Source organism: Piliocolobus tephrosceles, chromosome X (assembly GCF_002776525.5).
Source record: "Piliocolobus tephrosceles isolate RC106 chromosome X, ASM277652v3, whole genome shotgun sequence".
Taxonomy (NCBI): Eukaryota; Metazoa; Chordata; class Mammalia; order Primates; family Cercopithecidae; genus Piliocolobus; species Piliocolobus tephrosceles.
In genome coordinates, this window is record NC_045455.1 from 38,014,001 (window position 1) to 38,078,727 (window position 64,727).

General features: G+C 36.9%; 2 long non-coding RNA genes across 2 annotated transcripts; both read right to left on the minus strand.

Annotated features, from left to right (window-relative positions):
- Positions 1 to 30,840: 30,840 nt before the first annotated feature.
- LOC111521863 lies at positions 30,841 to 35,252 on the minus strand. The gene is made up of 4 exons (XR_002725102.1): positions 34,697 to 35,252; positions 34,046 to 34,203; positions 32,960 to 33,023; positions 30,841 to 31,548 (listed from the first exon to the last, which is right to left on the minus strand). It is a non-coding gene; the product is annotated as an uncharacterized LOC111521863 (long non-coding RNA).
- A 265-nt stretch (positions 35,253 to 35,517) lies between these two features.
- Positions 35,518 to 58,451, minus strand: LOC111521867. The gene is made up of 7 exons (XR_002725107.1): positions 58,283 to 58,451; positions 57,565 to 57,736; positions 56,220 to 56,417; positions 47,767 to 47,971; positions 38,019 to 38,138; positions 37,281 to 37,437; positions 35,518 to 35,856 (listed from the first exon to the last, which is right to left on the minus strand). It is a non-coding gene; the product is annotated as an uncharacterized LOC111521867 (long non-coding RNA).
- Between the last annotated feature and the right edge of the window lie 6,276 nt (positions 58,452 to 64,727).

Genomic DNA, 64,727 nt, shown 5'->3' on the forward strand with positions numbered 1-64,727 from the left:
CACCCCATGAGCTGGATTAGGGAATGTCAGCCTCCAACCTCTCAGTCACATGAAAATACTGATGGCCTGACCCTCTTAGAGAAGATACTATGCCCTTGACTGGGAGCTGGGGGAGGAGGGACGTCAAGAAATTCTTGTCTTTTTGACTACACTCACCCAGAGTGGAGCTTCTGACACAATGAGCTGGGGGAGAGGAAGGAGAGGGAACAGGTCATATCGCAAGTGCCACAGACTCTCACTGTGCCTTCTAAGATAGTAAATTTTCTTGAACAAATGTATCTTCGTTTTCTGTATGAAGATACATTTGTATCTTCTGTATGCCATTTCCAGTTACTTTAATTATTTTTGCAATTGTTTTGACCAGTTGTGGTTGTATCCCAGGGGAGCAGGACTGTGGTTCTCCCAACACTGCTGTTACACAAGTCATTCAAGTTAGAGCTATCTTGATTCCTTTGACAGGCTCCAGGATTGTGATTCTCAGATGAGAAAGGCTGTGATTTCTGATTCTTTTCCTTCCCTGAAACTTCTTAGACCTTTATGCAAATTCCCCAGTAACTTTGGTACTATATACCAAGATATGAGAAGTGGCCTTTCAAACCAAAAGTGAGTATGTTTTTCTACCTTTCTCACAGAACAGTAAGTATCTACTATCATAATTTTTTTATTACCAAAAATTTACATTTTCTCCATAACGAAAACCTTGAGAAAGAACCTAAGATAGCCACTGCTAGATATAAAATGGCAGGCAACAATCAAACTGCAGTCATTCTTGCTAATTTTCTTCAGATTCCACATTATCAGTTGTGGAAGCATGTCAGCCCTATTACATGAGTTCAATATCAGTTTTCCCATCAAGAATATAACACCATGGGGTTAAGAATCATTTTGTCCCTAGCACCAGATACATGATGTGTGCCCAATAAATACTAGTTGAATGAACAGACATTGATTGTAAGAGTTCATGTCAGGACACTGCTACACTTGATGCTTGGGGAAAAATTGACAATCCTGTTGGTGAACATCTGATTTGAATGTAGCTTAAAGACTAGGCCATTCCTAGAAATGAATGTAATCTAAAATAGCTGTTGGGAGTGTGATCTGTTATGTCCCCATGTTTCCCACCCCCCCCCCCACCCCAATGCATTCTCCATCCTTCCATCCCTCCTTTCCTCTCCAAGTGAAATCAAACTACCTTGATATTAAGTTAATTCAAAGGTTAGCCTTGAAATGAAAAACATTGCCTCATAACAGAAGCCTGGAAAGAACAAGGAAAAATGCATCCATTTGCCTTGGTGATAGGATGGCCCTTATGGATTGATCATGCCTTTGGCAAATTCAAACCATGTGATGGCTGAATCCACTTCTTTGCATAGTGAGCTCCCTTCTTGACCCATATCCTACCACCCTGGACTTTGGGTTGATCTGAGGTTCCAGGACCAAGATTATTACAAGATTTGCTGCATCTGAATTCTGCAGGCAGTTCATTCCCAGAGCTATCTACATACTTTAGATTTTATTGCACCTGATTGCTTTGGGAACAAAAAGTCCCACCCTGAGAGTGACTGGCACATAAGGTTATCAACACCCAGCCGAGGTTTCATAATCATTGCACTGTGTCTTCAGAGAATGTAATATAGAATTTTGCTTAGGAATTATTCCACTACTTTCTCAATACTAAGACTCAGCTCAAGTCCCCGGAAAGCTTCTGATACACACCAGAAACAATGTATGTAATCCCTAGGGTTATTTTTATGCTGTTATAATTCCTAGCATCCGAAAGGTAGAAATAGGAAACCATAAAAGAAAGTAGTGAATATTAAAATATTAAACAAGCAGCATAACATGCAGTATATATTTTTCCCACTTGAAAAAGAAAGAAAGTGCAATGAAGATCTAGGTTCTTGTGCTGCCCACTAAATAAAACGAGAGGAAAGGAACCAGAACTTTCATGTCAAATTGTAAAAAGAAAGCCTTGTCTTTTTGGCTACAAGAGACAGCAAACACATGCCAGACACAACTGCTGTGAAATTCCTAGTGTAATGCTCAAAATAATGCTAAAGTTATTCTATTGGCAAATCTTTCCCAAAGGATCACAAATTCTGTTTCATTTATCTGAGATATTTAATGTTTTTTAATTTCTACTCTTATGCCAAAGCTATCTAAATGATGTTGAAATAGTCAGTTATTGTAATAATTTTAGAGAAATTCATCAATGGGTATTATGGAACTCGTTGATGCATTTCCAAAAACAAATGGCTTGCCAAAATGCTAATTCTAAATTTACAGAAGCACTAATAATGTCACCAGTTAATGTTAACTTCTAAAATTAAAACTAGAAAGCAAAACAAAGCATGAATTAAGTTTAATGCCTATAAAGATTTTTGCTGTTGAGGGAGTTACAGTAAAAGTGGCTTACCTTTTCTAGAAACATCACAAATCATAGACTGAACTACAAATTACTTCAAAGTAAAATAACTAGCAAAATAATTCTGTTTTTCTAAAAATAAAGTCTATTTCATCTTTTTAGGATTATTCTGGCATATTTAATAAGTTCAATTTTTTTATTACTTCCATTTATTTCAGCTGTAAAATTTGAACAATTTTTTCTAAGTTGACCCTCCCTTATAAATGTTGGTTATTTATATCCTGAAAAAGTCAACAAATGGCTCCCAAAATATTAAATGTTACTGAAAATTACATTGAAAAAACTTGTTATACAGAACCTAAATTACCTGCCATTACATAGTACATTGTTTACATTAAAATGACTTTACAATTCAACTGCCTTCACTAACAAGACTACTAGTGGAGTAAACTCTTGCCCAGGAAGACAAAGTTCAAATAATTTCATTGTTTTTTAAAGAAACTTTCCAAAAATTCATTTGCTCCAATAATAGACTACTCAACAATCCCTTGTCAGAGTAAATACCCATCTCAGGACATTGGATTACTTGACTAGGCTCATCGATCTACTCTTCAAGACGACTTTGCAAGCCCCACCTCACTACGTCCACCAATTTGAAACTATTTTGTTACAAAATTTCCTTCTTATTCTAAGAAATAAGGTAGAAAGAAAAGCTTCTCAGAAGCTTCTGAGAAGCTACAAAGACTCCCAAAGACTGATCATCCCTTACTGAGGTAATAAATAACTCTGCTTTGCTTGGTCAATAGGTTATTTTGGTAGTGTTTTGGAGATTCATGGATTCAATAATTAACACTGCAAATTTTCAAGTAAATTTACTTTGTTACAAAATCAATGATACTAAGTACTTCCATTATTCTTATTTATGATAGTTTTAAATATAACAACTCCCTAGTAAATGTTTTATTGAACTAAGTAGGCAAGTCTCACATAAAATCTTAAAAAAAAAAAAAAAAATCACTACATGAAAAAAATCATCTAATTACTTTTTACAAGCTGTAGAGTCTGCCATAAAACCTTTGGAACCTCTTCGTGGCTTCAGTCTTGGGTTTTCTTATCTTCTTTTTTATCTTCTTCTATTACAACTACATTAAAAAAATCTGCAACTTTCCTAATTTTATTAACTTATAAAGTGAGCCACAGTCTCTTTGCTTACAGAAGGTACACAAGGGCATTGGATTAACCCATAACATAATTTACAGACAAGTAAAATCTTAGACATTTCTGATGTAATATAAATTTAAAATCCTTTTTGCTTCTAAAATTTAATGCTGAAAGACTTAGCTAGATATTTCTCTTCCACAAGTTTGCTCTGTCCTGTAACTTTATTCTAAAATCACTTCAATTTCTCCTAAGGCATTTCTGGAACATATCTCATTAATTAGTGTTAAAGCATTCAAAGTGTAATTTAAGTATTCATGTATGAAAGATTGATGGAGTAGTTCCTTTACTTGGGTTTGAGGGACTAATAAATAACTTCCCCTTTTCTTGCCCAAGTTCCAAACCATTTAATAAATAGATGAAACAGTAGAACTCAAAAATATCAGCTCTATGACTCATAAAGCTCTTGGAGGACAGGGCTTTGGGTCTATTAGTGCAGTGAACTTTGCTGACAATGCAGATAAATGGTAAACCTCTCAGTTTTAGGTGTCAAGATGAAAGTAATTGATTCTAAAGAGCACCAGGATAAAGAGATTGCTCTACCTTCCTTCTGAATTATGCCCATTTTCTCCCAATATCCTCAATCAGATAAGTTATTTTATCTTTATTTAGTGAAGACTGAGTGAGGGAATGGAGAAGACAGTTTACCCACAGAAAACCTTTATATGTAAATATAAAGCCAAGGGAAAGGAGCTTGTTCCAAAACCTATATAATATGATTTGAGGAGTGGCAATAGGTAACTACCACTTGTTGCTCTACAAACTATTTCCTCTGCTATTTGAGGTAGATGTCTAAAATATTCATCATCATAGATAGATTTTAAAATCAGCTAATAAATCTCCAGAAATTTCCTATTCACTTAAAAAATAATAGACATTACAAGATAATTTTTAAGGCTAAAATCATTAATCTTAGACTAATATAAAATTAGCATGTGCCAACAAATTTATGTAACTCATTAATTAATGAGAGAACCAGTAAGACATTACCACTGGTTCAAAAAATATTTCAAAAAGCACACACATATAGGCAATCAAAAAAATTGAAATGAATGTATGAATAAATTCAAAATTGGTTCATATTGACAGAACAATAAAAACTGATCAAAGCAGCCAGGTGCGGTGGCTCACACCTGTAATCCCAAAACTTTGGGAGGCTGAGACCAGCAGATCACCTGAGGTCAGGAGTTTGAGACCAGGCACGCCAACATGGCAAAATCCATCTTTACTAAAAAAGTAAAAAAAAAATTAGCTGGGCATGGTGGCGGGCACCTGTAATCCTAGTTACTCAAGAGACTGAGGCAGGAGAATTGCTTGAACCCGGAAATGGAGGTTGCAGTGAGCCGAGATCATGCCACTGCACTTCAGCCTGGGCAACAAGAAGGAGACTGCATCCCAAAAAAAAAAAAAAAATTGACCAAAGCTATGTGCATTTCTACAGACAAAAGTTACTTACATTAGTATCATTTTTCTATAACTTACAGCGGTAAATGCACTTAAGGACAAGGAAACAGATCATCTAGAAGGATGCACTAGACAGGATATCCACCAATTTTGGGTGCATTTCAAAGTTTTCCACAATATTTCCTGACATCCTATTAATGAGAAAAACTAGTAAACAGTTATCTCTACATATACATTAACACATTAGCAATCAAAAATATGAGATGTGAAAAATAACTTTCATAATTTTTTATAAACCACCATGATTTCCACATTTCCTCTGCATTCAGGTTGTCAGTGTCAGTTAGCCTACTAGTATCAGCGAACATTTATCATCTGGCCAAGGGGAAAGGAAAAGGGCAAGGGCTGAATGTGGAATTCCTTCTGAATTCTTATCTTCCTACAAGCAATCCTAGGAAGAATTATCTGGCTCCTCATCTTCTCTCTTCCAAAAATATTTCTGAACCTACTAATGTTATTTCCTGATTCCTCCACGGATTTTCTCTTGACACTGGAAAATAAACTTTTACTGCTCAGAGACCTCATGTCTATCAGAAAGCTTACTTCTTACAAATCAAGTGTCTTGGCATTCAAGATTGTTTTCTTTGTTTTCAGTTCAAATCACTGTTTTAATACTGAAGTTATGAGCCTATCACTTCTTCTTGTCATCTCTGCTACAATACTTGTAATACCCCCAAAGCAAAGAATACTTCTGTCAGAAAAGGAAGAGGTTTATATACAAGGAAGTATAAGACCTGTCCTAAGTGCAAGATTCAATTTAAATTATATACCACACTTCTAAATTTGCAAACATTACATTTTATGACTTTTTAACTCTAAGCCAAAAATATTTAGCACACAACAAGACCAACAAGTATATGAAACATTGAAACGACCACAAGGAGAGTAAATACTATGCTAACAATTTTTAAAAATGGAAATAAAGTCTATGCAATTGTTAACTCTTGAGATGACATGAATTAGGTCTGCTAACATAAAAGGGAAATTTTATCAATTCAGATCCATGCCAGCTATCTTAATCTGCTACATTGCCCACAGAACAGAAAATCCTTGGATTCCTCCCTGAAAAACATGATTTCTAGGCTAGGCTCATTTTCCTCTTTCTAAATGTTTCATGTTTGGAAACACTACCTGAACCATCCGCACAGATGTTAGCAGACCCAGCTTTGATTCTTAATATCATCTAGCAATTATTACTGCCAGTAACTGTTATGACTTACAAAAACTTCTGATTTTCAACTGCCATTATGTCTAAGGCAGTTTGGGCAAAATAGTTGAGGTAAAACAGGAAGATGAAGTTTACAGCTTGAGGGAAGCAACAGCTGTTGGCTGTCTTGAGAAAGGAATTGAGTACAAAACACAAACTTCTGTTGATTATGCAAGCAAGCACAAAAGATAAATGACTCAGTGAAATGACTCACTTCATTTTCAAGTAAACTTTGTAGTTGTGGCTCCTCTTCTACTATGTTAAATATTTAAGTTTACCTTTAATTATAGACTAAGTCTGGACATCAAAACTTAAATTCTTTCAGCCTGCTACAAGAAGATATTAAATGCTTACTTCCAAAAATAACTTTGTTAATTGCTGTAGTAAGACATAAATTTGGCAGCAAATCCTTTGAAAATGAATACCGCATGGATCAAATCATCTAATTAGTTTAGACAAGCCATAAATGTGTTTTAATGGGCCAAAACTGTAAAATTGTTAGAGGCACTGCATAATTTCTTGGGGGGATTAAGTTACTTTGTTTATTATTTTTGCTATTAATAATAGTATTTATTTGTACTCAGATAAGACTTGAAACTGTACACAATATATAGTCAAGAAACCCTCAATTTTAATTTGAAAAGAGAAGTAGTTGTGATTAAACTCCCTTAAAATATTTTCATTTTTCTACTTTTGTTAAATTTTTGTTTATCTTTCATTATTAAAAGCCTCCAAAAAAGAGGAAGAAAAACATGAGAATAGTAAGAAAGGAGGAGGAAAGGCTGATAGAGAAGGAAAAAGGAAGAGGAGTAAAACAGGAAGGAAGTAGATGAGAAGTTGACCAGTTGGGATTATTGATTGGAAGAAATAGTAACTGACTCCAACTAGCTTAAGGGAAAAGGCAATTTATTGGAAGCTATAGGTAGTTTGTAGATTAGTGAGGAAAGCTTAGAATCTTGACACACAAAACCAAACTTTTACTGCTCAAAGACCTTGTGTGTATCAAAAAGCCTAGTTCTTTTTGAGAATTACTCATAGATTAGCAAGTAAAGCTTAGGATCCAAGGTTTGAAAAAATACAGAAATGAGGGCAGAAACTAACAGATGCCTTCTTCCAGGTGGGATAAATCAGTTCCAGTGATTTTCCATTTATCCATCACTGTGTCTGGATACAGATGTTAAAAGAGAATTTTAGACAAATTAAATTTAACAGAGCTTAATTGAGCAAGGAAAAAAAAATGATTCACAAATTGGGCAGCCTCCAGAATCACAGCAGTTCAGAGAGACTCCAGGGATGCCTCATGGTCGGAGCAAATTTGTAGACAAAGAAAATAAGTGACGAGCAGAAAAATGGAAGTGAGGTACAGAAACAGCTGGATTGGTTACAGGTTGGCATTTGCCTTCTTTGAACACAGTTTGAACAGTCAGCAGTATACGCATGTTTGAAGTATGGCTGCTGGGATTGGCTGAGACTCAGCTATTGTTACAGAAGCATACACCTAAGTTAGGTTTTCAGTCTTGTCTATCTATTAACTTAGGTTACGGTTCATCCACAAGGACTCAAATATGGAAGTACAGAGGCTTTCTCAGGCCATATTTAGTTCACTTTAACATAAATACTAAAGATAGAGAGTAGCACTGACCTAATTTGATTTAATGCTTAACCCTTAACTAAAGGGGATCCAGGGATGCTATACCCATGGGGAGACTGGAGAAAGGGAAGAAAACAAAACTAGTAAAGACATGAGAGTGACGAACATGCAAAGAAGGAGAGGAAAAATCTGAGCAAAGGCAATGTGAATGCTTTGAACACATTCTTTGTACACATTCAACGAATTAAAGCGAGGTTTTTGAGACTTTCATTTGCTCTGGCTTTGGCGTAGTGAGAAGGGGAGGGAGATGATGAGGATCACTGAAGGATAAGTAGAGGAAACATCAGTAAATGATATTTTTTTCAGAATAATTCTGAATAGTGAGCTGAACAAAAGATGCACTTCCTCATGTAAAACTCCATCTTGAAATTGATTTATATATGACTAATCAGAACATTGTGTATAGAAAATCAATCTGAATTATAAATTATGTTTCAAAAGTGCGCTTCTGTTTTGCTCATTTAAACACAGTAATTGAATTAAATGTTAAAGAATTTGCAGTTTATAGAACTCTGCCAGGAATAATTTTATTAATAGGTCATTTAATAACATACAAATAAATTATATTGAATATACAGAGTTTAGTCTAAAATAGTTTAATCCTAAAATAGTTTAATCTCTTTAAAAGAGTCTACTAGCATTTTTCATTGCATTATTTATTTATTCATTTTTTTAGATATTATGCAAAGGTAAACTCCAGTACCACCTGGATAAAATTTTCATGCAGTCAGAATTAGTAGGATCCTCCACATTAAAAAGTTTTTATATTATTTTGATACACAAAAATTCTACTGAAAGATAATAGTAACATACGCAAACTCTATTAAACTTACATTGAAACCTTTGTTTTAATATACGTTTAAAACATTCTAGAAGCAATTCCAAATGTTTGTTTCTTTTCTAAAATTCAGGTTCAAGCATTTGAATCTTAGAAAAGAAAGTATAAAGAAGACAGGACAAGGATAATAGTAAGACAAGAATGAAAGAGAAAATTACCTTGAAGGAGCTCAAATAATCAACATCACTCAGGAACGAAAGATGTACGGGAATTATAGGCAAACCAAAGAAATAGAAATTGCAGGTCTATAGTCTGAACAAGAAGAATAGAAAACTGATATCATAAATAAAAAGTAAAGGTATTTTAAACTGTATAATTTGTTTCTTATGACTAGTTAATTAATATGTGTCACCAAACTTTTTTAAAATACAGCCTAAGCACAGCAAAGCATCAGTGTAAACTTCCCATCCACTTCTCCTAATCTTGAACCTAGCAGATGGTGCTAAAATAAACATTGATGCAGGGACAGGCCTTTCACTGCATAGCCTATTTTCATTTAATCATCCAAATGTGGTTAGGTGACTTACTTTCTGATGGGAACCAAAAACCTCTGGATCTCCTTCCTATTCATTCTACCCATGCTCTGAAAATGCTGTTCTTTTCTGACAGTGAAATCTGTTTTCATTCTCATTCCTAATTGCTCCCTTTGAAAACTTCCAGCCTCAGAGAGACTGCAGTGAGAAGCCTACACCAAATGCTTTGCTCAAAAGCAGTAACCCACATGAATGCTCTGCCTTGGTGGGCAGCTATCTGGCTCCTTGGATGTTAGCTATTTGACAAGCCCTACGTTGCAGGCCTGTTATATTCATTAGGCATCTTGGGCTCAGTGCCTAGTGGCAATGAACATTTCAAGGGCCTACAAAAGAGATTGAGACCTGAAAAAAAATTATAAACTCCAAAATACAAAGAAAAACAATAGTTGAAGTAATAAGTAAATGCCTACACAACCTATTCCATTTAATCAATCATTCAAGTAAATTGATATGCATAAAAATTGTATCACATTTGCAAAAACTTACAGATTAGGTTTTGGGGCTTTCCCTCTTCATACCACTTCCTGACAATGCACAATGATTGGTCAAGAAATATTGGCCAATTATAAAGTAAATATGTTATGTATAGCCAAATAATTTTAAGCTCTTTAAAATTTTTTACAATGAAAATAATTAATTTGGTATGAGTACACTGAAGTGCATTTGCAATGATATGACAAGGTGACTCTAAAAGTACAATGCTTATGAATCACTCAAGCCTGTTCAATCAGAGCTGGAGACTTTGGAAGTAAAAGATGAAAGAGACATCTCCCAGCCTCCCAAGCTACTAGCAAGCCTAAGAAGAGACCGACAAACAACAACAACAACAACAACAACAAAAAGATTCACAGGTGAGAGAGAAAAGAGAGGATGAGGAAAAATAATAATGGGTACTAGGCTTAATACCTGAGTGGTGAAATAATCTGTACAGCAAACCCTCATGACACAAGTTTGCCTATGTAAAAAACCTGGACATGTACCCCTGAACTTAAAATAAAAGATACATTTTTAAAAAAGGATTCACAATGCAGAAGTAGGCACAGATCCTGTGGCTGTGCATGAGAACCACCCCCACCACCACCCCTGAACATCCACAAACACACTGGGCGTGAGGGGACAGAAGACATTATCCTCCTCAAAGGACATCTGCCCTGAACTATCAATCCCACTTTTAAAAATCTATTTTGGAACTTTGATCTAGCTTTGAAAATATTAAATTGATATTAATATGAATATGAGTCAAGTATGATCATAAAACAAACAGGATACAGTAGCAGTTCTTCATGTTTGTTTCATGCCCCAAAACACATGAATGATGACTTCTCGTATTTCATTCTTTCATCAATTCATGTGTATTGACCAATTACTATGTGAAGTAAACCTATTCTGGAAACACCTTTTTGACACTCTCCTGTGATTTTGAGGACGTTCCCGAAAATATTGAAGAATAAAGCAATAGACTTGCAGATTTCCTTTCTAAATATGATATTCACAAAGCAATATGGCTCTTTAAAGTCTCCGAATATAGGTAAAAATCAATGGAATTACGTTGAAGCTCTAGTTCTTTCTCCCCATTCAGAAAAAGAAGAAAAGCTAGTGACTGACATCACATTCATAATTCTTTAATTTAAATAATTTCCAAACATGTGTATTCAATTTTTATTAGCAACATATCACTTAACACCTTTTCCTGCTGCTCTCAATTCCAAGAATGATTAGCTGTTAGGTCAGAAGGTAAGGTTGACAGTTTATTAGACTGAGAGGAAGGAGGGCAAGGATCTGTCTAGTCCCTGTGACCAGTAGCCGGCTGAGCCTTAAGTGTTCCTAAGAACTAAGCCACACTCACTACTCACAGGCAACCTGGGAGGCAGGGAGAGTCCCACTGAAAAGAAAAGAAGTGAGGGTCAGTCATGGGCTCACACCTATAATCCCAGCACTTTGGGAGTCCAAGGCTTGGGCAAGAGGATTGCTCAAGGCCAGGAGGCCCAGTCTGCACTGAGCTATGATCATGCACTGCACTCCAGCCCTGGAAACAGAAGGAGACCCTACCTTAAAGAAAAATAAAGAAAGAAAGGAAGAGGGAAATCCAGAGAGGAAGAGAATAAATGAAATAGGGAAAATAAGAATATTTGTTGCTTTGTGAATATCATATTTAAAATAGACATCTGCAGGTCTATTAGCTTTACTCTTCAGTTTTTTTCAGGAAAATCCTCCAAATCACAAGATATCATCAAACAGAGGTAAGAGAATAAACGAGAAGGAGAGAAATGAAAGGAGACAAAGAAAAAGATGTGGATTATTTGAATATGTCCAGGAACTCCATGGCTCTGGAGTTTTTCATCCTCCACTGTCCCCCACCTTTTCCCTCCACTGCTAATGCATTTTGTAACCAAAGGCAAGAGGTAATAAATGCTACCTCTCCCCTCCAAATTCTTGCAGATGGTGTGAGAATAAACAAGGTAATAAGTATCTAAGTGCACTGAATCCCTTGCCTGAGGTAAATCTAAAGCCTTTCTCCCCATCACCCTTCCTTTTCAATTTATTTAAAAGAGGGATAAAACTACTTATCGTCTTTGATTTTGGGGAGTGAGTGCTATCTGATACGGCGATTCCTATTTCTGAGCCCAGCAATTATCATGAATAATCTGGGTAGCGTAGTTTTTTAGAGCAATGCTTGGCAGTCATAAAGCAAATGCATCAAGTCAGAACAATAGGTACATTGATCCCCTGAGTATATTAGTTTTAGATTCAGTATTCTAGATGGTATTGGGGCTCAGCAAATGATACCCAAAACAAAGGCCTCAGAAACAAAAGTCTCTGACCTCCTGCCTTCTTGTCCCTCGCCCCTTGTTCTCCCTCAAGGCAAGCCATAGAAACTAGAATCCCTCTTCCCCAAGGTGGTCACAGCATCCAGAGACCATTCTCACCAAAGTAAGCCATAAGCCCTAAAAATATTACTCAAACTTCCCCTCTTCCCCTACCCACCACTTTTGTATGTAATAGCTGGCCATAAAGAATTTGAGACCCTCCTTCCCGAGGAGTCCTACTCCATAGATGGAATGTGCACAGACAGTCCAAGAAGAGTCTGAACAGAGGCCTTGCTCAATTCCCCCTTCAGTCTATAAGCATTAGATCATACCACTTGCTCAATAGTGTCTCTACACAACTGTCCATACTTCATTGAACCTAGCCATAAAAATGAATCATTTCCCCTGTATCTTTGAGTCTTCAAAGGTTCCATGTCACCTAAAACTACAATCAAATATTAAATTTCAAAAATCAAATTTCTTATGCTCTTCTCTTGTTAACCTGTCTTTGTTGTAGGAGTGTCTGCCTTGATTTTTATGATAGGAAGAAAAGAGATCACCCACTTTCCAGTCCTGCAATGAAGAGGAAATAGCAGGATATTTACTGTATTGAGCTTGAAAAAAAGTGATTGCAAATGAACCTTCAGCTGGCAAGAGAAGGGAAGATTCTATCTGGCTTTCTTTTACACTGTTCCAGTATCATTTTGATATTATAACAAGACGTGTTTGTCATCATGACTTCATTAGCCTTCCAAAAGAAGTTCAAGATTAACCAGAAAATATATTACTTAGAATAAGACATTAATAATATATTCTACAAAGAAACAGATGCAAAATAAGCCAATAAAACTAATTATCAAAACAGTCACAAGATGTGTACCACACATGCATTTGCATTTGTGCCTGAGCAGTGGAGCCCGGACAGGCTTTTCCCATCACTTTACTGGCAGATGCATCCAAAGAAGGGGCAGTGTTGAGTCTTGTCATCATCACAATGCTTCTTTCTGTTAAATGGTTTAAAATGTTTGACAAATGCATTGCAGAGCTATCCAAGGAAATGCTTCCCTTCCAGGGATTAGATTCTTGAAGCAGACTATTGACACTGGCCTTTGTCAGTGATTCAGCCCACATTAGTAAAATAAAAGATTCTTACAGACAGACTAGGCTCTTAAGGACCCTCTAAACAGAACACTGAGAGTTTTGTTTTTGCTTCTTCACACGTTGTTAATGAAGGTTTAACTGAGGGAAAGAGGGTAGTTCTTTGTCCTCAGAGATTTGGCTTTCTTTTTCTTTCCTTCTTATTCTTTTAAATAACAATTATTTCCAATCGTTACCATATTAAGAGTGTAGTCTAATCAGATCACAAGGAGACTAATGACTTGATTTCTAATTAAATGGAAAGAAATCATCTAAGAGAATGGTCTTTTTCTCAAGTGTGTACAGCTGCCAAGAAGCCTTTGGTCAAATTACTCCCCCACCGCCCCCCCCAAAAAAACCTCAAAGCTACAGATATTAAAAATTTGGCTACAGATGAATATTTTTCCACATAATAGGACAATGCTACAGAATGGATTCTTAGACCAATTTTTCCTTTATTTGAGTAATTTATTACCATGAGATAGCTTGACTCTTTCATTTGGTTTCTCATTTACTTTCATGAAGTCTTGTTTCTAATTAAAAACTAATCTTACCTCTCATTATTAGTTTTTACTCTCAGATGCCTTCATTTTCTTATTTTATTCTTTATTTCACTTGCCAAAACTATTGACGGCACAAAGAAAGTTCAATAACTCATCATGGTACTCAAAAACTCTTCCCCCTTGAGAGGGACAAAGTTGCATCTAAGCCAAAAGTTGATTATGTGTCCTAACATATTTTTCCTCACATTCAAATATGGAAGCAGAGTAAAATAGCACAGTTTACCCTCTCTGAATCCCATGTCTTATTATGTCCCCTCATACCAATATGAAGGCATATTAAGTATTCAATGTGATATAAGACATGAATGATTAAATACCCCCAACCTCCAAATCACAGGAATCTGGGAAAGTTTAGTACAAGACCTCTTATCTGACACAAAGACACAATCGGGATTTATATATGGTCATTAATTGAAAATGTCATTTAGTGTAGGAAATATATGTGTACATACACACACACACATTGTATTTTAACTTAATATTGTTGAATAATCATTTTCCAGTCTTCTGACACAGAACCACAGTCCTTTGAGTTTTTTAATTTGGGCTTGCCGGTTGAACCTATTATCACCTACCTAGATTACCACAGAAAATCTCTTTCTTTACACATTTAATCAGTTTGGGTATTTAATTGTTACCTGTATTGGGCCATTCTTGCACTGCTACAAAGAAATACCTGAGACTGAGTAATTTATAAAGAAAAGAGGTTTAGTTGGCTCAGTTCTGCAGGCTTTATAGGAAGCTTGGTGCTGATATCTACTTGGCCTCCAGGGAGCCTCAGGAAGCTTACAATCATGGCAGAAGGCAAAGGGGGAGGAGGCAAGTCACATGGTGAAAACAAAAGTAAGTTATAGAGAGTGGGGTGGGGAGGTGCCACAGTCTTTTAAATGACCAGATCTCATGAGAAATCACTGTCATGAAGACAGCACCAAGCCATGAGGAATCTGCCTCCATGATCCAAACACCTACCACCAGGCCCCACCTCCAGCATTGGGGATTACAATTCAGCATGAGATTTGGGTGGGGACAAATATCCAAACTACATTATTATCCAGTTATAATAACAAGTACATCTGGAATAAACAGTTTAAGCAACTTGCACAACTTACTCTTGCTAGCTTGTAATTCAACTGGTGAGAACAGAAATGTGTGAGTATACCAGAGATAGCCCATTCACTACAAGTGCTGAAGATGCCATGAGTACTAGTCAGCATATTTGCAAAGGTAATGGAGAGTGCAGCTAAATTACAAAGTCATATAAGTGGAAATTAGTTAAGCAGCTATGACATTTTTAATGTATTACACAAAACATTGTGGTTAAGACTGCTAAGAAAGTTTTTGTTTTTTTTTTTGTTTTGTTTTGTTTTGGAGAAGAATGCTTCTAATTCCCTTCTGCTTCTACCATATGCAGAAGAATCTTCACTGAGAAACAGGTAAGTTAAAAAAAAAAAAAAACAAAAAAAAAAAAAAAAAACTCTACAACATGACCAAGTAGATTTATCCCAGGTATGCAAGCCTTAAAATCTGGAAGTCAATTAATACACACAATTTAAATGGAATAAAGGACAAAACCACATGATTCTCTTCTCAATAGATATAAGCAGCATGTAACAAATTTCAGTATCTATTCATGATAAAATCTCTCAACAAGCTAGAAGAAAATAGAAATGAATTTGATAAAGGGTATCTGCCAAATACTTACAGTTATCATCAAACTTACTGGTAGAAGATAAAAGCTTTCCCCTTAAGATTGGAAATAAAGCTAAAGTGTTCACTCAGCATTTCTATTCACCATTGTACTGGTGGCTCTAACTACAGCAATGAGGCAAGATAAAAACCTTAAAGATGTACATACTAGAAAAATAAATAATCTGTTTTATTTGATGACATCATCCATTACATACAAAATTCTAAGAAATTTATATTTTTTAAACAACTACTTACTTATATTTATAAACAAGTTTAGGAAAATCACAAGCTAAAATGTCAACATACAAAAATCACTTGTATTTTTTAAACATTAGCAACAAGTGATCCAGAAATAAAATTAAGAAAATAACTTCATTGGCAGGAGAATCAAAAAGAATAAACCAGGAATAAATCTAAAAGGTATTAGAGTTGTATGCTAAATTATAAAACATTACTGAAATGAATTTTAAAATATCTAATAAAAAAGACATTTCATGTTCAATGACTGAATAACTCAATACTGTTCAAATGACAATTTTTCCCAAATTAATATATAAGTTCAATGTAATCCTGATCAAAATTCCAGCATAATGTTTTTATAAGTTGTTAAACTGATCAAAAATATATATGACAATGCAAAGGAACAAAATAGCCAAAACAACTTTGAAAATTGGAGAAAATTAGAATTATCTAATTTCAAAACTTGCTAGAATGCTACGGTAATAAGGCAGGATTGTAGTGGCCTAACAAAAGACATATAAATCAAGGGAATAAAATAGAAAGTCCAGAAATAGGCCGGGCACAGTGGCTCACACCTGTAATCCCAGCACTTTGGGAGGCCAAAGTGGGTGGATCATGAGGTCAGGAGATCGAGGCCATCCTGGCTAACACGGTGAAACTCTGTCTTTACTAAAAAAACAAAAAAATTAGCCAGGTGTGGTGACAGGTGCTTGTAGTTTCAGCTACTCAGGAGGCTAAGGCAGTAGAATGGCATGAACCCGGGAGGTGGAGCTTGCAGTGAGCCGAGATCACGCCACTGCACTCCAGCCTAGGTGACAGAGCGAGACTCCATCAAAAAAAAAAAAAAAAAAAAAAAGAAAGAGAGAGAGAAAGAAAGAAAGAGAGAAAGAGAGAAAGAAAGAAAGGAAGGAAGGAAGAAAAGAAATGCATATTTATATTTATGGTCAAAGATGTCAAAGCAGCTCAATGGGAGGAAACATAGTATTTTCCAGAAATGTTGCTGAGACAACAGACTGTCCATATGTAAAAAAAAAAAAAAAAAAAGAAAAGAAAAGATAAAAGAAAGAAAAAAAGAAAAAGAGAAAAAGCGTTTAGATCCTTACCTCACACCATACACAAAAATTAAATCAGACTATAGATCTAAATGTAAGAACTAAAACTATATAGCCTCTAGAAACATAAATAAACTTTTTTTTTTCTTTTTAGACAGAGTCTTGCTCTGCTACCCAGGCTGCAGTCCAGTGGCATGATCTCAGCTCACTGCAACTTCCACCTCCCAGATTAAAGCAATTCTCCTGCCTCAGCCTCCTGAGTAGCTGGGATTACAGGTGCACACCACCACACCTGGCTTATTTTTGTATTTTTAGTAGAGATGGGATTTCACCATGTTGGCCAGGCTGGTCTCAAATTCCTTACCTTGTGATCCACCCTCCTCGGCCTTCCAAAGTGCTGGGATTACAGGCATTAGCCACTGCACCCAGTCAAAACTTTCTAAAGGAAAATTCTTTGTGACTTTAGACAAAAATTTCTTAGATGTGACAACAAAAGCCCAATCCATTAAAAAGATGATGAATTTAATTTCATCTAAATTAAAATATTTTGCTCATCAAAACATATAAATAAAAAGACAACCACACACTGGGAAAAAATATTTACAAACCATACATTTCACAAAGAACTTATATCCAAAATATATAAAGATCACTTATAACTTAACAAAAAGAAAGCCAAATTTAAAAATGGGTAACCTTTTTGAATTGATGTTTTACAAAAAAAATATGGTTAATAGGCATCTGAAAAAAATATTGAACATCATTAGTCTTTAAAGAAATTTAATTAAAACTACAATGCAATACCATTTTACACAAAATGGCTATAATTAAAAAGACTGACAATAGTAAGTGGTGGTGAGGATGTGGAGAAATTGCAACCTTTATACATTGCTGATGGGAACATAAAATGATGCACCTCTTTGGAAGATAATTTGGCAGTTTCTTAAAAAGTTAAACATAAACTTACCATTTAACCTAGCAATTCCTGAGAGAATACATGTGTCCATGTAAAATTTGTGATCATTTAAAGCAGCCTTATTTATAATATTTCCAAATGGGAAATAACCCAAATATGAAAATGTCAACTGGTGAATAGAATTTCAAAATGCAGTATGTAATAAAATGTATTAAAAAGGGACTACTTATTGATATATTTTATAACATTGTTGAACTTTGAAAATATTAAGCCAAGTGAAAGGAACCAGAAACAGAAGACGACATACTGTTTGATTCAAGTTATATCCATTTTTGAGAAAAATACAAATCTGTAAAGACATAAAGCACATCAGAGTTTGTCTGGGGCTGAGAATGGAAGCAGAAATTAACTGCAAACAAGCAAAATGAACATAGTCTAATACTAGATTAGGGTGATTATTGACAACTCTTTAAATTTGTGAAAAATTATTGAATTGTACACCTACAATGGACAAATTTTATGGCATAAATTATACATCAATAAAACTGTTTAGTTTCTAAAAACTGACATTTACTGAGCACTTACTAAGTGCCAGGACTTTCTTAATCATTTTGCGTAAATTATCTCATATAATCTTCCTCAAAACACTATGAATGATGTTCATTCTGATATAGAGCCAAGGCCTTTGAATTTTTGAATTTAGATTTTCTAATGGGACCCATTCTTTGCACAACTCCCATAAAAGTGTATCTATAATTTCAAGGTTATTTTCCTCAAATTTCTTTACCAGAACATTATGAATGGTGTTCACTCATAATTTTAGGGGGAAGATTAAATAAGATCATTTATTAATACTTCCATTTTATGGACAAAATCCCACTTCATAGAAGATTAAATAATCCTATTCTATGGAATTAAGTAATCTCATTTTAAAAGCCCATTTTATGAAAGATTTTTAAATCCTATTTTTGAAAGATTAAGATAATTTATTAATATCTCTATTTTATTAATAAATAAACTGAATCCGATAAAGGTTAAATGATTTGCCCAACACCATGTGGCAAATAACTAGGAAGCCAGGATGCTGACAACCTGACTTCAAATTTTTGGTTCTAAAGCACTGCCCAGATTGTCTCCCAGTAAAATAGCCAGCCTGATAGCTCCATTAGAATTGCTTGGATTAATGAGATTTGAAGCATTTTCTAAATTTTCCTGTATTCCTAATAACATAGGGTTTTCAACACCTGATACTTTTAATTCTATATGAAATTGCTGATCATGAGCCATTTGTGATCTCAGAAGTGGTAATTTCACATGATTCAATCGAAAATAACTTTATTAAATAAAAGTTTCTGAAACTAGAGCCCATAGTCAGATATGTGCTATTCTAGATTCTAAAGCTTTCCCATAAACAGATTCAGGCATTATCTCTCTGTTGGTAACAATTCATAATGCCTTCAGGGTTTTAAACAATAACTGCAAATGGTCAATCTATTCGAATCTATTACCCTCACTATTGCTACCTACGTGACCTGCTATTTTTCATGTCTTGGCAATGTTCTCTTTTCAGATATCTTCATTAGCATTTCTGAAGGCATCTTTTTTTTTTGTTTTTGTATTTTTGGTTTTTTGTTTTTTGTTTTTTGTTTTTTTCTGAGACGGAATCTCGCTCTGTCGTCCAGGCTGGAGTGCAGTGGCGTGATCTCGGCTCACTGCAAGCTCCACCTCCCAGGTTCATGCCATTCTCCTGCCTCAGCCACCCAAGTAGCTGGGACTACAGGCGCCCACCACCACACCTGGCTAATTTTTTTGTATTTTTAGTAGAGACGGGGTTTCACTGTGTTAGCCAGGATGGTCTGGATCTCCTGATCTCGTGATCCACCCACCTCAGCCTCCCAAAGTGCTGGGATTACAGGCGTGAGCCGCTGTGCCTGGCTAAAAACATCTGTTTGGCCTTTCATCCTTTTTAACAGAAGTAGATGAGTAATTACTAATTAGATGGTAATAAAGACTATGGTAGTCCCTCTTATTCACAGAGGATACATTCTAAGACCCCAGTGGATGACTGAGAACTTGGAGAGTACCAAACCCTATATAAATATACAATGTTTTTTTCTATACATACATACGTATGATAAAGTTTAATTTATAAACTAGGCACTCTAAGAGACTCACAACAGTAATGTAATAAAATAGAACAGTTACATCAATACTCAGAATGGCACACAATTTAAAACTTATGAATTGTTTATTTTTAAAATTTCATCTAATATTTTCAGACTGCAGTTGACAGTGGGTAACTAAAATCACAGAAAGTGAAACTGCAGATGAGGAAAGCTACTGTACAACATGAAGAGTCTGCACTTCTGATGACTGTAGATGACATACTTGATCACCATTGTTCTTGAAAACATTGGATGTGACTTTCGTTATAGCATAGAGCTATACATTTATTCTCTTAGTTCTGGACTTGTTTTTGTGAACTTCTGGACCCATCATAAGTAAACAAGCCTTCTATTTTGCTATATTTCTCCACAGATATACAGAGAAGTATTGTCCTGTATTCTATTATTAATAAACAGTTCAATCTCCTTCCCTAAATAAACAAAAAGAGAAGGCGAGTTTTTCTCTCAAATACCCTCACGTTTTTGGAACAGGCTTTTCAAACTTTTCATTTTATATTCCCATGACACTGAAAAACCACCTGAGTATATACAAAATAAAAAGTCCACTTGAAAAATATGCTAGCTTTTTTCCCTCTAGTTGTAAATGTTCTGTTACTTGTTCACTCCAGGATTATGCAGTATATAGGAAGATTAAATATCATTGACTAAACTGGACCAGCACCCTGTTTGCACCACTACTCACCGAGAGCTTAAGATGTAGACTCTGAAAGATCTAATTTTAGATTGCCTCTGAGCAACTCTCAAATTCACCCTCTATTTGCCCTATGGAACAGCTGGTTTTATCTTGTGGAATTTTTCTCTGGCCTAGCCTATCTTTTCCTCCCTACTGTTCTTCTAAGATTGGAGGCTTTCTCTAGACCTGTGCTGCGCAATACCATAACCACCAACCACCTGAAGTTACTGAGCTCTCCTAATGTGGCTGATTCAGACTGATCCGTGCTGTATGAGTATAATGTTCACACCATTTCAAATATTTAGTAGAGAAAATGTAAAATATTCCATTCATAATTTATATAAGGATAACTTTTTGAAAATATTTGGGATACCTTGGGTTAAATGAAATACATTATTAGGATAATTTAACCTTTTTATCTTGTTTGGCTACAAGAAAGTTGGTCGAAATTATGCACATAATTTTGTATAATGTACTTTTTATTTTATTTCTATTGAACAGCACTGCACTATACTGTTCGTTCATTTGCAAGTCTCTCTCTTCCCTTGCTCTGCAGTTGTGGGGAGATTTCTAATATACCCTTATCCAGTCCCTGCTCCCAACATCCCAGGCTGAGCCAGCCCTACTGCACTCATCCAGAAGAAAATGTTGGCAATATTTATAAAAATATTAAGTAATCTTTTATATTTAAGGAAAAAATACAGAACTTCTCAAAATAATTCTAGAGTTCATCTGAGGGGCAGGAGTAGCTAAGAATAATTTGTAAAAGAAGAGTAATGAAGAGGAACTTCCTAGAAATTCGTAAGTTTTTGACAAGCTTAAAAATTATAATAAATGGAAATTATTTAGGGCAATGTCTGGTGCATAGTAAGCAAGCACTCAATATGTGATAGCTGTTTCTATTGCCATTTCTTATCAAAGTATATACAAATAAAACAATGAAAATCTTATAGAATGGCAAAGAAGGATACATTTATAGATGGTTGGTATAGATCTATGAACAACAATTTTTACGTATATAAAATATTTAATATATTACGTGGTTTACATCTTATAGATCAATAGGTGAGAGAAAAGATTAATCAATAATTAGTTTTCAGAATGGCTAATTAACTATTTTGGAGAAAATGAATCCCATCTTGATGACAGATGAAATTTTAAAAATATTTATTTTAAGAAAGATAAAATATAGGTCAATATCTAATATTTATAACATAGAAGGATATTCTAAGCTTAATAGTAAGTGGAGGGAAAAGGAAGAGTAATACATTTAGTAGCATTAAAATGTAAAGCATTGTTATATAAAAAAGTAACCAAAAGCTAAAGCAGACTATAAAACATAGGGAAAAAATAACATAAATATTATAAAAAATTAATAATTTTATTTTAAAAAAGGTATATACATCAATAAAAGTGTATTAGGAATCAAATGATAGAAAAATAGACACAAGATAAACATGAGGGGAAATTTTGAACTCTACTAGTACAAATTATCAAAATATTTTAAACTATTAACAATCAATGCTAGCAATGGTGCAATGAAATAGTGTTTTTGGACAGTACCGATGGGATTCCAGGGGCTACAACCTTCCTAAAAACAATTTGGCAATATATATCAAAAGTTTTCCACCCACTGATTTTAAGATTCTGTCTTAAGAAAATTATCTAAACTCCCCTTACTAGCGGAAAGGTTAAATAAAGTTTTGATATAGCTATATGATGAAATATTACATGATCATTAAATGTACATGAAGGGCACTTAAAACATAAAAATGTTTATAATGTTATAATATAATAATATTAAGAATAAAATAGCAGGCTCCACTTTGTCTTGTGTAACAATCATTAACATACCAGATTTTTTCTGTGTTATCTGACACATCACAAGTGATAGAAGGCCAGTTGAAATTGAACATGCTACCAAGAGAATTTCATGGAGGTGTCAAGTAGCCAAATGAAGGGCAGAGCACAGCTTGGTCAAAGAAGTAACTAGAATCAGAGACCAAATGGTATCAGAACATCCTGGCCCCACTCTCTGTAATTCTGAAGTCATGTTCAGATTGAGTTGTTTTACACTGCAGGGAATATGGTCATCTTGTGTCCTGGGGTCTAATAACTCACAGCTTTGCCTGCAGGAACTGACTCAAGTTAACATTCTAAGGAAAATGATTCATTGGTCTACTTCGGGTTAGCTATTTTCACCCATGGACAAATCATTGTGGCCAAGAAGGCAGGTTTCTGTGATTGACAAACACAACCTGAAACACGTAATTGACAAAGGAAGACAGCTGTTCTGCAAAGGAATAGAGGCACTGGGCAGACAGCAGGTGTTCATAGAAATTTAAATCTTCTTTAAACAGAAAAATTTCAGAAATCAACCTCTCTGATAGCCCTCCATAAAACAAAAACAACACAGAAAAACGGAAACATACCACTATGTTTTAAATTCTGTATTAAAATATAAGTCCAAGGGTGAAAATCATAACAAAATGGCTACTCCTTAAAGAAGTAAGCATTTCATTTAGTCCACATCTCCTTGGGGTGATACTAGTTTTGTTGTTGTTGTTGTTGTTGTTTGTTTGTTTGTTTGTTTTTTGAGACAGAGTCTTGCTGTGTCACTAGGCTGGAGTGCAGTGGTGCCATCTCGGCTCACTGCAACCTCAGCCTCCCAGGTTCAAGCAATTTTCCTGCCTCAGCCTCCTGAGTAACTGGGATTACAGGTGTGTACCACCACACCCGGCTAATTTTGTGTGTGTGTGTATTTTTAGTAGAGACGAGATTTCACCATGTTGGCCAGGATGGTCTCCATCTCCTGACCTCGTGATCTGCCCGCCTTGGCCTCCCAAAGTGCTGGGATCACAGGCGTGAGCCACCACGCGTGGCCTATTATTTCTAATTTACAGATAAACAAACTAAGTCACAGTTTACTAAGTTACTTGGTTACTAGTGGGTATTCCAGAGAAGATGAGTGCTTAGGAAGTTTGATTCCAATGCCTGCAGTTCAAACATTATAATATAAATACAACAAGAATTAATCAAGGTGGACATTCAAAGATTTGCAGGATAAGAGAAAGGACTTTTGGGAAGCATGTACAGGAACCCAGCTCTATTCCAGGTGTTTTCTATTCTTTGGATCCTCTAATACTAATAATAAAGACTCTGTGAAGAAGACGTTATTATTTCCATTTTACAGACAAGCAAATGGAGGCTAAAGAGGTTGAATGACTAATAAAGTGTATTAGTCCATTCTCATGCCGCTATAAAAATACTCCCCAAGAATTAGGTAATTTATAAAAGAAACAAGTTTAATTGAGTCACAGTTGCACATGGCTGTGGAGGCCTCAGGCAACTTAGAATTATGGCAGAATGCCAAGGGGGAACAAGGACCTTCTTCACATGCTGTAAGAGAGAGAAAGGTGAGCTCAGGAAAAACTACCATTTATAAAACCATGAGATCTCATGAGAGTTCACTTATTATCATGAGAACAGCATGAGGGAATCCATCCCCATAATCCAATCACTTCCCTCCCTTAACATGTGGGGATTACACTTCTAGGTCAGATTTAGGTGGGGACACAGAGCAAAACCATATCACGAAGTGTGGTGATAGAATAAATTGTGAATCAGCTCTGTCTAGCTCCCAGCTTATTAGAGTGAACTTTGAAGTACTGTTGCCAAAGAACTCTTTCCCTAAAGGGTGGGGACATGTGTCGGGGGAGGGGTAGTTAGGACTGCAAATAAGAGATGGGCATGAAGCAGGCACCTTATCTCTTTATTTCTGATTTAGCTGAATCTTAAATAGCAGAATGTATTTTATGATAAAAGAAAATGAAAAGACATTAGTCATTTCTAATGTCTGCATCTGATAAAGGGTAACTTCCAAATATATAAGGGACTCCTTCCTACAAGTCAATAGCAAAACAACTAATAACTTAATATTAAAAATGGGCTAAGGATTTACACATTTCTCCAAAGAGGACATGCAAATGGTCAGAATGTATATGAAAATATACTAAATGTGACTAATCATCAGGGAAATACAAATCAGAAACTCAATGAGATATTACCTCACACCTGTTATGATGACTATCATCAAAAAAAAAAAAACACAAGTATTAGTGAGAATGGGGAGAAATTGGAACTCTTGTGGTGATGATACAAAATGATGTAGCTGCTATGGAAAACAGTATGCAGGTTCCTCAAAAAAAAAAATGCAAAATAGAACTACCATATGATCCAGCAATCCCACTTCTTTTTTATTTTATTTTATTTTATTTTTTTATTATACTTTAAGTTCTGGGGTACATGTGCAGAATGTGCAGATTTGTTACATAGGTATACACTTGCCATGATGGTTTGCTGCACCCATCAGCCTGTCATCTACATTAGGTATTATATCTCCTAATGCTATTCCTCCCCTAGCTTCCCACCCCCTGACAGGCCCTGGTGTGTGATGTTCCCTTCTCTATGTCCATGCGTTCTCACTGTTCATCTCCCACTTATGAGTGAGAACATGCAGTGTTTAGTTTTCTGTTCTTGTGATAGTTTGCTGAGAATAATGATTTCCAACTTCATCCATGTCCCTGCAAAGGACATGAACTCATCCTTTTTTATGGCTGCATAGTATTCCATGGTGTAATATGTGCCACATTTTCTTTATCCAGTCTATTATTGATGGACATTTGGGTTGGTTCCAAGTCTTTGCTATCGTGAATAGTGCCACAGTAAACACACATGTGCTTGTGTCTTTATAGTAGAATGATTTATAATCCTTTGGCTATATACCCAGTAATGGGATCAGCAATCCCACTTCTATACATGTCCAAAAGAATTAAAATCAAGATTTTAAAGTAACACTTGCATGCCCATGTTTATTGCAGCACTATTCACAATACCTGAAATGTGGAAACAACCTAAATGTCCACCAGTACATGAACGGATTTTAAAATACAGCATAAACATACAATGAATTATTATTCAACTTTTAAAAAGGAAATCCTGCAATATGTGACAATGTAGTTAAACCTTGAGGACATTATACTAAGTGAAATAAGCCAGGCACAGAAGGACAAATACTGCATGCTTTAACTTATATGAGGTATCTAAAGTAGTCAAACCCTTACAAGCAAAGAATAGAAGGGTGGTTGAAAGAAGCTGGAGCAATGGGAAAATGGAAAATAGTTAATCAACAAGTACAAAGTATCACCAATATAAGATGGATAAGTCCTAGAGATCTGCTGTACAACACTGTGTCTATAGATAACACCATATTATACACCTAATATCTTACCACAATAAAATAAAAGTCAGAAGTCAAATTAACATTGTGTTTCTAAACAGATCAGAGTAGAGCAACCCAAGCCAAACTGCGCAGTGCTAGTCAATAGCCAGTGTATTAGTCTGTTCTCACACAGCTAATAAAGACATATTTGAGACTGGGTAATTTACAAAGGAAAGAGGTTTAATGGACTCACACTTCCACATGGCTGGAGAGGCCTCACAATTATGGCAGGAGAGCAAGGGACATCTTACATGGCGTCAGGCAAGAGAGAGTTTCTGCAGGGGAACTCCCGTTTATAAAACCATCAGATCTCATGAGACTTCTTCACTATCGTGAGAACAGCATGGGAAAAACCTGCCCCTATGATTCAATTACCTCACACCAGGTCCCTCCCACAACATGCAGGAATTGTGGGAGCTACAATTCAAGATGAGATTTGGGTGGGGATACAGCCAAACCATAACAGCCAGTAAAATTTCAAAAATAGGTGAAACATGGTCCCTGCCTTCTTAGATCTCAAAATCAAGCAGCTAAGTGAAGAACACAGTGCAGTGTGATGAATGTAATCTTAAAAGGTATGTATAATGTGGTGGTAGCACATACACACATGTTTTGTGTGTTCAGCTCCACATTAGGGTTAAAGGCAGGCACAGAAAGCTCCTAAAAGGACAAGAGAGGTAAGTTTGGTTGAAAAAGTGTAGGGAAATGAACTGCTAGCCAGTTGGGGCCTAGTAATAGCAACTAAAGGGGCTTTAATAGGATGAGAAGGGATATGAGGTCTTTTATTTCATGCAAAAAATTTAAAAGTTTTAAATTTATTCTGACAGTGATTTAAGTATGAAATTTTAAGCAGAAGATTAACACACCCAATCAAATTTACATTGGCATTGGATATATGCCCTGAAAAGTGTGATCATAAGAAAAAAATTTTCTCCTTAGATTTGGTGATGAGAAGAAAGAAATTGATAATAATTGAACTTTATACAAGGGCAGTTGCTTCTACCTGGTGTCTAAGTTTATTTGAATACTAACTACAGTGTTTCTATGTTTAAATATGTACACAGATGTCAGTGATAACTAATTAGTCGATTATTGTCCTTTGAAGATCTATTAAGAATGTTATTTTATTGGGTATTTTCTTTCTCAGCTGTCCACACATAGGATGATTATACAAGGCTGGTGCCTAATTGAAGGAAGCACACTAGTGCTATAGAGATGTCTGAGTGACTTCAGATGTCAAATCCTGAAACACATTTTTAATCTAATATAATAAAACTGATGGCTTTTAGTAGCAAAAATGAAAAGCTGAAAATGTCTAATTTTCCTCTTCCTTATGTCTCCATATAATAGGTGTTCACTAAATATTTATTAAATAAATAAATGAAACTCAATTCAGGTCTTCTCAAAGACTTATTGAGAATTTTTAGGGCATTGGAAACTGTCACCGGCAGTACAAAGACTTATAAGACAAAGTTCCGGTCCTATTTTTCAAACTATTATTAAACACAAACATCTATTGTAATGCTAATGTAATCAATGCAATAACAAGGTGCTGTGGAGCATAGAGTTTGGCTGCCTAGCTTGGAGCATGAAGAGATCAGAAAAGTTTCCTGGAGAAATTGAGGCATTGGGTGAGTCTTAAAAAGAGGTTGGGGGCTACAGCATGAGGGTTTATGAGTGACCCTTATCCATTTCGCTCAATATATCAGGGACAAAGATTTATAATATAATTTTGCCTTGCAAAATGGTACACATTTCACTTGCCAGTGCCTGGGAATCATCTTATTCACTCCTAAGTCATCTCCATTCCATCTCTACCATACCACAGCAATTACAGGGAGTTTTAATTAACCATAAAGAAACTGCTGAAGTGGATGGGATTTAGTATGAACGTTAAACTCACATAAAACAAGCAAGGCCAGTGGCTTGGAAAAGGCCTTTCTTCTGTGTGTACTCCTCCTCCACGTCTCCTACAGACAACACAGTTCTTTGGATCAAAGAATCAAAGAATCCTGGAGCAACCAAGAAAAGAGTTTCTTTTGTTTTTGTTCAAAACAGCGCTGGTAAACCAGCCCCAGGCTGGAAATCTCCAAATCATAAATAATTGCTACCGTGTGCAGTGAAATGCTAGTGCCTAGGGCAGTCACTAATGTCAAAATAAGGCAGGACTGACGTCTGCAAAAGTGTAATAATAAACTTATCTAAGGATCCAAAATGTTTGTTGTGGATACTTTACTGAGAGAGGAGGATTAGCCTAGGGAAAAAGATAAGAGCTTTGAGATCAGACACAAATGAATAGAATGCTGCCTCTCCTGGAAATAATTATGTGGCCTTGAGCAAATCACTCAACCTCCTTGAATTTTAGGGTCCACATATGCAAAATTGGAATAATGAAACCTTTCTTCAGAATTATTCTGAAATTCAGTGATTTTAAGCCTCTAACACAGGTAGCACAGAGTAGGCACTTAGTCATTGGTATTGTTACTCTCATTTTCTCACGATCCTAACACCTAAGGAATTCTAATTGTTCAATACATGTTGTTTTGGAGAGGAAGGTAGCAGCCCCAGAATCTTCCCTGATCACTGTTACATACTTAGGCTCACTGTTTGAGGCCAAATCTATGCCTTCTTGCTAATTGTAAATCAATAAAACATCCAGCTAAATCAGATCTGTTTATAGGACTGACAGTAATACAGTTTATTAAAAGAACAAAAATTCTGTTTTTAAAAAAGAGAAAGAAAAAGACAATTGCAATTGCAATCCAAAGTTAGTATTTTAGGCAGTTTGTAGTGGCTCACGCTTGTAATCCCTACACTTTGGGAGGCCAAGGCTGGTGGATCACTTGAGGCCAGGAGTTCAAGACCAGCCTGGCCAACATGGTGAACCCCAATCTCTACTACAAAATATAAACGTTAGCTGGGCATGGTGGCCTGTGCCTGTAGTCCTAGCTACTCGGAAGGCCAAGGCAGGAGAATTGCTTGAACCTGGGAGGCAGAGGTTGCAGTGAGCTGAGATCACACCACTACACTCCAGCCTGGGCAACAGAGTGAGATCCTCTCTCGAAGAAAAAAAATAAGTGTTAGTTTTAAAATAATTTGTTTGGTTTTGTGTTTGCTTTTCATTTTACTGAATATAGAATTAATAAAGGTAAAGCATCTTCAAGGAAAAACTTCATTAACAAGAAGACTAGACCCTACATTAGATTACATATTAAAAAAGAATTCAGGCTCTTTATTGGAAAAGTAGCTTGAATATTTACTGTAGTCCATCTTTTGCCCATTAAATAGTTCTATATTTCTAAAGTACTATGTGCTAAGAAATATGTACTTATCTTTGGGTGATATTTTCTGTAATCTGATATATCACAGAGAATCTCTTTCCAATTCGTTGAGTATTTCCATGAACAGATATCAAAACCATAAAATAGATGTTTGAGGGTTATTTTTCTTTATTTCACATAGAAAAAAATACTTTTTTTCCTTCCAACCAATTAGGAACAGTTTTGAAAAGAATAAAATGCACAATTTATATTATATTTATGACTATAAAACAAGCAAAGAGTTTATTTATCTATTTAATATTATAGTAAACCAAGTTACATAACTTAGATGACAAATCTATGATAGGTCTACATGAGTCAGTTGTCCGTAGCAATGAAATTTAGTAGGTAATTGTCAGGATTCACCATCCTTTGTATATTGAATGTAATCTAAACGCTGTACTTTATAATTTAAATTTTCACTGTTAATATAAGATGCATGCCTTGTTCTTAAAGATAAAACATTGCAGCAAAGGTTTACTTTGCAAACTGAGAGATTTAAAATGACTACTTTAGCATTCTTCTTGTCCATAGGAACATTTCACAATACTATGGGTTACGGCAGAGAGGGCTTAGCAGTTAGTTCTTCAGAGCTTCACTTCTCCTTCCTAATTGTGGAGTAATTGCTGTGAACTGGCTGCTCTATGAGAGATAACATTTCCTAATCCCCTCCTCCTTTCATCCACATATGGGCATATAGCTGACTTGTCCCAGTGGAACCAAAGCAGGAATGATATATGTCACTTCCCTTTCAACATGGTTAAAAAGTGAGTATGCCTTTCTTACCCACACCAACTCCTTTTCCCTGTAAGATGTCAACACCCAAGGCAACCTGAGAAGCCAGGTATTGAAGATGATAGACCACCCCACCAGCAATCTGGACCCTACATTGCACAGGGCAAAGCCTCCCTCCTCCCCCCACTAGGAACATCTGCATTAGAGTGTTAACAAGCAAGAATAAATAGTTTATCTTGTTATGTGGCTAAAGTTTTGAGATTTGTATTTTACAGCAGCCAGCATTACTATAACTAATATGTGGAAGCTAAAAACAGTGTCACAGCGGCCAGCTGGAGCCTCAGACAGAGCTTCTTATTGTGTGGTGTCTTAGTAGACTCCTCATAATATAGGTTTTAGCCCTCTATGTCCAAAGTTGACTTTGCTCTGGTGACCTAAAACTTACATTAAACAAAATCACAGGAAATGAATTTATAAACCTAAATGGCAATATATTAATTTACCAGACTTCTATACTTATCATGCTGTCTAGAGGACCTGGGACAACTACTTCTAGAAACATATTCACCAATCTTAGCTTCTGACCTTCTCCTTTTTCTCCTAGATTGTATATAGACCACAATTCTTATGTTAATATATTCATTTTAAATAGTCAAGTTACAGCACAAATGAGTAGATAAATAGAACACCATTATCTCCCTGCAAATATATCTCACTCAGTAGAGATTCAGAAATAATTTATTTTTGAACCATTTCTTAAGATGATTTACTCCACAAATGACTATATGAATTCACTTTAGGTAGATATTTACTAGTTTCCCACTAAAGGAGTGACCTTTTCCACCATACAGGGACCACCCTGACTGTGACAAAAATAGATATGTATGACCTAAGGTCATAGATGAAAAGGAGTGGGAATGAAAAAAAAAAAAAGGTAGAACAATTAGGTATTAAGGTATAAAGAGCCCTGAAGAAAGATGCATACATCAAACTAAAAGGATATTTTCCCTGATGTCAGTATCTAGATTTCTGGCCAAGACAAGTTAGGTTGTTGGATTATTTACAGAATCACTGTGCTTATGTTTGTGATCCATAAACATTTTGCTATGTCATCCTGCATGCCAGAAGTAAATGAACTTCTAGAATGTACTTATGAAACACCTGCCTCTTAGGCCATCCTTCCCTCAGAGTCAAGACTTAAGTCAAAAGTGTCCCATCAAAAAGTAAAATTTCCTCTGCCAGTGATTAGAAGGACAGTTTTAAGTGGTCAGGTTTTTCAGGATAGAAGAAAAAGAGAAACATTGAAGTAAACAAAAATTGTTCTTAATATTAAATCTGTATGATTCCAAGAGAAGAGAACATATCTACTGAAAAGTTTGGAGTGTGCTTAAACTCAATTCAACATAAGAAGTATCTTACTACAAATCAAAGGTAGCAGACTGATATATGTTTTAAATTTTACGTTTTTAGCAAAATTCTGTATAGGGCCTCTCTTCTAGTCCACCATGACATGAAACATCTTGTTTACCATTGTGTGGTCCTTCATTGTGTTTATCTGGTATGCTAGGTAAGATGTAAGCTCCCCAAGGCAAGAACTGCATTCTTCTTCCTTTATACGTTCAACAGCCAAGGTTCTCCAGAACAGAGTGTGCAAGGAAGGTTAGCAAGACAGTCTATGAAAATGGAGAAATAATTATTAGAATTGTTATTAACAATCTTATTCTTCTACTAATTAACTATATTTTATAAAGCAATAGGATATCTTATTTGTAAAATATCTATTTAGAGACTGCATGCACAAAAAAAACTTAATTGATAGGAGTGAATGACTAAAAATTATATAGACCACTACCTTACGGGAAATAGCATAAGAAATATTTAAAAAATCGTGAAAAGAATGTGCTGTCAGGGCAGTTGTCATGCTGATGGTATGGCTGCAGAGAAAATGAAATAGATGCCCTGGAAATAGAATTCATTCTTTCATCAGCAATTATGCATTGGGTGCCTACCAAATGCCAGAGGCCTGTGCCACTGGAGAAGTGATTGTATTGTTAGAAATAAAGTAAACAGAGCAAATAGTGAAAATAGGTAAATCCATGACCATCCCCTCCCACGCCACAGGATTATCCTCCCTTTCCTGAATAGTGCTCTGATCCTTATCTTCAAGTAAGGATCCCTGAAAGAACCCAATCATTCCTGTGCAACTAAGAAACTACAATCTACACTATGATTATTTAGTGAATACTTATTAACATACTGAGCATGAAATTGCCAATTTTGGAAAAAAAAATGAATTAATTCAAATGATTCCAGTTTTGCTCAGTCGTCAAGTATATATACTTTTCAAATACATGGATCAGGATCCCAAGAGACTAAATGCATATCCATATATATTTGTTGTGAGTGCCAAAAAATAATTTCCCACTATGCCCTAACAATCATCCTAAGAGATACCTAAAGAGCCCTGGATGCTAATCTCCTAAATAGATATAGACAAACAGCAAGTTTGTTAACAAGATTAAAATTATAGTGATCCTTAAGTTTAATATACATGATGGGAAATTCATAATTGGCAAGTTATAAACATAAGGCACCATATAACTGGGAATAACATGATGCAAAAAGGGAATATCTGACACATGTTTTGTTTTTCTTTTCTGTTTCTCCCCCTTTAAGAACATTCACATGCCTTGCTCAGTCATGTGATTTTCTGTCTTGCAGACATCTGGCTGAATACATCATGATGTTGTAATGCCTGTTGTGTCTCTCAAGGCAATGTTTCTGTAAAATGCAATCCCTGTTTAAACAAAATGACCTCTCTCTCCCTAGTCAAATTAAGATCCAGAAAAATAGTTTGGAGTGTTATGGCCACCAGCATTTTCCATGTCTCTAAGAAAGGAACTTCAACAAGATTCAATCCTTCTTCAAAAGACCAACAATAGCCAAGGGAAGTCTATTTGTATAAAGTTGACAATGAGAAAACATGTGGTTGAACTGATTCCTTAGAAAATGGAGGAACAGGAATCAGCCAACCAGTCAAGCTCTTCTCCATGCACTCCAGACAGCCAATGAATGAGGACTCACCGCAGAAGAATATTGCCTTTCTTGGTTCACAAAAGCTGCGAGAAACAGTTCCTGCTGTGAAGCACTAAACAAAGAGAAAATTTTGAATGTCACTGGCTTCCCTCCATCATTGTTTACTCAGTATAACAGAAATTTTCAATACATTTTTCATTGCCCAATAATCTTCTGTTTAATTGCTAGACATAGGATCTCATCTGATAAAGATTTCTATATTAAAATGTAAAGAGATTATAATAACCCTATTAGGTAAAATAATTAAGAATTAAGCTATTGAATGTAAAGGAATGTACTAGTAAAAACATAAACCCATTTTTCAAAAATGTAAAGATAAAATTTCAACATACCTCAGTGTATGTACATTGTATAAAATATTGAATGTATGTGATGAAAATAATATGATATAGAGTATATCCAAATTACTCTTAAACTTTCAGTGACAAAAAAAAAAAAAAAAAAAAAAACTCTAGTAGTCTAGCCACATAGTCTTGAAGAAAGGAAAAGAGGAAGCCTGCCAACTTAGGAACTGATTAAGTATTCAGCAGAGAATTTTCTGTGACTCTGTCTAAAAGCCCTGTCAGTGCATTTAACTCTGGACAAAAGGCTGCTGAAATTATACAAAGAAGTTTCCCAATTCAAAAGCTGTAGATGAAATAATATTCACACAGAAGCATGCCAGATCTTCAAAGTTTAATAACAGCCATGTCTATGCATTTTATAACTTTAGTGTGCAAGCAGAGTAAGAACCTGATATAAAACAAGCATAAAACAATCTCTTTAGGAATGACATTTTTAGTTTTAACTTACACATTTATTTCAAGGCACACACTCAGGAAGAAGGCAAGTTCTAAGTCAGACACAAAGAAGAAATGTGATCAGGTTATTTTGCCCCAGTGTAAAAATAGCATCATTTGTATGAGGCCTAAAAAGTCTCATTGTGTGAAAAGTGACCAAACGCTCTTGTATCAGAACTTTTGTAGAATGAGATTGGAAGTTTAGTAGAAAGGTCTGAAATCTTGCATTCAAAGCTACCGTATATAAAATTTGGATAAGGCCTAAGAAGTGAGCAAAATGACTTCATGTACTTACTGGCTCTTAGATAAAACTTCTTTGTGTTCATGGGCCAATGGGTACAAGGGCTTCAGTCAATATTCACTCAACCATAGAGAGAAAAAGCAACAGGTCAGTTTGCCTCCTCATGGCGGATATAAATGTTGTGATCTTCTTGTTATGACTCTGTGCTCAATCTGTGGTAGAATCATAGAAGGTTCTGATTTGAAAGAACTCAGTGACATTTAAGACAGAGTTTTCCAAACCGTGTTCTACACATTCCTCAGCTCCACAGGAGGGAGAGGGTTAAAATGAGAAGGAAGCCAGAAAAGCAGAACTTCAGCCTCGTCTCTGGAAGACCAGACAGTCTCTTCTCCTACGGGTCTAAATATGGGGCTCCATGTAATGAGCCATTAAAATGAGGAAAAAGGGAAAGAAGGAGATGGAGGAGGGAGTGTTCAACTAATTGTTTTAATTGAAAATTATCTCATTGTTAGAGAAAATAAAACTAGAAACTTGGAGAAGCTAATTTCTCAAAATCACAATGCTAGGTCAAGGCAGAACAAAACCATGGACTTGGGTCCTTTGCCCAAGCTCTTCTCAATGAAGACTCTGTGATGAAGAGACCACTTCCACTTAAAGGCAGCAACACTTAGAAAATCACAGGCATTAAGACTTAGAAGAGGTCACCTTATCCAACGTCCCAGCCAGCACAGCCATCCTTTCGCAGCATCCATGACATTCAGCCTCCTCTTGGGTAACTCAGACACGGGAAGATCACCTCTTCATGAAATGGCATAGTCTTCAAGGGTAAAGATACTCCATTAGGAGCATTTTTAGATACTGGAAAAAATACTGAGATTTTTCTCCTTTAGCCTGAAACTTGATTTTACAGGTAAGGGATAAATAATCCAAAACCATCACGAATGTGATTTTCCAGTATTTGTATTTGATAGTACCTTTCCAGTATTTGCATTAACTTAGGCAGAGCCTGCTGTGCTCCATCAAGTTCAATGTATCATTAAGGCTTTCAGTTGCTAGTCACAAAACAATTTGACTAATAGTGATGTAAACCATAAATATATATATTTTGGATTTTTAAAAAATTAAGTACTTTGGAGATAGGCAGTATCAAGATAAGGTCAGTGGACCAGGTGCAGTGGCTCATGCTTGTAATGCCAGCACTTTGGGAGGCCGAGGCTGATGGATCACTTGAGGTCAGGAGTTTGAGACCAGCCTGGCTAACACCGTGAAACCCCGTCACTATTAAAAATACAAAAATTAGCCAGGCATGGTGGCGGGTGCCTGTAATCCCAGCTACTTGGGAGGCTGAGGCAGGAGAATTGCTTGAACCCAGGAGGCAGAAGTTGCAGTGAGCAGAGATTGTGCCACTGCACTCCAGCCTGGGCAGCAGACCAAGACTCCATCTCAAAAAAAAAAAAAAAAAAAAAAAAAGTAAAAAATAAAATAAGGTCACTGGCTCCACTATGCTTTTAAGGACCCAGGCTCCTTGGTTCCTTTGATCTGCCATGTTCAGCATGTCAACAATGTCTTTTCTCATCTGGTTAGTAATACTGTGTCCCATCTGAAGGACAACAGGTTTAGAAAAAGGGAGAGAGCCCAAAGAGAAATAAATTATTCTAATATCTCAAATACTGCACAACTGAAAGGGTACTCTGACTTATAAAATTAAACACAGGATTCCTTTGGTTGATATATCCATAGATAAAATAAAATAATCCAGCTACACTGCTCAATTACAGCAGCCATGTGTTGTATCATTCAGCTCATCTGTCTTCTCTGATTTTCAAATACTTCCAGTTATAGTACAGTTTTCCATGAAGAATTTCCTATAGAAAAAGAAGGCAATTAATAGACCAGAAGTATATGTATTTCAATGCAGTAAAAATAAACAAATAAAACAGTAGTAGCTTTGAGGCTATACAGATCTCAATTCATATTGGTGTTCTGCTATATATGGCTTTGTGAACATGAATGGGTTATTAAACATTTTTGAATTTTAATTTCTTCATCATTAACATGGGAGCATTCATAAATAGGAGAAACTATATAAAAGTTCAAGCAAAGAGGATGAATTTACTAAACAACTTAAGGAAAGAGGGAAGGAAGGAAGACAGGAAGAAAGGGAAGGAGGGACGAAGGAAGGGAGGGTGGGAGGAGAGAGGGAGGGAGGGAGGAAGGGAAGAAGGAAGGAAGGAAGGAAGGAAGGAAGGAAGGAGAGAGAGATTGAAGAAAGAAAGAAGTAAATATGTATATTTTCATTATTAAGTTTATATTCTGACTTATATGTGAGTGTCATCTGAGATAGGTTAGGGTAAGTCCATCAAAAATTGTCTCTGAAATCAGGCAAATTTTGGTTTATGGTCCAAGGGCTAGACTTAAGCTTCAGTATTCCAATCAATAAACTATGCCTACATTATCAGCTCAAGCAGCCATAACAATCTCAAATGACAGCTTCAGACTAAAAATTCTGGGCATCACATCCAATAGCTTTAGCAAGTTCTTCATTGTTCTTGGGTCTGTACAAAGAATGACATAAACCAGGTCCCTGCCTTCTGAGAAACCAGTCAGCCTCTGAGATAGTCAATACAGACACACCCATAAGAGGCACGGAGACAGCAGGCCGGGCGCGGTGGCTCACACCTGTAATCCCAGCACTTTGGGAGGCCTAGGCGGGCGGATCATGAGGTCAGGAGATCGGGACCATCCTGGCTAACACGGTGAAACCCCATCTCTACTAAAAATACAAAAACAAAATTAGCCGGGTGTGGTGGCGGGCACCTGTAGTCCCAGCCTCCTTGGGAGGCTGAGACGGGAGAATGGCGTGAACATGGGAGGCGGAGCTTGCAGTGAGCCGAGATCACCCCACTGCACTCCAGCCTGGGCGACAGAGCAAGACTCCGTCTCACCAAAAAAAAGAAAAAAACAAAAGGTGGTAGAAGAGACAGTAAAATAAAACCAAAATGCAAGGAGCCAGGCTACAACATGTTGTAAATTCAGGTAGAATATTCTTCCTCCACCATTAGAGTCCTATCTTGCCTTCCAACAGCGGAATTCAGGTTCAGAGTCTTGTTTTCTTCCTGCATCTTGTTACTGACTATGATCACAGAAAAACAAACTCTTCTGAAAATCCCTGAATGTGATCGACATGACTCAAGCATATGGGAGTGATTATTAAGTGTGACAGGGCACAAAATACTTTTCCTTAAGTTAAAGAACTTTACCAAACATCATCCAGGTTATAACAACATACATTTTGATTGAAGCCGCAAAGAGTACATTATGTTTGCAACCCGGCTGGCAGGAGGCAGATACAGACTGTCCATCACTGGGAAGAATGTGAGGGAAAATACATCATTCAGGCTGGATCACTCCTGCAAACAGCTGTCAACTATAGGCATCACAATTACCTATGCAAAGAAGAGCTTAATTTCAATGTGATAAATGACATTTGGGCATGAATCCAATACTGTAATAGTTCAAACATTTATCAAGCTAGCATTTTTCTCCAAATGCTTTCTCTCCATAGTGGAGCAGTAAGAGATTGCCTTACAGAAAAAGAGTGAAAAGACTCTCATAGGATCTACACCTTCTGAAATAGGACTATGATTCAAGTACTTCTTGATCAACAATTATTTTTGGTATTCAGGTTTGTTTTGTTTTGAATTTGAACAATTCAAGTTCTTCTAATCTCTTCTTTCTGTAGCATCAATACGTCTGCTTGATTTTTAGATCGGCTTGATTTTTTTTTCTGACAATTTGTTAACCAAGTTTTCTGAGTGTGAATATGCCATTGTCCCAGGCCATGTGTTTCCACTGAATTCTTTCCTTGGGAAAGATACCGTGATTCATAGCTTAACACCGTATCTCTTGTGCTTCTGCCACCTTCCCCTAGTCCCTCATCAAAGAGTTGTCCATAATAAATAAAGAGCACCTACTTAGAAATGTGTCCCAGGAGGATGCGTTGCAATACTGGCAGCACATCACTAACCTCGTGTGGAGAACACTGGCACCAAATTGCTTCTAGATTTCAGACGTTGAACTCTGTTTTTAAGTCTCACCCTCACCACACACATTTGGGTGCTTAGCCAGCTGGTCAGCTGGTCAATTCCTATGGATAGAGATGAGAGCAAGGAGTTATTTTTCTGAGAGCTTCTGATGCCTAAAAAAAATAGGAAAATAAAGCCCAAACAAGGAAACCAATGTGTAATAAACCTAAAGAGATTGCCAAATTGCAGGAGCCAGAAGTAGATATTAAATGAAATCTGCAACATAGCACCCAGGACCCTGACTGATCTCCCCTTCACTCCAGGCACATCATATGCTTCTGTCCCTTAAACCTCCAGGGCTGCAAATGTGGAACTCTACCCAGCCAGAGGACCTGAGCATGGGCTGTCATCCTCTTGCTGGAACATCCTCTCCCACTTCCCTTCTCATTACCCACTTTGCCTAAATGATTTCAACAAATCCTTCAGGTGCCAACTCAAGTGTTAGTTTCTCAGAGGTTTTCCCAAACTTTGCATGTGCTCATTGCACCCTCTGCTTATCTCAGGGTATGATTTCCACCTGCTTTTTCTCCAAGATTGTAAGTTCCATGTGACCATGAACCACATCTGTTTACTCAATAGTATATGCGCATCAGCTAACTCAGCATGTGGCACTTAGTAAATGCTAATATTTGTTGAATGAATGAAATGTGTAAGGACTCAGTGAAGTTACGTATGTCGAGTACTTCATATAAAACTTGGCATATGAAAGTCTCTCAGTACCCTTTTGACATATTCAGTATTAACAATTATGAGCACTTGGCAGCAGGCCTGGAAAGCAACCAGTCCAGATTGCTTCAGAACCTTCAGGAAGAATTTATTCAGAAAAGAAGCAAAGTGACTCTTTGATAGTTTTGACTATGTGCAAAATTGAATTGAGAGGCATTGCACAGAGTTATTGGAGTATAGAAGACTTAGGCTTAGATTCAAAAATTAAGAAAACAAATTTAAAAAGCAAACTTAGCCTACAGTAATAGTTGGAAATACATAAAATGAAGGAAATATAATTTATGTATATTATATGGCTTAAAAATGAACACGATCACTTTTTTAAAAAACTACTAGGTAAAAAGTTAACCTAAGATTGTAATATAACTATATTTTGAGAATTAAATGAGGATTAGGAAAAAGAAACTAGGAGATTAAAATCCTCATTCATCATAATTGAAGTCAGTTGATCAATTAAGTCTAAAATTAAATAATGGGCTGGGTGTGGTGGCTCATTCCTATATCCCAACACTTTGGGAGGTCAAGACAGGAGGATCACTTGAGGTCAGGAGTTCGAAACTAGCCTGGACAATATAGGGAGACTCTGTCTCTGCAAACAACAACAACACTGAAACAGATTAGCTGAATATTGTGGTAAAACTTATAGTATTATCTACTTGGGTGGCTTATTTAAGGCCAGGAGGTTGACGTTACAGTGAACTGTGATCGCACCACTGCACTTCTGTCTGGGTGATAGAATGAGACCTTGTCTCTAAAACAATAAAAAGTCAGTAAAAAATAAAACAAAACAGAAGAATCAAATCAGTACATGCACATTATTTTGAAAACGGATACAAATAACATAATAAATTGCTAAAAGGTGAGCACAGCAGAAGGTGGGGAGCATAAAGCTCTTTTGCACTTTTAGTACTAACACAATTAGTATATATTATTTTGACAAAGATAAAAAGTAATTTAATATAGACTTCAAAAGATTTAAAATTACTTTATTGAAACATTTAAGTAGAAAGTCATAACATCTACTTACCATGTTTTAAAATATTTCAATATGGATAAAGATGTAAAGAAATAGCACATAAGAGGTTTTGCATTTCATTCACTAATCCCAATCTATTTCAATTATGGCTGAATTTAACCGCAGTTCTGTGTGACTGACAGAAATCCAGCTTTCATCAAACTAACATCAGTGTAGAAGCCATGGTGTTGTTAGTGATCATACATTTCTAATTAACTTCTCTTTAAATAAAATTTTCTGGAATAGACATTTGTGACACTTTGTGGTTATCCAGTGTTTTGAATACCTTCCTATGTTGGGGAACTTCCCACAATAGGAGGACTCTCTCCCCATGGGAACAGCCAGAGATTCACTTTCCTGGCCTTCCTATAGCTGAGGTCAAGGCATTTAACTTGGGCTTTGCCAATCCTCTCAAGATGGAGACTCAGGAAAGAGCACCATGAGGGTGCAGACACCTCAATGTACAGATGCTTTTTCTGGACAGGCGGGAGCGAGGAAGGTGAGGTCTGAACTCTAATACTAGGATGAGGTACCATTGTCACCTTTACTCAGTGGTGGGAACAGCGAGGTCTTACAGGGATCACCACAAAGGTATTTTCTTTTTCATACAGGATCCAAATGTAGTTCATCCATTGTGATTGGTTCATATGTATTACGTATCTCATTTAATCCACAGGGTCATTCTTTGTCCGTTTTTATTTCTTTGCAACTTAAGTTGAAAAACAGTGTTTACCACATAGAGTTTCTCAGAGTTTGGAGTTTGCATCCCCATGGTGTAGTTTAAATGTCTCTCTATCTTCTTCAATAAATACAAATAAGTAGATGCTTTTAAGATTAAGTAGTTTCATGCCAACAATTTTTAATGGCAAAACTGCTTCATGGATGTTATTGTATTCTTCCACCAGGAGGTTCATAATTTCTGATTGTTTTATTTTTGTTTTGTTAGCAGTTATTGATTACCAATGCCTAGATCTGTTAGTTCCTTAGTGTTTACAAAATAAGGATCTTCTAATTATCATTCCTTTTTTATGTATTAGTTGGAATTCTTCCGTAAAGAGAAACTTCCTCTTACATACTCTTTGGCTACAAATCATATGAGAAAGGCAGAATAAATGTCTGATTATTTCCCATTATTTGCCAGTTTACCAGTAATTAATTGGTTCTCTAGTATCCTTTAATACTAGATGATGACCAATTAGGAATTTAAATTTTAAGTGTAAATGGTGACCAATTACCAAGGAATTTTAAATTTTAGAATTATTGTGAACTCATGAATTTAAACACATTTCATGTGTTTCAGTCAATTATGCTCGTTATTCTTACTGATATTTAAACTCTCCCGTTTTGGGCCAATGAGAGTCTATTCAATTGGCTCTTGAGAATGTTGAACATGGATTTTGTTTTTATTTATGATTGGTAATACCTTCTGTAGTAGTTTTTCCTCCATGCCATGTCACCAACAAATATAAGTGGTTTTGTCTCTTCTAATTACTTTTCGTTTTCTAATTTTCTTGGCTGATACTACCAATACAATGTGAAATAATAGTGAAAATAATGGACAATCTTGTTCTATTCCCAACTTTAATGGGAAATCCTCTAATGTTTCCCCATTAAGTAAGATGCTGGCTTTTGGTCTAAAGTGTATGTTTTATCATTTTAAAGAAATAGAGATCCATTCCTATTTTACTGAGTGTTTTCAACACACACACACACACACACACACACACACAAATGGATTTTGCCAATTTTGCTGCTTATTTTCAGTCACTGATAGCTCTGATGAGAATCCTGAATTGTCTATTCCAACTTTATTAGAGAAATGTCATTGGTTTGCCTTTTCTGCCTGCTGAATTAATTCTGTGTATTTTTTTAAAAGTCTTTTCTCTATACTACCTAACACATTGTATAAAAAGACGAATTTTGTGATGTCATTTCTTTATTCTAAAAACCCCATGATCTTTTTTAACTGATCAACAATTCAGGGCCAGCTAGCTTCTATGATTCTAACCCTGCCATTCATCAAGTATCTAGTCTTTTTTTTTTTTTTTTTTTTAAATACGGAGTCTCGCTCTTGTTGCCCAGGCTGGAGTACAATGGTGCAATCTCGGCTCACTGCAACCTCTGCCTCCTGGGTTCAAGAGATTCTCCTGCCTCAGCCTCCCGAGTAGCTGGGATTACAGGCATGCACCATCACACTCAGCTAATTTTTGTATTTTAGTGGAGACAAGGTTTCACCATGTTGGCCAGGCTGGTCTCAAACTCCTGACCTCAGGTGATCCACTTGCCTTAGCCTCCCAAAGTGCTGGGATTACAAGCATGAGCCACTGCACCCAGACAAGCTGATCTTGAGTGATTATTTTGTATCCATAAGAAATTATCACACAGAATCAAATACCTCTCTTCTTTAATAAAAACTGAATTTTGAAGGAATATATTGGACTTGACCATAAGTTATCTTTTAAAATTCCAAGTAAAATATTAGAAAGGATTTAAAAATGTATTCCTTTATAAACATACTGAAAGTTAGAAAATTACAGAAGCTACTTTGGAAGAAGGTCTTATAAAGAAGAAATTAAGAAATAATATCAAGGGAAAAAATGTATGAACAAAGAAAAGATACAGTAGTTTCAGTGAGATATATTTGAATAGAGAATAATCATTTCCTGTGCTTCAAATAGTCTCCTTTTACATTGCTGTGTGCAGTAAAAGCTTATTATGCCTAAAGAAAATTATTATTTGTAAATTATGATCAGGAGTAAAGTGTCATAACGTCACCACCAAATTCTCTATTTAGGTTAGTGTCATGTTAATGTAACTATACCTGGGACTGTTGGCTATATCCAGATATGGGTAGTGCATTTTTTCTTAGAATTAACATTCAGCAAATATTGATAGATCAATCAAGCTCTCTGGATTTTACTTTCTTAATCTACCTCACAGAAAATGTCAATGCCATTCATTCTCAGAACTCAAACTTATACAAGGCTAAAAAGTGATGCTAAACAAATTCTCAGATAAAACCGGGAGGTTTTAGGTAACTATACAAGAGTTTTTCTTGCCTTATACGTCATAAACCATTGTTATACATTTCTAAAAACATTTTCTGCCTTTTGGCATATTTAATCAAAATATTGAAGTGTCTTTAAATACAGCTAGAGTTGGAGGTTTCTCTGATTTAGAAAATTGCCACTCAGGCAAGTTCATTTGTCTACACTTACCTGATTCATTTAAATATTGGATTTATCTCTACTTACATTCCTGAAGCACTACACATTGGCTAGGTGATTTTTAAAATTTTTAGTAAAATAAGATAATGGGCTTGCCACACATCTCCTCTTGTTTTCATTTATGAGATGTGCTTGCTTAATAAAGTAGAAATGCTGGAGGAGATGGCAAGTGCAAACTGTGTGGCAATCTGGCCAAATGTGAACTGCAGGGGGAAGGTGTGAAAAGGTGGATGAATGAATAAACTGGATGGCAATTTGGGATGAGTGCACTGGGGACACCACCTGCTAAACGCTGAAGCCTATAGAAACATTGCTCATGTGGAGAATGAAGAAGGGTAACCATGGAGCAGAATTAAGAATTGTAGATGAGTCCACTGGTTGGAGATAGTTAAAACAGGGAATACACTGAAGTTACCAAAGTGAGGACAACTGTCTTGTTAGCACTTAATTAGGATGATAGGTATATCCCTGGTACCCTATCAGGCCTCTTTCTTACTTTTAAATTGTAAGAGTTGGGTTATTAGGCATGGTCTCTTTAATTACCTTTATATTCACTTGTCTAATAAAACTGATAACAGTCATAGTGTCCTTCAGACTCAAAACATTAACTCTACCAGTGGTGAAAATGAGTATGAGGGAGAGGACCCTGTTCACCTCTAATAGGGCTTTTCAACCAGCCTCCTCATCAACTCCACAGCCTGCTTATTGCAGTGAGCCCTGAAGATCGGTAACAATTATATGAATACTGGGAAGGAAGACTTTACTTTTTGCCTCTTGTGTCCATTAGAAAGACCAATCTCACCCAAAACACATGTAAACGACACAGGAGACATCTGAGAAAAGAATGCCTATTCATACCATGAGGCGCTATCCAACATAAAGTCTACTCCTTAGCATACACCTTAAGTCAAAGTAATCAATTCTTTTGGCAATCAGCATTATGAGGCTTCATTAATTGGCACTTAATTCTGGAATCCTAGAACCAGAAGGAATCTTATTGAATAATCTAATTTAAACCTCATCTCAAAGCAAATACTCTTTTCCTCAATCACATGAAATGGAAGATGAATTATGCTCAAAAAAAAAGGATTTCATTCATTTCTGTCAGCATTAGTGCTTACAAGTTAACCTTGACTTGACTATAAGTCAATGATGAATAATATAGGCACCAAGCTACCTGTGAGTGCTATGGGGAATTAAAAAGAAGACATAATTCCTGGCCTCCAGAAATTTACTACAGAATGACAGAGACAGAGCAAACATAGGAAATTAGGCATAATTCGTTGTAAAAAGAACTTGCCGCCCTCAGCACTGAACTCTCTGGCTCTTATGAGGTACCCCAGCGCCTATCCAGTGGCCAGGTTGTTGGATGGAGCTTCTTTGCTCAGCCACTATTGATTGATGTCTTAATTGAATAATCTGTCACATTTATCCTTCAAGATAAGTTCTGTTATACCCTGTAGTCAAGCCTCGCCCAGAAGAATTGTTGAGACAAAGGTAAAAAAGACACCTCAGATATGAGAAATTCCAGCCAAGGGATCCGAGAGGAGCTGAAAGAACAAGGGTTTTTAACCTTATGTTATTTCCCCAGTGGGGATGAATAAGCAGTACCCATCACACCATAAAGTACTTATTAATTGACCTTTCAATCTTTTATTTTTATTTAGCACTATCCTATTTTTCAGGACCCCAGAAAGTTCTCCTACTTATTTTAGTCATTTTTATATATTTCTTTAATACTTTTAAAAGTCCTCCTCACAACTCTAAATATGAAACAATACATTTTAATAGCAGGAAAATAAAGTCCCAGTTCTTGTGTGTGCCATAATTATGATTCTCATTGTAATTATGTAATTACGATTACTCATTGAGTTATATAAGCCCAATATAAGTGCCTACCTGCAAATGAAGGAAATAGCACATTCATCAATGAGGCTCCTGCCTATAATTATGTGGGGATGGAAGAGTATCATTTTGTCACATCAAAGATGAAAACCCTGTTTCCAATAACTGTTATGGAAAAAAATGTTGGTATGCCTATTCTTAGTTGTAAACCCGAAACTTTAGTTCAAACAAAGTGTTAGCACATCATTAAAAGTAAAATATATTAATAATCTGTTCCTGTTAAAGTCACTAAACAGTATGTCACTGAAAAGATCTTTCAGATCCTTAACTATCCTTTCTGATGTCTGTAGAGTGGCTGTTTTATCTATTAAACCTCATCTTGTTATAATCGTGAGTGGTATAATTAACATTTATCTTGGAACACAATGAATATTTAGGGATCCTCTTAGTCTGCAAGCAGGAAATATAATAGGAGATCCTAGTATGCTAAGTGACTTAAATTCTCAAATTGTGGGACCCCTAGTGACAGGGGGTGGCCTTGCTTTGAAATCCTGGGCTCCTCTAGACTATAAGATCTCACTTGGAGCTAAGGATGTACTGGGACCAGTGTCCCTCTTCAGGACTCATAAGTCAGGGTCCCAAGAAGAAATAGAAGTCACCACACCTCCTCCAAGATTATTCAAATGAAGAGACTTTAACAAAGGGAATAATTACAGAGCTCAGGGAAAGGTTAAAGGAACCAACAAGGTATGTTGAGGCACTGATAAGCAACAGAAGGAAGTCATTACTATGTATTTGGTTAAAGAAGAAAAGGGAGGAAATAGCGTTATCAAGATACAATGAAAACTGGAGCCACAAAGAAGGGTCTGACAGGCAAGGGCTGTATTTCAGCCCAAAGATGTGGTACCAAAAAGGGGAGGAGGTGGAGATGAAACATCCTGATTATCTCTCCTCCTGTCCTTTGATCTCCTGCCAGGGTTTCTCATTGGCTGAATCCAATCAGAATCTAGAAAGGGAGCAGTTTTCAGGCGTCAGCCTCCTGGGTACAAAGCAGTAAAAGAATAGATTGGGAGAAAAACAAACACAGAAGAACCAGCATGACCACTGAAGAGCAGCAAAACCAAGAGACGGCAAAAACTGCATGGCTTTCCAGGCTGCTTTCTCCAAACTCCTAGACACTTCTGAGTAAATTCTTGAAAGAACTATATACTCGTACAGTTTTCTGTACGAGAAAACTGATGAAGCCATTCCAAATAACTCTGGCCTACACATGCAGGGAGTGCTTGGAGATCTTAATTAGGACTTACAGAAATAGCCAACAAATATAGTCCATTGGAGGCTGAATGGGGAGCCCAGAGTTTTGTGGAACACTGATCAGCCAAGGACCTGGATGAAGCTGTATCTGACAGCATATTTCAGTGACCTATTGAAACTCAGAACAAGTTTATATCTTTCCCTGTCTTCTGGACACCTCCATGGAATAAACTACCTGCATTTCAAACTAAATATGTACCAAAAGCAAACTTACCATTTCTCTTTCTGCCTAGACTCTCCCATATCATCCTCAACCCAAGCCTTCCCCTAAACTGACACATACACACTCCCCAACAACCAAGAGTCCATTCTTCTTTCTGTCTTTCTTATTTCTAATAACGGACATTATAATACTATCACCGAAGGAATTTATTGCCATGTCATTATTTTTTATTCCTCCCTGTCTACTGACATCTGGAGTCTGATGCCTGTAAGAGCCAACTTCCCCCTACATGGCACCTGCCAAGAGTGACCACCAGTCACTGTGCTTAGCTCACCCCATTGTCTTGAAGCATTTTGGTCCTTCTTATTTTAAAATTTCCTTTGTCACTTCTGGATCCCAAGGCCTGTGCTGTATCTGCTAATTCAAGACCCTGCTTCAAGACATCTTGATTCAACTGAGGGCATCATTTCCACCTGCCATCTGGACCACTCTTTGTTTTTGGCATTTCCGTGTTAATAAATACCCTGTCTGGACTGACCCAGAAACTTCCCTCATATGTCTGATTTTTCCTCCCAAGTTTGCTCCAGCCTAGATAAGCAGAACTGAACAATTACCTCCCAAAATCAGCCAGCTCCCGAATCCTGTAGATTCTATGTAAGCAAATTGCTAATTTAAAATAATTTTTTTAAAAATGTGGTGAGTTCTTTTTCTCTTCTATTATCATGTGAATGGTAGCATCTACACAAAATTGCCGTTTAAAACAAACTAACAAGTTTGCTCTCAAACTTCCCTGTGTGAGGCCACTATAGCAGGGGTAAGAGACTCTTCCTTGGTCAGTAACTCTCAACTTGGGCTGAACTTTGGCACTACCTGAGGAGTATGGGAAAAAAATATCAAGGCTTGGGTCCCACCACCCTAGTTTCTAACTCCACTGTGCTGAGTTTGATCTAGGTAAAGGGATTTTAAAAGCTCTTCCCACCCCATGATTCTAATGGACAGTCAAGGTTAAGAACTACTACTATAGACTCAGCAAGTGTCTCCATCCTTTCTGCAATGGGTATGATTCATTACATAAATGCATGGGGTTATTATGACATCAAATAAATCACATATATAAAACTGACTTGCACAGTGTCTGGCATATGGTAGGTGCTCAATGAATGTGTTTTTCTATTCTCCTGCATCCTTCCAGACTCCTCCCTAAAAATGACTCTACAGTTTTAAGCCTCTCTGGAAGAGACCACGTTCTTTCTAGGTGACAGCTATGTTATCAAATAATGTTCAGGCAGAAATGAACCCCTGGAAAGGAAAATTCTTTAGAGATTAGAGAAGAGTGACAGCAAGAATGAGAAAAGTGTTCTTCTCAGGAAAAATGGATGAATACCAAAAATTAGGTTTACCTGATTCAGACTCCTGATTGTCAATCTCTTCAAAAGAAGCCAAAACTGTTTGTAGTGCATGGAGACTTTTCCTTGGCAGTCAGTTTGTTTCTCAAAAGTTTTACCATCATGGACTCAGAACTGTCAATTAATGGAAGCATCTTTAAAGTGCCACTTAATGATGAGAACACATGGACATATAGAGAGGAACAACACACACTGGGGCCTGTCAGAGGGTGGGAAGAGGGAGAGAAACAGAAAAAAAGTAACTAAAATAAAGTGCCATTTAAGATGCATCAGAAAACCCTTCTTTCTATCTCATTCCCTCATACCTGCTAAAAGCACCTCTCACTCCTCAGTGCGCTGGTCAAACCCGATGTCTTCCAGGAAACTCTCCTAGATCCTCTGGGGTAGAATTATTCTCTCCCTCCACCTTACCATTGTAACTCTTCATTTATGAACACATTATAACTTATCATTAGAGACATTTATGTGTATGACAATCTCTGACAAACTATGATATTAGAAGGCAGGGACCAGAACTTTTCATCTTTATATCCCCCACCATCTACAGAACAGTGACTGGAACATAACAAGTTCCAGATAATTGTTTGTGGAGTTTAAGAGTGTGAAGATCTATATCACACATGCAGTTTTCTATAATGTGATATATACACTCCTAAAAATCACTACCCTATGAAATATCTTGCAATAGAAACCACAGGACATCTGGGAAAATATGGGATTAGGTGTAACACATGTCAGTGACACATAAAAACAAGATAAGAACCTAGAAAAAAGAGTATCGCACATTAAGTGGTTAAGAAATACACAAATACTGCAATGAATATTGTACTTTACTTGAACAAAATTCGAAGTTTGCTTGCAGAAGTGGGTGTCTGGAAGGGTTGTAGCTTGTAAGTCATTGTAAAGTATTGAAAGAGGATTTTCCGAAATCAGAAAAACAAAAATGTTGTAACAGTAGATGTGAAGGGGAGTGAGGACAGTGGATCATAATACCCCCAAAGACTATAGACGACCAGTAGACATTTGAGGTGCATGGGGTGGGCTTTGTGTATTCCTTTGCTGTAAGGGCCAGTTGCAAGGGCTGCATTTTTCTGTGTTTACCTAGTGCTTCTGAGGATGAAATTGCACATTTATGAACATGAACTTCATATCGTGTTCAAATTCTTCCTTTATATATTAATCGTGTTAGAGCCAATTCACATTTTCCAAGTGTAGCAGAATCAACTTACCATATTTTATATACAGTATGAAAAGTTATAGATTTTGAATTGAAAGTAGTCAGAAAGCTTTACATCAAAACACATTCTCTAGGTTACAAATAAAAAATGAGGGCTATGGTCTCTTTTCAGGATGTAATTAAAGTGGCTAAATCACTTAGACTCATCCCATTCTTCTTTTTCATTCTCTAAAATGGAGATAATATGTTGTCTTCTTACCAGACAGGTGCAATGTGAAGACTGGGTAATATTCCACAGACTACTGAAGATGAAAGTCATTCTGATAAACTCTGAGGAATAAGCTTTTATAAACTTCATAACAAAGTCATATTCTTTGCATATCAAAGACTGAGCTTTGTCAACAGATATGTTTGTAACGTCTATAAAAAGTTTAGTAGTTGAATGAAAGTCAACATTTTAATATAAAGCATACAGGTTCAGTGGTGCATTGCTTAAAGAGAAATCACTTCCAATTAATTTGTTCATGTCTAGCAATGGCCAGCTGTTCATGAAAAATCATCCCCAACTTGTTCCTATGGCCCTAATAAAACAGAAGAGTGAGAAAGTGACATCATACTGCAGGTTCTCATTTGCAAGTGAGAGCTAAATGCTGTGTAAACATGGACATAGAGTGTGGAATAATAGACATTGGATACTTGGGAGAGTGGGAAGATGGGAGGGGAGTAAGAAATTAGAAAGTACTTAAGGAGTACAATGTATACTATTTGGGTGATAGTTGCACTAAAAGCCCAGACTTCACTGCTATGCAGTGTGTCCATGTAACAAAGCTAAACTTGTACATTTATACAAAGAAGAAGATGGGTGAAAAAAAGAAAATGGCATTACATGTTGCTGGCAATATTGTTATGCAACAGCTTCTTCTGCCTTAAGTTTTTACTCTATTTAACACTGTTTTTAAAGGATATTAATGATCATGCTTGACAGAAAAAGACATAATAAAGGTGTTTTAAAGTGGAGATATCAAGTAGGTGATTTGAGGAGAAATATAAAATCTAAATCTGAAAACATCTATCTTTGAGAAAACTAATAAGCAAATAAACGGAAATTTACATCAGGTAAGACATCCACTCCCTACCTTCTTCTCTGAACTGAAATCTGGCTTACTGTCTGCAACTTCACTTTTCCTGCAGTCCCTGACCATGAGACTGGTTTTTCTCCTGGTGCCCCATTCTGCACTACCTGGATGTCCAAAAGGCATCTCCACTTCCCACGAGGTAGAAGGAATACCTTCTACCTCACGTTAACTATCCCTCTTCTTTGACATTAATGAAACTTGGTTCCAGCCACTTTTACTTCACATCCCTTGTATTCCACTGAACCTTCTGACACTAATTCCACATTAAATATAAGACTTTGGTGCCCGGGCCCAAAATATATCTCTGTACTCCCGCTTTTGTGTTGTCCCAGGGAACCTGAACAAGCAAGTGGACAATCCGTTTATACCTTTGCCTCAGAGCCCTAACCTCTGATTTCAACGAAATTCAGCTGAACTTCCATACTCAATTCCAAACCCAAATGGCATATCCTAACCCAGAACCACACCACTTCCACAAGATTCAACTCTTCAGCAGTGGTTTCCCATGGCTGCTGAAATGAATTAATACACACGAACTTGGTGGCTTAAAACAGCAAAACCTTTTTTTTCTTGCAGTTCTGGAGGCTAGAAGTCAAAATCACTTTCACTTGCTTTTTTCAGCATCCTGTGGCCTATGTAGATGTGTATGTGCGTGTACATATCCACACACAGGCTTACCTCAGAATATGCCGGGTTTTGCTCTAGATCACCGCAATAAGGCAAGTATTGCAATAAAGTGAGCCACACGAATATTTCGGTTTCCTGGTATATATGAAAGTTATGTTTACACTATACTGTAGTCTATTAATTGTGCATTAGCATTATATCTGAAACACAATGTGCATACCTTCATTTAAAAATACTTTATTGCTGAAAATTGCCAATGGTCATCCGGGCCTTCAGTGACTGATAATCTTTTCACTGCTGGAGGGTCTTGTCTCAATGCTGATGGCTGCTGATTGATCAGGGTGGTGGTTGCTGAAGGTTGGGGTGGCTGTGGTGGTAACACAACAATGAATAACACACAATGCCTCTTCCTGTCATGAAAGATTTCTCTGTAGCATGAGATGTTGGTGGATAGCATTTACCCACAGTAGGACTTCCTTCAAAATCGGAGTCAGTTATCTCAAACCCTGCTGCTGCTTTGTCTACTAAGCGTATGCAATCTTCTAATCCTTTGTTGTCATTTCAACAATGTTCACAGCATCTTCACCAGGAGTATATTTCTTCTCAAGAAACTACGTTCTTTCTTCACCCATAAGAAGCAACTTCTCATCCATTAGTTTTATCACGAGATTGCAGGAATTCTGTCACATCTTCAGGCTCCACTTCTAATTCTAGTTATCTTGCTATTTCTACCATATCTGCAGTTACTTCCTCCACTAAAGTCTCAAATCCCTCAAAATCACCCAGGAGGGTTGAAATAAACCTCTTTCAAATTCCTTTTAATATTGATATTTTGACCTCCTCCAATGAATCATGAATGTTCTTAGTGACATCTAGAATGGTGAATCCTTTCCGGAAGGTTTTCAATTTTCCTTTCCCAGACCCATCAAGGGAATCACTGTCTATGGCATATAAGAAATATATTTCATATATATAGGTCTATATATGTGTGTGTGTGTGTGTATATGTATGTTATACATACATAGAAGAAATGTATTTCTTATATTTCATAAGGCTATAGTATTTTTTACCATGTCATAATCCCTTGATCCATGGACTGTAATATGAATGTCGTGTTAGCAGGCATGAAAACAATATTAATATCCTTGTAAATCTCCATCAGAGCTATTGGGTGACCAAGAGCCCAATCAGTGAGCATTGTCAATGAGCAGTAACATTTTAAAAGGAATCTTTTCTTTTGAGCAGTAAATCTCAACAGTGGGTTTACGATATTCAATAATCCATGCTATAAACAGATGTGTTGTCATCCAGGCTTTGTTGCTCCATTTATAAAAGTACAGGCAGAGCAGATTAAGCATAATTCCTAAGGGCTCTATGATTTTTTAAATGGTAAATGAGTATTAATTAGCTTCAACTTAAAAGTCACCAGCTGCATTAACCCCTGGAAATGGTGTGGCTTGTTTCATCTTCTATCCAGGCCACTGAAACTCCTTCTCATCTGTCAAGTCTCCATATAGTGCTTAATTTCTCCAGAAACCCCACCCCATCCCCAGAATGCCCCTGCACACATACATCCATTTCTAGATCTCAGGCTAAGCTACATGAGGCATGTGTTTATCTTGCTTCTTGTTATATTCATTGCCTTTTTTAGCTTTAAAAAAATTTTTGATACATGTTTCTGTCCAAACAAATACAAAGAGAAAGAGAATAAATTTTTAAACACTCTCCCAAATTTTCGTAAGTAGAAATTATTGTAGTAATCCAAATTATGGAAGGAGTAAGCAGAGGGTGAATGTGGATGACATTCATGTACTGGATTGAGGTATGCACTGACCAGACAACTTCTGAGGTTCTGCCCATAAAATATTCTATAATTCTAAAATAAATACTACATTTTAGTCTACTTGATGGTTTATAATTCAGTGCTTTTTGTAAACTATTTCCTTAAAACCAAAGGTCTTGGCAAGCACCAGAACCATTGTTTCACCTCCTTGTGGAATTTTCTCACAGCAATTGGAAAAGCCCAATCCTGTATGTTGCATCTATGAGGATATTTGCTTTCAATATCTATCAGGCTATTCTGTAACATTGCTCAGGGTAAGCTAAGATATGCTGAAGTATACACAAGCAGACCTTGAAATCTTGGTGAGTTAATATACAACCCAACCCAAGTCCAGAGGCTTTCTTGGGCAGCCTCCCTCAAAGCCATGACTCCATGACTCCAGGACTCCAGGACTCCAGGACTCTTACGTTCTTTTTTTATTTTTATTTTTATTTTTTATTTTTTTTGATGGATTCTCATTCTGTCACCCAGGCTAGTACCCAGGCTGGAGTGCAGTGGCACAATCTCAGCTCACTGCAACCTCACCTCCCGGGTTCAAGCAATTCTTCTGCCTCAGCCTCCCACGTAGCTGGGACTACAGGCATGCAGCACCACACCCAGCTAATTTTTTGTATTTTTTATGGTAGAGATAGGGTTTCACCACGTTGGCCAGGCTGGTCTCAAACTCCTGACTTCGTGATCCACCACCTCGGCCTCCCAACACATGGTCTCCATAGTCAGCACAAGAAGAGGAAATGAGAACATGGGGGATATGGAGGGAGGTTTATGAAAAGGCCCAGCGCTAAGACATGTCACTTGTGATCACCAAGTGACCATAATATAGTCACATGGTCCAGCCTAGCTACCACAGGGGCTGAGAAATGTAGTCTTCCTACCGGCCCAAGAAGAGGGAATGAGATTGGGAATCATCTAACCATCTGTTATATATATTTTTAGTCCATTTAATTTCCCCCATACATTGTAGCATTATCAAAATCAATTCCTGATTTCTCATTTTATAAGGAGCATTGTGTGAAGTTCATGGGGCCACTGAGACTAAAATGACCCAAAGCTCAAGCTTAATAAACATCAATTATTCATTGGTTCACTCTTTATTCCATGTATAACTTGTAGTGCTTGGTAACAAGTATCAAAATAACTATAACAGCTTAGTAAAATAAGAAAGTATTCAAATTTTTAATTATAATTGTATTGTATTAATAGTCTCCTTCAATTAATTGTATTAATGGCTAGTTTAAAGTTATGTGTAATTAACAAAATGGAAAGCATTTTTTGAGATAATGACACTTTACACAATGTATCTCTTTAGTGTCTCTGTTATACATTTCCTTTTATTATAACTTTGCAACATCAATTACTTCATGCCAATAGCCAACCATTTAGAAGTCAGTGTTGCTAGTGTTATTCATACTGGTCAATGAAGTGCTCTAAAGCAGTTTGCTTCTTCAGCAAGAAAAAACTTAAAGATTTGGACTACAATTTAATAGTAGGTTTGCCTTTTAAGACAAGTGTCAAGGAGCCAACTTCATTTTCTTTTCCTATACTGAGGAAATGAAATTATGCTCCTCAAAAATGACTCGAGGCAAAAGACATTAATGGTTCTTCTATTCTCAGATTAGAAGAAAGTAGAGGACCACGTGAGTACCACATGAGATCAACTAGTCATTTCCTGAGACTCTGGTTTGGATTCACAAATAATAAAATGGGAAATAACTGTATTTTTTCATTTATTGGTTATGATAAAGATATTTGCATAATAAGATATTTTATATGTATGTACCATCTACTAGGAGGTTATTTCTTAGTGAAAGATGTGAAGGTTATCATTGTCTTGCATTCTACTCATGGAAAATTGACTGTTTCATTTGCCATGTGTTCATTCATTCCATATTTCTGAGACACACATTCTGTGCTTCCTAAACAAAATTGAAAATTGTATATTAGTTCTTAAAGTGTTATATTGATATTCCTTTCAAAAGTTATTAATTCTGATACTTTGCTATATAGAATCAATATGCTTATATTATATTTTTCATGTGATTCCTTACTGATTTTATAGAGTACTATAATAACAATAATATGTAATGTATATATAATTATATAATGCTTGCTAAGTGTTATAGCTACTCTTCTCAACAGCCCTAAGGGTTATGTATTTTTTCCTGTTTTACAGATGAGGAGTTGCAGGAACAAAGCAGTGAAGTAATTTGTCCAAAGCCCAAAAGCTGAATTGTTGAAACTGGCATCTGAAAGTAAATAGCCTGGCTTCAGAGTATATGCTTTTAATCACTGTGTTATACACTGTCTCTTAAATGTGATAATATAGTATATTTATTAAGTTATTAAAAGAAACATAAGTTTCTTTGTTGCCAATTCAGAGTCTCAAACATAGTTCCAAATGAGCTTGAATTGCTTTTGTGTCAAAATCTACCTACGCTCACCCTGTCTTGCAAATGCTCTAATTTTACAGCTCTTGTTTTCCCCACACTTTAGTTGATTTTGGTGATTAAAGAGAACTGTTCATCTGCAACAAAAGCAAAAACATTTCTGCCGATAGCAAGAAGTGACAGCTGAAACAGCATTTAAAGTACATCTTGAATAAATGTTCAAAAGCGTAGCCTTAGGGCAATTTCCTGTTTTACTGGAAAATCTACTTTGCTAGTGTCTGATAAAATTGTATGAACAGTAAAAGCTTAATTCTCCAAGGCATGTTCCATGAAGCATTTGACAGCTTATCTGATGAAATCTACTCTACTACCAGTTCAGAGAGACCATGTGCCCCTCACAGAGGAAGCCCCATTGGAATGGCTCTTGTAGCCTTGGGGCTGATGTTATTAGTTCCTAAATGAAGTGATTAGTGTTTCGTTGACTTGTTTTCCGGCAACTGTACATACGCTTGACAAGCCAAAGGTTTTCCATCTTGTACAATCAATCCACTGTTGAAAATGACTTGCTTGTGTGTGGAAATATTATTAGGGCCGTTTAATACTTTAAGCCATCCAGGTGATTCAATAAATTTAGACAAAATTAAGTCATTACTTACATGAGATTGAGTGAAGTGTTACAATTAAATGTCTCACTTTCTGTAAACTATGGCAGGAATAAGCCACCATTCATAAATGGAAAGCCAAGGGGACAGCTCAGTGCCTCAAGTCTGCCACGAGGTGGTAGAAGAGAGTATGATTTTTAAAATATGTGTCCTATCTAAAATACAGTCTATGCCAGGTATACTAGCTTATTCTGAGCTTCACTGTCAAAGCTTATGGTGACATATCTAACCACTATCGGAGTCTTTGCATTCCAGCAGTTGTTCAAGGCTCTCTCTCTCTCTCTCTCTCTTTCTGTGTGTGTGTGTGTGTGTGTGTGTGTGTAATTTTTACATCAAATATTGATCAGTACTGATCAGCCTGGTTAAAGAAAATATTTTTGACCTGATATGAATGTGATCCTTCAAAAAATGATTTAAAATATAGCCTTTGGACTAAGGCATCCCAGCACCAAGCTAGACAACCAAACAGCGTCATTTTGGGGTCCTTGTAGAATTGTTCTTGGTGGTTCCCATAACATTATTTTCAGGGTCCCCATAAGTTTGTGTTTTACTCACTCTGGCTTACATGTGCTATAATATTATAAGGGAAAACATGAAAATTTTGATGATATTTACCATAGAGATGCTGTAGAGGATATTTGTTCCTCACATTACGCAGTATCTTCCTTCTGAGAAAAGCCAAGAATACTTCTCTGGGGTCCCAACATTATTCTGCTTTTGAATCTCTGATGAGTTCTTGTCTTGTGAATACTGTGAATGGTATAATTATTCTTCCTCTTCTAGACAGTGGAAAGCCAAAATTGCAGCTCACCCCTAGAAAATGCAACAAAGATTCTGATGGGCATTTTGTGTAATCTGATCTTGTGCCTGGCTTCATACAACATTTTTAATCTGATCTACTCTTGGGATGTTTCTACTCTTCCACTGATTCAACCAACGATAGTATCCATGAAATTTCTATAGAGCATGTCAGGGTATAAACAAATGAATGGCTAAATGTCCTAGGGTTAAGCCTATCTGTCAGTCACACTCCAAGGTGATTCTCATGAAGGTATGACCAGGATTAGGATGAAAATGAAGAAACAGATTCTGAGCCTTATGAAGACCTGATAAAGCCAATGACACAAAATTCCTTCATTTACTGGCTCTGCAATGACAAGGAAATTACTTAACTTTCCTGAGTCCCTATTTCCACATTTTTAAGTGAGAAAAAAATATTTTTTGTAAATATTAGATGAGATAATTCATTCATTTATCCTACTAGTAGAGTAGCTACTATACTATGTATAACAAACTATTCTACACACTGAGCATAGGGCAGAAAACAAAACAGGAAAGATCTCTGCTCTTCTGAATGTACTTTCTTATGGGGGTAGACAAAAAATAAACAAGTAACCAATAAACAAACAAGATAATTTCAAATAGTAGTAAATGCTATGAATGCTGTGATAGATAAATTGGTTGCATGAGTCTTGTTGAGAAGGTAACATTGAGCTAAGACCTAAGTGCTGAGTAGCATCAGTTATATGAAGGAGAGGGAAGAGTGGTTTAGGTAAAGGCATTAGCAAATACAATGGTTATGAGATGGAAACACACTTGTTACCATCAAACAACAGAAAGAAGGCCACTGAGGCTGATTATGTTGAGTGGGGACAGAAGGCTTGAGAAAGAGAAGATATATATGGCACTTGCTCTGTGTTCAGCATATAGTCAGTTGTCATAAGTGGTAGATATCAATCACTGTGTTGTACTATTTTTAAGTAAAGACTGGAAAAACGATTGCATAAAGTTATGTTTACCACTCTTAGCAGGGAAAAAAAACCTTAAAATTCCTAAGTTCTGCCATGAGCCAGCATATAAAGCAGAAAGCAAGAAAGTGGGGCAATGTTAACTCCCTGAAGAGGCAGCCGGGATTTGTTCTCTGAGCATGAGCATAAAGCAGGGGCTGTGATCAAAGTACCTAAAGGTGTCATCAACACCCCTCCAGAGCCCACTCCAAAGCCGTGACATTCCAAAGAGCCAGACTCTTAATCGGGATACAAAACTAGGACTGAAGTGGGTTCATCCTCAGTCCACTCGTTCAGTAGAAGCTGCTTCATTAACATGGAGTCAACTGAACTCAATTTCTCCTTCTGGAAAAAGCAATAGAAAGGAAGTATAATACAGCCTCTCCTTTTCAGGCATTTGATAACTACTAAGGAGACAAGAACATATGCACGAGAAAAAATGAAAAATTACTACTGTGCAATGGGAAAACTCACTACCCTCTGCAAAGGCTGAACATATTATTATATGTTGCATCATGCCATGGTGTACTACCCCCTCACTAACTCTGTATATAATCATCCTTTAGAAAGGCAATAGTTATTTATTACACTAATTACCATAATCATAATGGAACTTTTAGAGAATACATAGTCTTCTGATCATTTCTAACCATTTCAACTATAGCCATCATCCTAAATAGCCTCAAATTCTCAAGCAGCATTTGCTCAATGAGAAAAGTACAGTGACCAAATCCATGTGGCTGACCTGTGAGCAACAACTAGAATTAGGTCAGATTCTTTCTTTCTGATATCTAGAGGGTGGGTTTTCCCAAGGGTCAGTATACTCTGTGCTGGAAGACTTCTGATCTCAACCCAGAAAAGCAAAGCAACAATTAAACTGTCACTGCTCACATATGGTTACACTTCAGGCTACAGAAGCTTGTAGCTCTCTGATAGCCCCAGGAACTTCAGAGCAGAGTGCAGTCCCAACACTCTTCCTTCAGCAGTGTTTCAAGAGCCCCAAAAGCATGTCTTGCCAATGGTTAGTGGAATCTGATGCTCTGCAGCTGAGTTCTTTTTACCAGCCATCATGCTTCACAAGCTCATCAGAAAAGACAGCAGGGTTCCCCTCAATTCCTAGAGTAGATAAGAGTAGATACAAAAGTGGAAAAAAGAATTTTATTTATTTTCCACTCTAAGGAAAATTTAGAGAAAAGATAAGTAGCAGAGACAGGACAAAAAACAAAACCAACAGGCCTCTCTGCTTATGTGACTTCCTGATATCTACGTGACTTTTTAGGTGATAAGAACCATCTGGCATTTGTCGGACAGTTGGGCTTGGCATTTGGGTCTTGTTCCTCTGTTGTTATTGTTGTTCGTTTTATGTAGAATAAAAGCAGTTAGAGTGGCCCTTGATATCTTGCTTTCAATATTCTCTTCTAAAACCTTAGAACTTTCACATGGAGGACATAAACCTGATTTATCATGAGGTTCTGAAAACAAACTTTTGTTGATTAGCATTCTGTAGAGAGCTTGGTGAAATTGCTTTGGTCATTTAAAGCTGAAGAGCAAATGAAATGAAGACCAAAACTAGACTTTAAAAATTTCATGTGATTCATTGATTCACCTAGAACAACAAATACATTTAGTTGACTCTTATAATAAAATGTCGAGAAGCTAACACCAGCAAATTAGTATTTGTAAAAGCCTGCAAATGTTTAGAAATTCCAAATATTTCCTTTAGTTATAATTTGCCATGGGAATAAAAAGAGTTTTTTTCTTCCAAATGCGCAATATGTGATTTTCTTCCAAACACACAATATGCTTTGTAAAGATTAATGCTTTGAATAGGACTTGATTGATATTAAGACTTAGCATTTGCCACTGAATTTGCCCCTGCACCTCAATATGATCTGAGCTCCAGGATTTAGTAACATGATGAACTTGCATAGTTTGTATGATGGATAACTTCTTTTCAAAGCACAGAAAAGAAAGGAAAGGTAGGTAGACAGGCTTTTTAAGAGTTCACAAGTTTTTTCCATCCCTCTCTGCTCCTTAGCCAAGAACGTCAATACTGGCTCTGAACATGTGTTTCTAGAACTTCATATTTTCATCATGTAAAAACAACTTAGAGCAATTGCATATGAATTTACATCACTTGGTTTTCAAGTAGTCTTCTCATTGTAAGCTCAAAATCTTCCCCACAGACTAAACCAAAACTTTGCTTCACAAACTTGGGCAAGATTCAAAATATAAATCACAGGTACCTGTCAAGTTCATGTAAGCAGTTGAAGGCTCCCCAGGAGCTCATGCAGAGAAAACCTGCCTAATTCCAGGAGCAGAAAAAGAGCCCAGCTCCAGTCAGTGTATAGGTCTGGTTCCCTTCTGCACAACTCAGACAATTCTAAGCAAAGCCTGCCTTCTTCCTCTTCACAGAGAGTTAGCTGAATGTAACAAACACAGTTTAGGCAAAAATCGGTAGTAACCTTGTTCAAGGGATGCCTTGGAGCACATCTTGTGTCTACAGATTCATGCACCTCCACGAAACAATAAGCAAAACAAGCAGCCCAATCAACAACTATCTCAGGAGAGAAATTGCTTCCACAAGAGCTCAGGGAAGTAGCTTCCTAAAAGCTCATTGTTTGTCACTGGGCACAGAAGTCCTCCTGAGTAATGGCCCTGGAGGAACAGTGCTCCACAACAGGGCCAGCTGCTGGAAAGAGTCTCAGAGCTGGTTATGGAGAACAGTGAAGGCTCAATCTCATCCTGGTCAATCAGGCAAAAGGGTTGGAGCTCAGTCACTCCAAAAGTTGGTGAGGACTTGAATTCCCCAGCTAAAAAGATACTGTGCAGAAAGAAAAGAGCAATGGGGAAAATGGAGAAGCTCGAAAGAGATCTCAAAGTTAACATCTATAGTCTCCACAGAGGTCTTTCACTTTGTTTACACACTGGTAAATGAGAATAGGAATGAGTTCTCCCTTCCCTCAACCAGACGGAAGCTACGGCATCCAGAAGTGAGTCAAGAAGTTACCTAGTAGGAAATTCTCTTTGAGAATTAAAAGTATCCTTCTCCTTTCCCTCTAAAATAAAGAAGTATTATTTGTAAAATCAGAAAATAAAAGGAAATAGAAAGAAGAAAGGAGAAATATACAGAAGGATTAAGAGAAAGATAAATATCATTCTTCACAGAACTAGAAAAAACAGTCCTAAAATTTATATGGAATCGAAAAAGAGCCCACATAGCCAAAGCAAGACTAAGCAAAAAGAACATCTCTGGAGGCACCTCATTATTCGACTTCAAACTATACTACAGGGTTATAGTTACCAAAACAGCATAGTACTGGTATAAAAATAGGCATGTAGACTGATGTCATAGAATAAAAAACCCAGAAATAAAGCCAAATACTTATGGTCGACTGATCATTGACAAAGCAAACAAAAACATAAAGTGAAGAAAGGACACCCTATTCAACAAATGGTGCTGGAATAATTGGCAAGCCACATGTAGGAGAATGCAGCTAGATCCTGATCTTTCACCTTATACAAAAATAGCTCAAGATACATCAAAGACTTAAATCTAAGATCTGAAACCATAAAAACTCTAGAAGATAACATTGAAAAATCTTTTCTAGACATTGGCTTAGGCAAGAAGTTCTTGACCAAGAACCCAAAGGCAAATGCAACAAAAACGAAGATAAATAGATGGCACTTAAACTAAAAAGGTTCTGCACAGCAAAAGAAATAATCAGCAGGGGAAACAGACAACCCACTGTGTGGGAGAAAATATTCACAAACTATGCATCTGACATAGGACTAATATCCAGAATCTGCAGGGAACTCAAACAAATCAGCAAGAAAAAATCAAAGAATCTCATCAAAAAGTAGGCAAAGGACATGAATAGACAATTCTCAAAAGAAGATATACAAATGACCAACAGACATGTGAAAAAAATGGTCAACATCACTAATCATTGGGAAAATGCAAATTAAAACCACAATGAGATACCACCTTTCTCCTACAAGAATGGCCATTATTTAAATAAATAAATAAATAAATAAATGTTGGCATGGATGTGGTGAAAAGGGAACTCTTTGATACTGCTAGTGGGAATGTAAACTAGCATAACCACTATGGAAAACAGTATGGAGATTCCTTACAGAACTAAAAGCACAACTGCAGTTTGATCCAGCAATCCCACTACTGGCTATCTACCCAAAGGAAAAGAAGTCTTTATATGAAAAAGACACTTGCACACATATGTTTGTAGCAGCACAATTCGTAATTGCACAACTATGGAACCAGTCTAAATGCCCACCAACCAATGAGTGGATAAAGAAAATGTGGTATATATACACTGTGAAATAATACTCAGTCTGGAAAAGGAATGAAATAATGGCATTTGCAGCAACCTAGTTGGAGTTGGATACCATTATTATAAGTGAAGTAACTCAGGAATGGAAAACCAAATATCATGTCTCACTTGTAAGTGGGAACTAAGCAATGAGGATGGAAAGGCATAAGAATGAGATAATAGACTTTGGGGACCCAAGAGTAGGATGGGAGGGGGATGAGGGATAAAAGACTACACATTCAGTACTGTGTACAGTCTTCAGTTGATGGGTACACCAAAATCTCGGAAATCACCACTAAGGAACTTATCCATGTAACCAAAACCACCTGTTCCTCAAAGACTATTGAAATAAAATTTAAAAAGAGAAAGATGAACAGAGTAAAAGAGAGGGAGAGAGAGAGAGAAACAGACAGAGAGAGAGAGAGAGAGAGAGAAAGAGAGAGAGAGAGAGATTGCATCTCTTTAAAAAGAAAACAATCAAACAGTTCCTTCCAGGAAAAGAGTTCTGAGCACAGTGACTGTTAACCTTACTCAACTTGGATGAAGCAGAAGTCAACATTTTAAAATTGAGCTACTTTTTATTTCTCCAGGATAAAAGAAATCCAAGGAGATAGAAGTCCATCCCTTTGGCATGAGCTTCAGTGTTCAATGACATACGTGTTCACACAACTTTCTGATAACATTTTAGAGAAGGAAGCCAAGTGACAATACTATTTACCTGTCCCTTTGCATATGTAATTTTGAAGGGGTGGCCTGCCCCTCCACACCTGTGGGTGCTTCTCATTAGGTGGGACGAGAGACTTGAGAAAAGAAATAAAGACACAGAGACAAGGTAAGAAAGGGCACAGGATGCAAGCCCACTCCACCCTGTTGCTAAACCTTTGTCCTGCTCTCGCAAACATATTGTAAAGATGTTGTAAGTTCCTGTTTTTCTGTGGCATGGCAGGGTCACAGGACGCGTTTCAGTATTACCTGCTAAACCCGTTGTGAAACCTGTCACAATATGATTAACCGCCTTTGTGCGAGACTGCTTTCCCGCCTCAGGTTTGCGAAAACAAGCCCTGCCCTGTCCTGTGAGCCCCTGAAAAACGTCATCAGAGTTTCAAAATTAACGGAAATACCAGAAATGGCGGGAACCAATCATAATAAGCCGAATCGCCTTGTTCAAATATCAGCCAATCATGCATCCAGTTTGTACAATGACTCTGTGCCTGTTTACCCCAGACTATATAACACTATCCTGAGCCCAGTTGGGGAGCTCTCCTGCCCAGCTCGTTTCACGAGTGAGTGAGAGCTCCAGGTTCGAACCTGTAATAAAGATTCTTGCTGCTTGGCTTTGACTCTGGACTCTGGTGGTCTTCTTCGGGGAATAAACGGTCTGGGCATAACAGGTATAAAGAAAGAAAAGCGGGGCCCAGGGGACCAGTGCTGTGCTTTCAGAGGACCCACACTGGCACGGGCCTCTGAGTTCCCTTAGTATTTATTGATAATTATCTTTACCATCTAAAAGATAAGGGAGTAGCTAGAAAATAGGATCATTGTAGGGAGGAAATCAGCAGTAAGACATAAGAACAAAAATCCCTGTAACATGAATAAGTTAAAAGGAAAATGCTGTGCCTTGAGATGCATATGCGAACATCTCCATAAACCTTTCAGCAGTATTGCTCCAGCAAGCCCCACCTTATTCCTAAAGGCGGTTTTCTCCTTGCTCAGTAAACAAAGCACACAATGGGTTTTACACGGAGATGTTCCATTGCCCAGGGACGGGCAGGATTTTTAACCAGCAAGCTGCCTTCAGGTACTTGTTTAACAAAGACACATCCTGCACAGCCCAATAGCCATTAAACCTTGAGTCACCACACCACATGTCTCTTGCGAGGACAAAGTTGGGGGTAGGGTCACAGATTAACAGCATTTCAAATACAGAACTAAATGGAGTCTCTTATGTCTACTTCCTTCTATATAGACACAGTAACAGGCTGATCTCTCTTTCTTTTCCCCACACAATTTCAGTAAATTCTAGCAGCAATTTCTTCACACAGTCATTAATATTTCTACTTCATATACAAATAAACCAAAACTCAGGAGGTTGATTTGGTGAAGGTAGCACAGCTGGAAGAGCAAGGATTTGGACTCAGACCATATAGACTTGGAAACTGGGTAATCTCTTTATCCCCTTGCTACCTGTGAGTCTGACCATCTAATTCAAGAACCATCTCCAGGATTCATTTATTTTAGGAACTCAAGCTTCATGCAACCTAAATGAGACCTTAAAATCTGGCAACTCAGCTGTTTTAATGTTAACATTAGTATGTTGTTAAGCTTAATAAGAATATTGTTGGGTTTTTGTTTTTATGATTTTTCGAATCAATGCTTTTTTTAACTTTTATTTTAAGTTCAGCAGTACAAGTGCAGGTTTGTTGCATAGATAAACTTGTGTCATGGGGGTTTGGCATCACCGTATTTGTTAGCCAGCTGCTAAGTTGCTAAATAATATGTTTGCTCAATTCAACTCCACCACTGTACTTCAGTCACCCTTGCACAGGTGGCCAGTGGTTCCTGTCTTGTTTTTCTAAGACCACCAGAGCGAGCAAAAGAACCAGCAAGTAGGCAAAGGTCAGGCGCAAAACTGCAAGTTTATTTTAGTAACCCAAGGTGTGGAGAAGTCTGTCGGCCTCCGGCAAAGAAGGCCGGCAGAGTTCCCCTCCCCCACGCTCTCGGACGGAGTTCCGACAGTTCCGACAGCAACAAGAAACTGAGGAAGTCCGCGTGGCTTAATGGAGGAGAGCGGCTTTTCTAGGAGTGGGAGGGCAATAGGTGGGGCATGGGCGTGTCAGGGGCGTTCCACAGGTGCGACCAGGTAAATCTTGGTCTCTTCAGATTGACGTCACCTGGCGCATGCCCAGTTGGTCTGCACCCCTCCCTGGGGGCCGGCTGCATTTTCGCGCGCGCGGGAAAAGTTGGGAGGGGGAGGTGAAGAACCCGGATGTGCACCATCTTGCCTC